The sequence below is a fragment of the Apium graveolens genome, chromosome 9 (assembly GCF_009905375.1).
Source record: "Apium graveolens cultivar Ventura chromosome 9, ASM990537v1, whole genome shotgun sequence".
Lineage (NCBI taxonomy): Eukaryota > Viridiplantae > Streptophyta > Magnoliopsida > Apiales > Apiaceae > Apium > Apium graveolens.
Genome location: NC_133655.1, coordinates 50480279 through 50552367, shown reverse-complemented (window position 1 = coordinate 50552367; position 72089 = coordinate 50480279). Strand labels below are relative to the sequence as shown.

The following is a 72089-nucleotide window of genomic DNA, read 5'->3' as shown; positions in this document are numbered from 1 at the left end:
CTTTCCCAATCATACTGTCAAAACTCATACTGTCCCTATTAAGGGTGAAATGCCAACCTTTATGCATTCCCCTAGGATTCATTTTAAGTTACCGATGTTCTATCCTTAATTCCACCTTTAAAAGGTACCTGCATCCTTCCATGGATAAATCAAGTCATATATCCCTGATAAGGGTGTCTTATTCAATCATTCCCACCTCGATAGTACATGTCTAATTTCACAATAACATCTGTATTCAAAATGGGGTCAATCAATATGGCCTCCAAAAGATAACAACGGTTATCCGCTTGTCTTGCCTAATTTGGTAACGATAACAAAGATGTTCTGGAAGATATTGGTCATGTTCAACGTGAACTTCTTCTTAATAATTCCTTAGTTACTTTTGTTGTTTATCTCAACAGTCACCTCAATGTTGGGATATCTTTCATACCTGGCGTCTCCCTTTCTGGGTATCAAGCCACCGGTCTTACACTTCACATTCTTGAAGGTCACTTCCTTCATCCAATTTTCCTAATTTCTTACTTCCTTGTCTCCTCAGTCTATCCGCGTCTCATTATTTATCCTTCAAACTATCTCAAGGTTTCCTCAAATCCTCCCAACTTACAGGGGGTAAACTATATGTATCTCTTATGCCTTCAACCATCAACTTTAACTCATGGTGAATCACCCTCATCCTGACGATTACATACTTTTCTATTTCTATTGCTACGAGTCTTTAGGGTTTCCTCATACCCAACTCCCTTATCATACCTCAAACTCTATTGCCCTTGTATTCCTTTCCACTTCAGTTTCTTTTTATTTTCCTTTCTCTTATCATTATTTCATGAACCAACACAACATAAGCATTGATTTCAAACATCCCGACATTCTGGATTCGTGTCCTTAGAACGAATCTTGACAACTTTTTACAACTTAGATTCACAATTCATCATACTCGTCCGCCTTTGTTCTGGCTCTAAAGCTTTTACACTATCTCCAAAACTTTGGGAAGTACCTTCCTGAAAACAATTGACTGAACTTTAATCAATTTATTATAATCTCTTGCTCCGTGCCTTCCTTGGCCTTTCACCGGCGGGTGGCCTCTCTCTTAGGAGGGTAAGTGACAAAAACAGTCTTTGGTTATTCGTCAATCATTTAGAATCTCCAATGATTCCTATATTTCCTTTAGCCAGGCTCTTGCCTCGACTGGGTCAACCTGTTCCTTGGAACTCTGAGAGCTTAGCGACTTAAAGGTCCTGAAAGAATTTCTCACCGCATTATTTCCTCAGGGTGGTGGTTGGGGATAATAGTCTAAGTCCTTTTTAGACAGGTCCATGAATTGCCGTATAGGAGTACCGTCTCGGGTCTCCTTTCCTTACTCGACTTTCCGTTTCCTTAGTATGGAATGCTTCATCCTTCTCCCATACTTGGGGTTATCTTGTACGTTAAAATCCTTATTTTCCACTTCATTATGTTATGGGTTCCTTCTATCTTGATGGCGACCTCCCTGACTATCACGTTCAGGGTTTGCTCTAAATCTTATTCCTTGAACTATGACTTTCATCTAAGATCTCATCTTTAAGCTCTTGAACATTTGGAACCCAAATTCTATAGGAATACCTCATTATTCCCTTATCATCTTTCTCGGTATTAATCTCATATCTATTTGTTGGCTCTCTGCCTTCATTCATCACTTTTTCTGGCACAATATGTTCTTTTCCGATAATTCGGTCTGTATTGCAATCTCAAACAGCTTTTCGGTACCGACTCCGGTTACCTTCACTTCTATTTCCATTTTCTCAAAATCTCTTATCAACTTTCCCAAAGACATTATCATCTTGAGTCTCTCCTTTTTACTAAGGCATCAGCCACCACATTGGCCTTCCCCGAATGATAAAGAATCTCCCAATCATAATTATTGATTAGCTCTAACCGCCTCCTCTGGCGTATGTTGAGCTCTTTCTACGCAAAAATGTACTAGAGCTCCTATGGTTTGTGTAAATCTTGCACTTCTCTCCATACAAGTAGTGCCTCCAATCTTTAGGGAAAAACTATTGCCACGAGCCCAAGCTCATGGGTGAGGATATCGAATTTTATATTCCCTTAATTGTCTTGACGCGGACGCGATTATCTTGCTGTGCTGTATAAGAAGCACCCTAATTCATTATGCGAAGCGTCACTTACAAATCACAAGATCTTCTTTTCCATCCGGCAATGCCATCATAGGGGCCGTCACCAATCTTTGCTTTAGTTCTTAAAAGCTGTTCTCGCATTTCTCTGTCCATTCAAACTTCTCAGTCTTACGAGTAAGCCGCGTTAAAGGGGCTACTATCTTTACAAACTTGAACGAGCCTCTGGTAGTCGACCCAACCAGGGTCATCAATTCATCAGTGGTCCTTTATCCAATCTCGTCAGGATCCTCCATGGGATCCTCCTCAGCAACTATCCCTTCTAGGACAACATCCTCAACCGCTACATCCTCAATATCAACATCATTCGGTCCTGCGTTAGGACGCTCTATTGGATCCACAATCTGATCTCCAATAAGTAATAAACATCATCGCATTGTTGCTCCTCAACCTCAGGGTTCGGAATCCCGCTACCATATACGATAACGAACTACGCTACTATCACGATATTTATAAGGGTTCCCATAAGGGTTTTAACTGTCAGTACTACGTTAGGTAGCCCGACTATGAACTTGGCAAGAGTTCTTATTATCTTAGTGAACTTATTATCTTAACGTCCCATCATCTCTGAGGTTTATAACGCTTAGCTCTGATACCACTTCTGTAACACCCCCAAATCCGGGGTCGGGGATCCGGGTTGTCACGAGTTCAATTTCCCTTAATAACACCCAATCTTAATAATTACTCAACTACTTTGTACTGTGACCCCACAATAAACACACACACCACACGTTATAGTCTCAGAGATGAACATCCAATAATAATCACAAGTCGTTTTATTCCACAATTATATGCTAATACACCTTAAAAGGGTTCTGAATAAATTTACATTTCATTGCCATTATTACAATTCATAAATATACATAAATCTGGTACATCAAAAGTTGAAGCCTAGTCTATTGGTAGTTCCCTACCTCAGCTACAGTGACTTCAATGCCTATAGGAAGCTGCGGAACGCTTCCTATCCGCTCGCGAATTGGGAGCTTGGTCCTGTTCCTCTTGTCTATCTGATGTTGTGTGATGAAAGAAGAAAGCAAGGGTGAGCAGCAAGCCCACCAAAATAATATGTATAATGATTAACAATATATGAGCCTACTCATAATACTCATGAAAGTCTTGGTCAAAAGAAATGAACCAAGTTGATAACTTAATGCGATGAAGTCGCAAAATATTCAGTATATATATATATATATACATATATACTTTTCAAAATATTGGAAGTCCTCTTCCATGCATAATACACACAAAGTTCCAGTGTATAACTGTATATATAAAAAAAATATCGTTGCAAGGTGATCTCATATATCTAACCTTGTCTCAACGTTTTTCTGAAAATCTTTGTCATTCATAAGACAATTATTAATTAGATATAAGTTTAAAAGATGAAGTTACAAGATACCCCAATATACTTATATCTTTTCCAAATACTACTTGAACTACCACCGTTCAAGTTATAATTAGTTCAAAAGTTCATCACATAGATGAGACTACAAGATAATACTTGAATAGATTCAACCTTTAAAATATCATCAAAATAAAATGAAGTTACGAGATACTTCATTTGATGCAAACATCATTTTGAAAACTTGAACCTGCCAACACTCAACAATCGCCCAACCGTAGCCTTTCTATCGAAGTGCTCTGGGTAGTGTTGCAGAAATATCCAATTGGATGATGAACTCATTACGGGAGTTTGCCGCGCCAGGAAGACCACTTACGATGATCAGTCGTAGTAGTGCAACCCCACCATTTTCTACATGTAGAGGAGAACCTGTCGGATTTACTTGTCAACCGAACACTGAACTCCTAAGGAATGGACCGCCTTAGCGGAACTTCCAGGCCATTTGGGCCAATATAATAAGGCTGGGCCGGCGCTACTCGACCACTTGCGCCACTCCTAGTTCAGATGAAATCCATGACTCTGAAACGTAAAGCTCGTCCCCACTTTCCCCAAGTAGAAACTTGTTGATACGGCTCCACCAAGAAGTCGTATCTAGTTGGAAAGGAAAACTCACCGATATTTCCCAGGCGATGCCTGTTAATGGATTAACTTGTTCCAAGAATTTTACTTCCCGAGTATTGGGTAAGTAATCAAAAACTCTTTTACCAAGACAGCAACCTTGTTGCGAATATAAAACACACCACCGAGCCGGATCCCCCAGGTTTTGAGGGAGTATTTAAATCCCCTTTTTAAAAGGAAGATCTTAAATATAAAAATAGTTTTGGGATCCGCTCTAACTTTTGAAAATCATTTTAAAGACTTGAAAACCCTCTAAGGAGTGTTTGGAATGATGCTGATTTAATGAAGTAAATCAGTCTCAATATAAAAGAAATAACTGAATATTATTATTTAAGTAATATTCCCGTAAAGAATAATCTTTATCAAAATAATTGAAGTAGAGGTTTTAAAACTCTTTCTTGGATGAAAATTTAATAATCAAAGATATACTTATACAAAAGTACTATCTTTATTTGAATAATCGAAAATAAGTTTGATTATCGAAACATTATTCTTTAATAAATTAAAGAATAATATTAAATAATAAGCGGAGTCATAATTCCTCGAATGAATATTATAAATAATATTCATAAAATAAAAATAAAAGAGTCATACATCCTCAAATGAATATCCAAGTAATATTCAATAGATAATATAAAGGAGTCATAAGCCCTCGAATAATATTCGAAATAATATTCAATAATTAATATAAAGTTATCGAATAACCCTTATTCGATTAATAGTTTTGAAAACTATGACCATATATATATATAAAAATATATATATATATATACATATATACAAAATCTACTCGGGATCCTCGACTCCTGGTTTGGAATATATTTTCACCTTTGGGTCCCTATACTAAGGGTATATGCAAGTTACCGCTATCCTCTAGCATAGGTATTATCAACAATTATATATGGAGAGAATACGAAACAGGCATGCATATATATATATATATATATACCATAGCAGCATGCTTCAATATATCGCAAAATTTGCTAATAACAATCATGCACTATCACAAGATAATGCATATACATATATTTACATCACAACAACAGTATATCGGGTAGAAAACTTGCCTGAGCGACTTGGGGTGATAAAAGGCTCGGGACGAGTCTGGTAACCTATAAACAACAAGTAAGTTGGAATTAAACCAAAATCACTTGTAAATCTATACTTTAACTGACTTAGACTCTAACGCTTGTTTTGCGCTCACTGATTCGCTTAAGTCACTCGGGTACCCTCGGCTCCACCATTTTTAATAATTTAACCTTTACGAGTTTTAAAGCGATTCCTTCGCGAGTGTCTTACCAACTGCCTAACACACTTACCATAAATGTTTCATACATTAATTAACCCCTTTTGGTCTTTAACCTATGTTTCAAAGTAAGGCGAGGGGAAAAGTTTCGTTCGCGAAACGCCGTTACTTGAAACGGTCGTTTCTCCTAAACCGTGCATCGGAATCGAACGAACTACATATCAAAACGAAGCTCGTAACACGAGATATCTAGACATGACAGTGGTCATAATCTAGCAGGGGGTTCTCGGGTCCTAATGCTATACACAAAAACAGTCCAAAGAAAATCGGACGTTACGACGACTATGTTTACGCGATTTCCCAATTTTAAACCATTCAAAACCAACCACAAACCACCCTCAAATCCAACATACAACCAATATCCATCCTTATCACATGATAACAACCCCAACCAATTCAATTTAATCAATCATGCTTATGCCTAAGCTTAACTTTAATCATACTTAAGTTCTTTTAATCAAAACCACAACATTTACCATTCCATTTCACTACCATTCCAAATCCCAAACTCTAAATCACAACAACAAGCTACAATATCATCCTACTAATTAAAATCATCTTATAATACATAGGGATCTAGGGTTTGGAGATGGTATACCTTCCTTGAAGTGGTGGGAGGAGCTAGGAAGCCTTAAGAAGCTTTGAGAAGTCTTAGGAAAGCTTGGATCTTCAAGAAAAACAAGAAAAACTTCAAGTTAAAAACTTGAAAACACTATTCATAGTCTTCTTCTTTGATTAAATGAAGAAGATTGAGAAGGAATTAATGGCTTAAACTCATGATATAGCCCTAACTAAGCATGAAGATGATTAGGGAATTTACTCACCAATTTAGGAAGCTTGGATCTTGAATTTTTGAAATTTTTGCCCATTTGCAATAGTAAAAGCCGAGAGCATGATGAACCATGCCTTGGTTTCCTTTTGATTTTGATGAAAATGATTTTTCTTGGCTTGGTTGGCTTGGTTTTTGTGTTTGATTTAGTAAATTACCTAGTTGCCCTTGATTTTGTGTGGTTAAAAAGTCACCACATCTCCTTCCTTTCTTGTCATGCCTATGTCACCTTGCACATGTCATAATGCTCCCACTTGTCCACACCTTGTGGTTTGATGATGTCACAATCCCTGGCTTCTTGTACAAGCTTGTCTCTTGGTCACTTATTTGTTTTACGGTTCGCTTATCTTTCGTTCTCGTTTATCGTTTGAGGGATCATACCCGGGATCTTATTACTTAGGTTCCCTTAACCTTTCTCAATATATTATATTCCTTTTATGATCCTCTCCTATAATCCTTTAATTTAAATCCTTTTTATCCTGTTACCTTATACTCAATTCTCTCCGTATCTAGTGGATTTCCGGGAAAAATCAAAGTGTTCGGATTTGGATTCTGACGATCTTTACATACCCTTATATCCCATATAAAGGACTAATAAAATCTCAGAATATCCATATCAGAACCCCTACATAGTGTGGCATGAAAAGTTTTCTCATTCAGCAAAAACACTATTCATAAGGGTTTCAAAAATTTCCCAAAATTTGGGGTTATTACATAGATGACAAAGGGGTGAGAAGATTCTTCAGATTAGAAGACCAATTGAGCATCTCCAGCAATAAGACTCTCTTGGAAATGCAAGAAAAGCTAAATCTCTCACAATCTGATAAACTGGAATTCCACAGGAAGCTCCAAAATCAGATTGATGAAAACAACAGAAAGCTTGGAAGAAGATCCATACCTTCAAGAAACTAGAAAAATCTGCTCAGGCTAGAGGAGCATCTTGAAAATGACTGTGAGCTAACCTTTGTACATATTGTTATTTGAAGCACTTTTCAGTATTATCTACTTTTCTTTAAAGTTGTATGTTTAGGGTGTTTTGTTATCATCAAGTAACTCTTAATTTATGGCTACAATTCCATTAGACATAAATTGGGGGAGATTATTGTGCATATGTTGTGTACTTGATGATTACACAAACAAAACACCTAAGTAGATTTTACTTAGTGAAATAATGTAGCACTCGACGGATAAGGATTATAGTCCCGACGGATAAGTCATTATAGTCCCGACGGATGATGACTTATTATCCATCGAGTGAGTAGCTTATGTAATAATGAGTCTGTAGCACATTTCTGCATACACCTTTGTATAGATTCTGTAGTAGCATATAAGTCATGATTGACTTTAACTAGATATGCAGAATAGGTTGATTAATTGTACATAGATGATGTCTTGTAATTCTGCATAAATTAATTAAAGTCAAGTGCCAAAATAGCTACTGACGGATGATTAACAAAGCCATCGACGGATGATCAAATAGCTATCAATGGATGTTTAATATAGCAGTCGACGGATGATCAATGAAGCCATCAACGGATGATCATAAAGTCGACAGATGATCATAAAGTCGACGGATGATCATGTACTCAACGGATAAAGAATTCAAATATCAGTTGACAGTGACAACTGATCACATGCGTCGAAGTGTATGCAAATGGAATGAGGAAGCCTATTAATTGGGTAATAGAGAACAAAGTAACAAAGCATTAGACCCGATAGTTTTTATAATGATCCTGTCTTTTGACTTTGTAATCTTGGTAATATATAAACCAAGAAGTAGCAAATAGAAAAGAAGATCTGAGATACAAAAAAAGTGAGAAACATTTGTAAGCAGAATTATTAGCATTTCTCTGTATTCTCAATAGTTCATATTTGTAAGCAGCTATGAGCATTCTTTCACACAGAGTTCTCTCGATATAATATATATCTCTGGTGGAATTGTTTAAATCCACCAGAAAGTTTTTAAAGACTCTTAATTTTAATTACTTGTGTTTTGGTTCACCTAAGTTTTTATTCCGCATTGTGCTAATCAATACACTTATATTTATATTCGAGTTCGAACATTTTTTTTTAATAAAAAGGTTCAAGAATTCCATTCAACCCCCCTTCTGTAATTCTTGCTATATTGTTAAGGGACTAACAATAATTATCCTATTTTAATTATCCGTTGAGTTAAAATGACTTTTAAATGAATAATAACATCAAAAACCTTTACCGAAATCTCATAAAAAATGTTACAAAACTTATTAGTTGATAAACTACTCTGTTAGCAGCTATTCCTTAGAATGGTTAGTCGTTAACGGCTACTACCTCCGTCCCAATTTATCTGTCCTCTGTTTGACTTTTTGTAGTCAAATTGACCAAATTTTGACTGAAAATTTCATATAGTATATAATTGAAAAAAATTATAAGAATTAATCTACTTTAATATGTATTCTTCAGTTTTTTAAAATAATGAAATATTGATGTTTAATTTATGGTCAAAGTTGAGTTAATTTAACCGTAAAAAGTCAAACATGACAGATAAATTAGGACGGAGAGAGTATAAAATAACTTAACAAAATTATGTTATGGATCTTACTATCATAAAAAAGTAAGCATTATTCCTAACAATGTATAAACTCTTCACTAATAAAACCCCTCATTTTACGTATAATTTTGTATGTCGATGTATTGATTCATGAACATGACTTTATAAATAATTTTTACTTGTTATGCAAGATTATTTTTTTAACGGGAAGAGAAAATTAATATATATATATATTGATAGGGGATAAATAAATCCTGATTACATAATTAAATATTACATTAATTACACATGATTTATGCTACTAGGCCCAATAAGAAGATGTATGACATTCAGACCAAAAAGGTTAACACATTGATCAGGCCCGATGGACCAGATAAGGCCTGATGGAACAAAGAAGGCCCAAAACCCTGAATATTAACTAATTTCGTAATTAATTAATAAGGAAAAAATCAGTTATTAAGAAGAGTCCCAATAAGGACATAAATTCTTGCAGATTAGCCTCTAAGGGACCTCGAAAGGATAAGGAATCAGTTTCCTACCACTCAGGACTCCAAAGTCCATTCTAATTCTGAGACTTGACTACCAAGTCTCCTATACCAAGTCCAATTCAAGGACTCCCAACATCTATATAAGGGGCCTCACCCCACAAATCAGAACTACATTTTTTAACTTGATCATTGGCAATCAGCAAGGTACGTAGGCATCTTGTTAAGGCAGATTGAGTCACGAGACACAAGAGTAGTCAAATCGAGCCTTGAAGTTCACGTTCCTTAGTAATAAACACAGCAATTAAATATCTTAGTTTTTAATCCATAATATTTGGCACCGTCTGTGGGAAAGCACAACAACAACCATGGCAAGAACACGGAGAACAATTAGGGCCCTTGAAGGAGGAACACCAGCGGGGACAACCCAAGTGATTTCGTCAACCGTGGAGGTACCTCCTCATTCAACTTATGCAGCCATACAGGGAGAAGCCCAGATAGGGGCAACTGAACCTCAGCCACAAGGGATGATTCCCTCGGCTACTCAAGGTACGAATCCCCAAGATCAACAACTACATGCACCTGTGAATTCTTGACCCATTGGGTATGAGTATTCAACTGTTGTGACTACCAACCCCCCATATGGGATGCCCCTTTACCCCAAGGTTGGAGGAAGCGAACATGTTGGGCGGAGTGAAGCACGAGGGCGATCGCCCCCTATATACAAGGTTTGGCTCCTATCCTTGAGGATCAAGAACTTTATGGTCCTTACACTGAGAGAGACTCCGAATCTTTAGATGATGAAGTGGCCCCAAGAAGGAGGCGTGCTGGAAAAGAGCCGATGGCTGATGGTCGCCAACGTCCTAGGAGCACCCAAGGGATGAATTCCCAAGAAGTGCAGGAAAGGATCAGGGCTCATGAGGCTGAGATTCAAAGGCTGAAGCGTGACTTGGAGGCGCACCAGAATACCAGACCCCCACTACCTCCAAGGGGGAGGAATCCTCCCCCTATCATAGACCTGGATGGTCCAATACAGAGAAGGTTTGTTGTCCCAAGGGCTGATCCAAACAATCTTCTTCCCCTTAAAGATCCTAATGATCCTACCCCACCATTCACTGAAGAAATAATGAATGCCCATATCTCAAGGAAGTTCAAGATGCCCACTATCAAAGCTTATGATGGCACTGGAGATCCCGCCAATCATGTCAGGACATTCTCTAATGCACTGTTGCTACAGCCCGTGAATAACGCTATTATGTGTCAGGCTTTTCCTCAAACCCTGTCGGGTATGGCTCAAAGATGGTATAGTCGTTTGCCCCAAACTCTATTGGGCCCTTCAGGGAATTAAGTCTGGCTTTTATTAAGCAGTTCATCAGGGGGAGAGTGCATGAGAAAAGTTCAACATCCCTCATGAGCATTGTGCAGGGAGTGAAGGAATCCTTAAGAGACTACCTGAATCGTTTCACGAAGGAAGCTTTAAAAGTCCTGGACCTTGATGACAAGGTAGCCATGATAGCACTGCAACAGGGAACTAGGGATGAGTTTTTCAAGATGTCCTTGGCCAAACGCCCCCTTGAAAGCATGTTGCAGCTCCAAGATAGGGCAGGGAAGTACATCAAGGTGGAAGAGAGCATGAGGAAGACCGTAGTGAGCAACGAGCCTGCTGGAGGCAAGAAGCGGAAAAATGATTTGGAGTATGTTGTTAAGGACAAGTATCCTAGAACTGAGCAAAGCAACGACTCAACTCCGAAGAGGGGAGGACCTGGACAAAAATTCACTGAGTATGCTAAGTTGAATGCTCCAAGGAGCCAAATTTTAATGGAAATCGAGAAAGATCGAGATATTCGTTGGCCTAATCCCTTGAAGGCCGATCCTGCCAAGCTAGAAAAGAGCAAGTATTGTAGATTTCACAAGGATGTTGGTCATGACACCGATGAGTGTAGGCACCTAAAAGATGAAATTGAGTTCCTTATTAGAAAAGGGAGATTGAACAAGTACACTGGAGATGGAGGAGACAGGAGCAACAACGTGAGAAAAAACTTTGACGATCGAAGAAGAGATCAAGAAGATCAAGGGCGAATTCCCCAACCTAGGGGACCGGTGATAAATACAATCTTCGGAGGACCGCGACCCCGAGGGCCTGTGATAAACATAATTTTTGGAGGACCAACTGCTGCTGGATTATCCAAGAACTCCAGGAAACCATATGCCCAAGAAATTATGCATATTGTTGGGAAGCCCCGAAGAGGACCAGGACAAGAGTAACAATGTCTTTTGATGATTCTGATCTGGAGGGTGTGAAATTCCCCATGACGACCCACTGGTCAGAACCCCGATAATAGGGAACAGCCCGGTGAGAAGGGTCCTTGTGGATAATGGTGCTTCAGTGGATATCTTGCTTCATGACACCTTTTTAAGGATGGGATATAATGACTCCCAATTGATCCCAACCGACATGCCGATATATGGATTTGCGGGAGTGGAGTGCCCCGTAGAAGGGATAGTAAAGTTGCCAACAACCATAGGACATGAACCAAGGCAAGCAACTCAGATGTTGGACTTTGTGGTGGTGAAGGCTAGTTCGACTTACAACGCTATCATGGGAAGAACAGGGATACACGCCTTCAAGGTAGTCCCTTCTTCCTACCATTCAGTTATGAAGTTTCCCACCCGGGATGGGATCGGAAAGAAAGAGGAGATCAAAAAATGGCTAGAAGTTGTTATGTGGCCTCTTTGAGGGCAGATGAAGTTGGGGGGCAGGTTCTTCCTATTGAAGATCTGGATATCCGAGAGAATGATGAGAAAAGAGGAAAGCCAGCAGAAGACTTGATTTCGATTCCTTTAGCCCCCGAGGATCCTGAGAAGGTGACTTTTATTGGAGCCACACTCGAGGAGCCCCTTAGAGGGAAGTTGGTGAAATTTTGCAAGAAAATAGTGACGTGTTTGCATGGTCAGTAGCTAATATGCCAGGCATAGACTCGGAACTGATTACTCACAAGCTGAATGTGGACCCAAATCAGAAGACAGTGAAGCAAAAGAAAAGAAGTTTTGCTCCAGAGAGGCAAGAAGCTATAAAACAGGAAGTAGAGAAGCTCTTAGAGGCTGGTTTCATTGAGGAGATTCAATTTCCAGAATGGTTAGCAAACCCTGTTAAAGGTGAAGAAGGCCAATGGAAAATGGAGGATGTGTGTGGACTTCACTGATCTGAATGATGCCTGTCCTAAGGACAGTTTCCCGTTACCAAGGATTGATACTTTGATCGATGCCACTGTTGGGCATGAGATGTTGAGCTTTATGGATGGGTTTAGTGGATACAATCAGATCAAGATGCATAAGAATGACATTCCAAAGGTATCATTCATCACTGACTTTGGTGTTTAATAAAAGACTTGTTTTGTTTTTATTGCGGGCTCTATCTATTTAAATGTTTAAATAAGATATACCACAGTTTAGAGTAAAGCTTTCTATGGATTGTGATGAGATCATAATAATAAGACCTAAAAGATGATAACTCTAAACTTAAATAGTTCCTGATCATAGGATTACTAACTGGTAATTAATAATCCGCAAAGATCGGTACATACTATGCTTGCTTCATTATAAAGGATGTCTGTTCTCATAGATATTTGTGTGGTGACACTATAGCTAGTATGTAGGTGCTTATTATAGAATAAGTTCACTGAACATGACTCACACAGCTGAACAACTGATGGAGTTTACTCACGTATCAGCAGTTGTTCACATAGTGATAGTTGTACAAGTATCCTTAGACTTGAGGTCATTATAGTCATCTTGTGTACACTGAACTATGCTTTGGTTTAGTTCTTAGTCTCAAGGGACAATTATAAGGGCTCTACTGGGTATAGGAATTTGTACACGAAGATAGTGTATGATCAATAAAGGATCTACCCCTTCTAGTGTAGGAAGAGAATATTCAATGCTGATCCACTTATGTTAGTTCAGGAATCTCTGGCCAGAGTGAATGAAATTAGAAAGGAGTTTCTAATTTACATTAAATAGAACTAAGCATAGTGAATGGGAAAGCAAGTGATTAAATAAGATAGGCTTGACACAAGTTATATGCCTTGTATTTAATGGTGACATTGCAGGGTAGAAAGAATTAGTTGTACGGTAACTACTTACTGAATAGGTTCTTGGTATTCTAAGCAGTGAATTCGTATTATCCGGATAGTCGCGATATGCTGAGAAGTATCCCTCACGATGTAGAATAAATATGATTAATTAATTAATCATATTTAATGAATTTGAGAATTTATATAAATAATGATAAAATAGTTTTATTATTATTTATTTCTACTACCGGCTTAATATTGAACCTACAGGGTCACACCATAAAAGAGAATGATTTAATGGTGGAGAAATTAATTAATAATGGCTGATAATTATTTATTTATGAAATAAATAAATAATTGGCAAATTTAATAATTGATTAAATGATATTTAATTGATTATAAATTAATTAAGAAAAAGTTCTTAATATTATTAATTAAGAATTTAATTTTTGGAAATTAAATCAAGTGAGAGAATTATTTCTAAAGTGTTTAGAAAAAGGATTAATAATTAAAAGGTGTTTTAATTATTAGTGAGAATAATAAAGGGTTAATAATAATAATATTTTATGGGAAAATTTTCAGCTGAAATTTTTTCCTATAAATATACTATTATAGACCTTATTTTTGCCTCAACCAAAAAGATTTACAAAATCCTAATTCTCTCCATCTCCTCCTCCTTCATTATATCGTTTTCTTGGTGGATACCGGTGGAGTGTTTCACACTTGAGGAGCAACTGCTAAGGATCTCCGTTCATCGTTTTTGGATCGCCATTAAAGACCTCCATCTTTCCATTAACGTAAAGCTTCTTAAGGTAAACATACTGAACTACGAATTAAATATTATTTTTTACATGGATCATGCGGAGGGTTTCATTTTTTTTTTAAGATTTAAATTTACGTTTTCGTTGCGTTTATGTGCTAAAATCCCTTCAATGGCATCAGATCTACTTGCGAAAAGTTTTTAATTCATTTATGTGTTTAACTGTTTTTGGTATATGAGCATGTACGTGATTCGCCATGATTTGATGTTGATATAATATGCTTATATATGTATGGTTTTGAATATATGATATTCATGTGAGTTGTATAATCATAAGATGATTGTGTAATCTGTATATATACTGATATATACATGATTTATGTTTGTTTTAATTATGAGAATCATATTAGATACGGATTCTGAATTGGCTGCTGCAGATTTGCTGAAATCTGGGTCTGGTGTCCGATTTACGCAAACGAATACCCTATTCCATAGGTAAACGAGCGTCTGAACAAAACTGATAGATAAAGCTATCAACGACTCGTCTGTAAGGCGTTTGACGTCGTTTACTGCACGTAAACAGTGATTCTTGTTTTTCTGATTTGATTCTGATTTTTCTGATTTTTGTCATATTTTCTTTTTATGATTAGATCATGGATAATATGATATGTTAAGATCAGATTATGTGTTTTAACATGCTTTTATGTGTTGTATGAGCATGGTGGATGGTTATGGCCTTTCGACCTTAGTGTAATGGTTTTGGTTTTGGTTTTAAATACGACTTGCATGTCGTCAATCTTTGTAATCATAAATCTCGAATGTAACTCGAGTTATTCTTGTAAGTTCATTAGATTAGTTTTACTTTCAATCATGTAATGTAATTGAAGACTCAAGAAGGCTATCCAATGGAGGTGATACAAAGAAGAAGACGAGGCATACAAGAAGTCTAAACAAAGAAGAAGACTTATGTAATAAGTAGTTGTATTTATTTCCATCACCATATTAGATTGACCTTGATCTTTATCATGAGCTTGATAAAGATCACATAGGATGGGGCCATAACCAAACACATTTACTTTATTGTACTTTACATTTACTTGTTTATTTAATTTTATATATGAGATATATGCCTATGTTTACCATGCGATGATAGATTTAGGTGAACTTAAATCAATTAAGGCGTGCTCTAGAAAATCTAGAATAGGAATCGTTTATTGCCTTAACAATAAATATTATGAATACGATCATGAGATTCTTGTGCTTATGAAACACGTAATTGAATATAAATTTTCAATATTGAGAGAAAGGATGATTCTGTCAACAACAGATTTCTATCTGTAAGAAAGGGTTATTAAGTGACACCTCTTGACAATACTCCACCCGATCTGGGAATCATCTGATTATCGATTATTGATTTGAAATATTTAATTTAAAAGGAAGAATCTCTTTATCATATTATTATGATTGTAACGTAATATAATCCCTCTAAAATTAAATAATATCAAGTAGTAATTGGCCAATGACACAACGGGCTTGTGTCGGTCATAGCCTTCCAACATGGTAGAAAGTGGTTCTTATTTTTAAATCATTGTCATTTCGTGCTACAGCCGAGGGCTTTGATTTCGAAATAAGAAATACTTGTCTATTACATAGAGATATGTACATTGAATTAGAATCTAAAGATCGGTACGTGCTACAGCCGTGGGCCGTTGGAGACTGATTCAATTGTACGAAATGTTGGGTTAGACTTGACTTAGATTATTGAGTTTGTCGTTCCACCGCCGTGACTCAATTATTCAAGAGGCTAAACTTATATTAGGGGATAACATAAGATGTAATTGATAAGAGTTGTCTGCCTATTGAACTTCACATGACGTTTCGTACCACAGCCGAGGTTGTGTGATGGAATGTAGGATCCCTATTCCCACTAGCATTATGAATGCTTAATTTTCACTTAGGGGGTTTTAGATAAACTAGTGGGAGACACTTATGAATAAAGACCCGATTCATATAGTGTTTTGAAATGAAATTGAATATTTGCTAAGTGTTGTTATGTGTTTATCATTTACAGATTTACTATATTCGTCATGTCTTCTGCACTATCACTCCGGAGCATCTAGATGCTCACAAGTTGACTGGTCCTAATTTAGTTGTTTGTTTTCACTGTAACAAGTTGGGGCACTGGAAGAGGAACTGCAAGGTTTACCTTGCAAAATTGAAGAAGAAGAAGGGTAGTAAGACTACCGCTTCTGATTCAAGCATGTTCATGATCGAAGTTAATATGTCACTAGGTCAAATTTCTACTTGGGTATTAGATACCGCCTGTGGTTCTCATATTTGTAATTCGTTGCAAGGACTAAAGGGAAGTAGGACTCTTGAAAAAGATAAGGTGATTCTACGTATGGGTAATGGAGCAAGGGTTGCGGCCATATCTGTAGGATCATTTAGTTTACATATGCCTACGGGCAAGACTATTATTTTGAATAATTGTTATTACGTTCCCTCTATTGTGAGGAATATTGTTTCTATTCCTATGTTGGATTTGGATGGTTTTTCATTTATTATTAAGAATAATGAATGTTCTATCCTTAGAGATAATGTTCTTTATGGATGTGGTATTTTAAATAATGGTCCGTATGTATGTGACATAGAGCATGATTTACTTCAGATTGAACAAACTAATAAAATAAAATGAGATGATGAAAATCTGACCTATTTATGGCACTATAGGCTAGGTCATATTAGTGAAAATAGACTGCGGACATTGCATAAGGAAGGGTTGCTTGACCCCTTTGATTTTGAATCATATCCTATATGCGAGTCTTGTCTATTGGGTAAAATGACTAAATCTCCATTTAGTGGACATGGAGAGAGGGCTGCAGATTTGCTAGGATTGGTACACACAGATGTATGTGGACCAATGTCTACGCAAGCTATGGGTGGATTTTTGTACTTCATTACTTTCATAGATGATAGATCTAGATTCGAATATGTGTATTTGATGAAACACAAGTCTGAAGCCTTTGAAAAGTTCAAAGAATATAAACATGAAGTGGAGAAACAAACCAAACACAGTATTATAACTCTTCGATCAGATCGAGGTGGTGAATACTTGAATGGAGAGTTTCTAGATTATCTCAAAGAAAATGGTATAGTCTCCCAGTGGACTCCTCCATATACTCCACAATTAAATGGGGTATCTGAAAGGAGAAATCGAACTTTGTTAGACATGGTTCGGTCCATGATGAGCTATGCGAATCTTCCAGTATTCCTATGGGGTTATGCATTGGAAACCTCAGCATATTTACTAAATAAGGTGCCTTCCAAATATGTTCCTCAAACACCATATGAGATATGGAAAGAAAGGAAACCGAGTCTTAAACACGTTAAAATTTGGGGATGTCCAGCTTATGTCATGAAAGTTGACCCAGATAAGCTGGAATCTCGATCCGTAAAATGTAATTTTGTGGGATATCCTAAAGAGACTTTGGGTATTACTTTTACACCGATCATCGGGTGTTTGTCTCTAGACATGCTACCTTCTTGGAAAAGGAGTTTATCCTTGAAGGAAACAGTGGGAGCAAAATTGAAATTGATGAAGTTCAAGAAGCACAAACTACTACGGATCAAGTGGAAACACCTGTTCAGACTGAACAACCTTCTGTGGAACAGCGCATTCGTAGGACAGGGAGAGTGTCTCGCCAACCTGAGAGGTATTATGGCGTTGTCATTGAGAATGACAATGAGTTGTCAATCATTGATGATGACGACCCTGTGACCTATAATGAGGCTATGAGTAGTGCTGTCTCAGAGAAATGGCATAGTGCCATGAAATCCGAAATGCAATCTATGTATACCAACCAAGTATGGACTCTGGTTGAGGCGTCCGAAGGTGTTAAGCCTATTGGGTGCAAGTGGGTATACAAAAGAAAGATTGGAGCAGATGGCCAGGTGGAGACCTATAAGGCCAGGCTCGTGGAAAAAGGATTCAAACAAAGGCAAGGGATTGACTTTGATGAAACTTTTTCGCCTGTAGCCCTGTTAAAATCAATTCGGATTTTGCTTGCGATTACTGCTTACTACGACTATGAGATCTGGCAAATGGACGTGAAAACAGCCTTCCTCAACGGGGAACTTGAGGAGGAAGTGTATATGACACAGCCAGAGGGTTTTCTTTCCAAGGGAAATGAACACCTAGTGTGTAAGCTGCTGCGAACCATATATGGTTTAAGGCAAGCTTCTCGTAGATGGAACATCCGTTTTGATGAGACAATCAAAGAGTTTGGTTTTACCAAAAACATAGATGAACCATGTGTCTACAAGAAGGTTAGTGGGAGCGCGATAACATTTCTTGTATTGTATATGGATGACATACTTCTTATAGGAAATGATATACCGATGCTACAATCAGTCAAAGTATGGCTATCAAAGAACTTCACCATGAAGGACTTGGGAGAAGCATCCTACATTCTCAGTATGAAGATCTATAGAGATAGATCTAGAAGAATGATAGGTCTTACCCAGGGTACATACATCCAGAAAGTGCTTAAAAGGTTTAGCATGGAAAACTCCAAAAGAGGTCTCATACCGATGAGCCATGGAGTGTCTCTTTCCGAAAAAATGTCTCCAAAGACACCTAAGGAAAGAGAGCGTATGAGTAATATTCCTTATGCTTCAGCAATAGGATCTATCATGTACGCAATGTTGTGTACAAGGCCTGATGTTGCTTATTCAATTAGTGTGAGGAGCAGATATCAGTCCAATCCAGGTGAAGACCACTGGAAAGCAGTGAAAAATATCCTTAAGTACTTGCGAAGGACTCAGGACATTTTTCTTGTTTTTGGTGGTGAATCTGAGTTGAAAATAGAGGAGATATCAACGTCGAGAGAGTTAACACACATAACAATGTAGCAGACCCACTCACAAAGCCACTTTCTCAGAGTCACTTTGATCGTCATAAAGACAAGATGGGTATTAGATACCAGAGTGATTGGCTTTAGTACAAGTGGGAGATTGAAAGAGATATGTCCTAAGTACAATCATGTATGAGGATTTAGGAATAACTTTTATGTAATATGTTTTGATTTCATTGATATTAATAAAAGACTTGTTTTGTTTTTATTGCGGCCTCTATCTATTTAAATGTTTAAATAAGATATACCACAGTTTAGAGTAAAGCTTTTTATGGATTGTGATGAGATCATAATATTGAGACCTAAAAGATGATAACTTTAAACTTAAATAGTTCCAGGTCATAGGATTACTAACTGGTAATTAATAATCCGCAAAGATCGGTACATACTATGCTTGCTTCATTATGAAGGATGTCTATTCTCATAGACATTTGTGTGGTGACACTATAGCAAGTATGTAGGTGCTTATTATAGAATAAGTTCACTGAACATGACTCACACAGCTGAACAACTGATGGAGTTCACTCACGTATCAGCAGTTGTTTACATAGTGATAGTTGTACAAGTATCCTTAGACTTGAGGTCATCTTGTGTACACTGAACTATGCTTTGGTTTAGTTCTTAGTCTCAAGGGACAGTTATAAGGGCTCTACTGGGTATAGGAATTTGTAACGAAGATAGTGTATGATCAATAAAGGATCTACCCCTTCCAGTGTAGGAAGAGAATGCCCAATGCTGATCCACTTATGTTAGTTCAGAAATCACTGGCCAGACTGAATGAAATTAGAAAGGAGTTTCTAATTTACATTAAATAGAACTAAGCATAGTGAATGGGAAAGAAAATGATTAAATAAGATAGGCTTGACACAAGTTCCATGCCTTGTATTTAATCGTGACATTGCAGGGTAGAAGGAATTAATTGTACGGTAACTACTCACTGAAGAAGGTTCTTGGTATTCTAAGCAGTGAATTCGTATTATCCGGATAGTAGCGATATGCTGAGAAGTATCCCTCACGATATAGAATAAATTTGATTAATTAATTAATCATATTTAATGAATTAGAGAATTTATATAAATAATGATAAAATAGTTTTATTATTATTTATTTCTACTATCGGCTTAATATTGAACTTACAAGGTCACACCATAAAAGAGAATGATTTAATGGTGGAGAAATTAATTAATAATGGTTGATAATTATTTATTTATGAAATAAATAATTAATTGGAAAATTTAATAATTGATTAAATGAGATTTAATTGATTATAAATTAATTAAGAAAAAGTTCTTAATATTATTAATTAAGAATTTAATTTTTGGAAATTAAATCAAGTGAGAGAATTATTTCTAAAGTGTTTAGAAAAAGGATTAATAATTAAAAGGTGTTTTAATTATTAGTGAGAATAATAAAGGGTTAATAATAATAATATTTTATGGGAAAATTTTCTGCTGAAAATTTTTCCTATAAATATACTATTATAGACCCTATTTTTGCCTCAACCAAAAAGATTTACAAAACCCTAATTCTCTCCATCTTCTCCTCCTTCATTACATCGTTTTCTTGGTGGATACCGGTGGAGTGCTTCACACTTGAGGAGCAGCTGCTAAGGATCTCCGTTCATCATTTTTGGATCGCCATTAAAGACCTCCATCTTTCCATTAACGTAAAGCTTCTTAAGGTAAATATACTGAACTACGAATTAAATATTATTTTTCGCATGGATCCTGCGGAGGATTTCATTTTTTTTTAAGATTTAAATTTATATTTTCGTTGCGTTTATATGCTAAAAACCCTTCAGATGACATGTTAGTCAAGAGTCTAGTAAATACTGACCATATAACCCATTTGAGGGAAGCTTTTGAGGTACTGAGATATCATAAGATATTGTTAAATCCTACGAAGTGTGCTTTCGGAGTAGGTTCTGGAAAGTTTTTAGGATTAATGGTCTCAAAGAGAGGAATCGAGGCCAATCCCGATAAAATAAAGGCAATCCTGGACATGGAACCACCAAAAACTACCAAAGATGTTCAGAAGCTCACAAGAAGGGTTCCTGCGCTGGGACGATTCATCTCCAAGTCAGGGGACAAGTGTTTGTCTTTCTTCAAGTCCTTAAAAAATGTCAAAGATTTTGAATGGAGTGAGGAAATCCATAAGGCATTTGAGAAATTAAATAAATATATGACTCAAGCCCCGTTGTTGGCCAATCCAACTTTGAATGAAGTTTTATACTTATACTTGGTCGTTTCAGAGAATGCCTTGAGCGTTGTATTGGTTAAGGAGGAACTGAAAATCCAGAAACCCGTATACTATGTCAGCCAAATTCTGCATGGAGCTGAGTTGAATTATTCAACTATTGAGAAGTTTGCTTTAGCCTTGGTAATGGCTTCGAGAAAGTTACGTCCTTACTTTCAGGCTCATAAGATTGAAGTACTAACAAATCAACCCTTGAGAAATATTGAAAGGCATATGTCATAGCCTACTCGTTTATTCGAGTATTTAACTCAACTCAAATAAGAATGTAATAAGTAAATAGTGGATCAAGCATCAGAGAGATCTCACAAAGTAACATCTGTCAAAGAATAAAGAAACATTGTTCATCTGCAGACTTGAAGATTCACTGGAAGAAGTTCAAGAATTTGATCATGCCTCAGTGATATAAATCAAGATCGTGGATTTAATCAAGTGACAGAGATCTCGTCAAGGTATCATTTATTACAAGGATTCAATCAGAACAACAAAGTCAAGACATGAAGAAACGTCACGAAAGTTAGTCACTCATGAACCAGACAGTACATCGAGTGTCAGCATTGAAGTGACGGAATTGATTCATAAGTCTCAGAGACTTTCAGAAGATTGTCAGAAGAAGGGATGCTGCTCAGGGATAGTATTAATTCTCTATTAATTAATTAAGTCATATAATCTAATTAAGAGAATAAATTATATCTGCAAGGATTAATTTATTGATTAATTGAATTAAATTGATTAATTAATTTAGAATTAATATTAAGGATTTTCAGAATGTTAATTGATTAAAATCTGTGATAATTCTAAAAAAAGACAACTGATTGTACTAGTATGACAATCGGTATGACAATTGATAGTCATACCGAATGTCTTGCTAATTCAGTTGATTGTATTGATAGAATTTTCAATTAGATTAAAATCAATTATGTATTCAGAAAAACAATTTCAATTGTACTACTATGACAATCGGTATGACAATCAATAGTCATACCGAAAGTCTTGCTAGTTCATTTTAATTGTCTTCCTAGCTCTAATAGATTGTCTCACCGAAAGTCCTTCAAGCTCAAATAGATTGTCACACCAGTTCAACAACTTCGGCTGTGATTGTTTAAAAGAAAGCAGAAGACAATATCAACACACAACTCAGCAAAAACAGAGCAGCACATACAGAACAAGAAAACACAGCAGAAAACAAAAGAAAATATTTCATCATTCATCTGCTTATTCAAGATCAAATATTCTAGTTTGTTAATGTTAAATCCAAACCACTAGAATTACTTATCTTGTTCTTGTATATCAATCTAGCGGATTAAAATCCCTAGAACTTAATCTCAAATCGCTTTTAGCATTTGATCTTTTAATTACAAAAATAGAAAAAGTTCATGTCGAATTTATTCTAAATTTGTAATAATTGATTTGAGATTAATCCCTTGTAATCGATACCGTAGTTGTAACACCTTTCAAGTTTAATAAAAGTTTTATTTAACTTGAATTTTGTTTCACAATTTTATTCCGCATTTTATTCGACGAAACGGTATTGTTTGCATTCAACCCCCCCCCCCGTCTACAAACAAATTGGGACCTAACAATTGGTATCAGAGCCTTCTGATTAACGTACAAATCAAGATCCTAGACTTTTGTGTTTCTTTCACTTCTTGAATTTTTATTCACTCAAAAATTCATAATGACTACACAAAAAGTTGGAACCGTTAAAATTCCACTTTTCGTCAAGCCTTCGATGAAGAAGTTGGGAATCTTGCTCTCATGGCTAGTGATGCAAGCACCTCATCGTCAAGAAAAGAGGTAAAACTTTCTGATGCTGAAATGGTTTATCATCTAAGAGGTAACTTAGATTGTGCTCGTCGTGATAATGAATTGTTAAATCAACAAATCAAAGACCTTGAGAAAGAGGTCAATGAATTAAGACTTGTGCACATTAATCAAGATAAACTTAAAGACCAAGTATCTTTTCTAGAGAATAGAGTTGACTGTTATAGACAACTCGAAACTATTCTCAAAGACAAGATCACCGGTCTTGAGGCTAAGGTTAAAGCTTACTTTAATTCTTGTTCGAAGTCCAAAGAGTTTTACAATAAGCAAGCTGTTAATCAAACACATGGAATAGGTTATGATTACAATGCTGCTATTGGAAAATTAGGCATAAACTCCCCTCCTCATGTATGTGCTAAAGGCAGGGAAGTACCACATGTGCTTAAGGGTGTTGATGAACCCCTCTATAAGGAATCAATTGCTGAACCATTTGATGAGACCTCTTTTATTATTCAAGAAGAAATCCGTGCTGAAGATAATGCTAATGGGAAAGCTGTCTCCAAGTCAAGTGTGTCAAAAGTTCCAGTCAAGGTTGTGAAAGCAACTGAGACTAACTCAGACACACATGAGTTGGATAGCACAAATGCCATGTCTACCATGCATAAGTTGCCTATTGTTAATCCTTCTCATAAAGCATGTGGTGTTCCTGATTGTATGTCTTGTGCTTTTAATCTGTTGTTTGCTTATTTTAATGGTAAGCATGCTTCTAATGATAAGACTACTCCTCGTCAGCATGTGAATAATAGAAAGCATGATAGGTCTAAGACTGCTAGTCCTCCTAAAGCTAGAAAGGAGACATTTGTGCCTAAGCCTAAACATAAATCTGATAAGGATGTTTTAAAGGTCAAATGTTCAGTCATTGAGAATGTTGAGAATAGTGAAATTAAGAATGTTGTTTTGCCTGATAAAGGCCAATTTTACAAGTATGCCGGACCCAGCCAAGCTTGGGTTCCGAAGAAGTTCTAATCCATTTGTATTGCAGGGCATTAAACAGGTACAACCGGTAGTGTGGATTCTTGACAGTGGATCGTCAAGACATATGACCGGAGATAGAGCCCTGCTATCAAATGTGGTTGAGAAAGCTGGCCCAGTGGTTACCTTTGGAGATAACAGCAAAGGTTTAACGGAGGGATATGGCTGTTTGCAAGCTGGAAATGTTATCATTGAAAATGTATATCTTGTGCAAGGACTTGAACACAATCTGCTTAGCATTAGTCAGTTCTGTGACAACGGCTACAATGTTTTATTCGACAAGCTGAAGTGTCAGATTCTGCACAAGAAAAGTGAAAAACCCTCCTTAATGGGAATACGGAAAGGAAATCTGTTCGTAGCTGACATGAACTCTGGAAGCAATCTTGAAGTCAATTGTTTCTATGCAAAAGCATCGTCAAATGAGAGTTGGCTATGGCACAAGAGACTTTCCCATCTCAATTTCAAGACAATGAATTCTCTTGTCAAAAGAGAATTGGTAAGAGGTCTGCCTCAGCTGGAATTCTCTCCAGAAGGACTATGTGAGGCTTGCCAGAAAGGAAAGTCAAAGAAAGCAAGTCACAAAGGCACTGACACATCTTCCATAACTGGTGTTCTGCAATTATTGCACATGGATTTATTTGGTCCAGTTAATATCCTTTCTATGTCAAAGAAGTGTTACTGTCTTGTGATAGTTGATGACTATTCCAAGTATACGTGGGTTTTATTTCTTCACTCTAAGGATGAAACACCACAAGTTGTGATTGATCATATCAAGATGATTGAGTTAGATTCTAACGTCCCTGTTAGAGAAATAAGGTTAGATAATGGAACAGAATTCAAGAATGCACTCCTAAATGGATTCTGTACAGACAAAGGGATTACCAGACAATTTTCAGCTCCTAGAACTCCTCAGCAAAATGGAGTGGTAGAAAGGAAGAATCGTACATTGATTGAAGCTGCAAGAACGATGTTAAATGAATCAGGTCTTCCAATGTACTTTTGGGCTGAAGCTGTCAATACTGCATGTTATACTCAGAATCGAACTCTAATCAACAAAGACTTCATGAAAACTCCTTATGAGATTTTGAATGAACAGAAACCTTCTATCAAATACTTTCATGTATTTGGTGCCAGATGCTTCGTGCTCAAGGATGGAGATGATCGTCGTGGTAAGTTCGAGGCAAAGGCATATGAGGGTATTTTTGTTGGATATGGAAGAAGATCATATAGAGTGTATATCATTGATCAACACAAAGTAACTGAAAGTGTCAATGTTACATTTGATGACACTAAACTCCCTAGTATCCAAACTGAAGATCCTTCTGAGAAACTGAAGTTTGATGATACGTCAGATTCAGAGTCAGAACATGGTCAAGAACCTGAGGTTGTTGCTGTTGAAGAACCTGTTAATCCTGATAATACTCAAGGTAATAGTGATGGAAACTCTGGAAACAATGGAGATACCACTGCTACTGACGGAGAATCTTCAAGTCAACATGGCAACAACTCAGGGGGAGATGCTGAAGGATCATCTAGTAGGACACAACATCACAATGAATTTCAAGGCGAATCATCAAGATCAAATCTTCCAAGACAGACTGTCTGGAATAAAGCTCACCCTTTTGAGTTGATTATTGGTGATCCAGATGTTGGAGTCAGAACTAGACGTGCTACTCAAAATGAGTGTCTGTTCTCAGGATTTCTTTCTGAGATGGAACCTAAGAAAATTGAAGAAGCACTAACTGATCCAGATTGGGTGATTGCTATGCAAGATGAACTCAATCAGTTTGAAAGTCAACAAGTCTGGAAACTGGTACCTAGGCCTGTACACAAGAAAGCTGTTGGTACAAGGTGGGTATTCAGGAATAAACTAGATGAAGATGGTGTGGTTACAAGAAACAAGGCAAGACTGGTAGCTAAAGGGTATTCTCAAGCTGAAGGTATTGATTATGATGAAACCTATGCTCCAGTGGCTAGACTTGAGGCCATCAGGATACTTCTGGCATTCGCAGCATTTTCAAACTTTAAAGTTTATCAAATGGATGTCAAGAGCGCCTTTCTGAATGGAAAGCTGGGTGAAGAGGTATATGTAGAGCAACCTCCTGGTTTTGAAGATCCAGATCATATGGATTTTGTCTTCTTTCTTTTCAAGGCTATCTATGGGCTAAAACAGTCACCAAGAAAATGGTATGACACTCTCTCTGAATTTCTTATTGAAAATAGCTTTATTAGAGGTGTCATAGACAAAACTCTCTTTTCTAAAAAACATAAGAATGATACTATATTAGTCCAAGTCTATGTGGATGATATAATATTTGGGTCTACTAATGATAATCTCTGTAAGAGATTTGCTAAGTTAATGCACAGCAAGTTTGAAATGAGCATGATGGGAGAGCTGAAGTTCTTTCTTGGATTACAAGTAAATCAAAGGTTAGATGGAACATTTATTTGTCAATCCAAGTATCTCAAGGAACTCCTCAAAAAATACAATCTAGAGGATTCTGCATCAGCAAGGACTCCATCAACTACAGCTGTCAAGCTTGGACCATGTGAAAACTCCATTAAGGTAGATGTCACAAGCTACAGAGGTATGATTGGCTCGTTACTCTATCTTACTGCGAGTAGAGCAGATATTATGTATGCTACATGCCTATGTGCAAGGTTCCAAGCGGATCCTAGAGATATTCATCTCGTTGCTGTTAAACGAATCTTAAGATATCTTAAGGGAACACCAAATCTGGGTATTTGGTACCCTAAAGAATCTGGTTTTAACCTTGTCGGATATACAGATTCAGATTATGCAGGAAGTGTTGTTGATAGGAAAAGCACCTCAGGAAGTTGTCAATTCTTAGGAAGCAGGCTAGTCTCATGGTACAGCAAGAAACAGCAAACAGTTTCCAACTCAACGGCCGAGGCTGAATATATTGCTGCTGGAAGCTGCTGTGCTCAGATCTTGTGGATTAGGAACCAACTACGAGACTATGGCTCTGTATTGAACAAGATTCCTATTTTATGTGACAACACAAGTGCAATAGCCATCACCAACAACCCTGTGCAGCACTCGAGGACAAAGCACATTGACATCAGGTATCATTTTATTAGAGAGCACGTCATGAATGGTACTGTTGAACTATTTTTTGTTCCAACAGAAGAACAAATAGCAGATATTTTCACTAAACCACTTGACGAATCCACATTTACCAGATTAGTTGGTAAATTGGGCATGTTAAATAGTTTTTGTGATTAATTTAATTAATATCTGGAATCTGTTCTTGAATGAATTTACAAATGAATTTTTCATAAATGAAAAATTCATTTGCAAATTTATTTTATCATTTTATCATATTTCTTGCTTATTTCTATGTAATATATATTATCTTATCTATGTTATTTACTCTACTTGTTAATTTAAAATATCTCAGAATATTTTATTTCCTCTAAAAATATTTTTCTATGAATTTTATTTGCTAAAATTCAACAGAAATCTATTTTTGGAATAAAAATAATTAATTCTGAAATATTGTCTTTATTTTCTGTAAAAATTTTAAGTATTTATTTCAGTTTTACTATTTTGTAATAAAGTTTCAGTACATTAATAGTTGTCTGTACATATTCATTTTGTTTTTCTACTGCAAAGACAATCGGCAAGACAATTAAAATTATCTTGCTGAAAATCATTTCAGTAAACATGAAAATATAAATCTGTTAATGCTTATTTTAATATCAGATTAATTTTATAACTGGCAAGACAATCGGTAGGACTATTGATTGTCATGCCAGTAATAAAATTAATATCAGAATTATATTGTTTTATTTTGTACTGGTATGACAATCGGTATGACTATCAGATTGTCATACCAGTTGTTTATTTTTATTTGTTTCTTTTCCTTCTTTTGCCTGGTATGACAATCGGTATGACAATCCCGGATTGTCATACCAGCTGTTATATAAAGGCTGTTGCTGTTTTGTTTTGAATCATTTTCAACATAGCAGTTCATTTCAAAGAATTTCTAACAGTTTTCTCTCCATTTTCTCTCTTCTCTCTCTTCGAACCAAACCAAACCTGTTATTTCCTTGCTCGAGTTTTTACTCAGCAAACTTAATCATCACTTTAGTGATATATACATATAAGTATATACATAAACAAGTGCTGTTGAATTTTCTGTAAATTCAGTTTGCCCCTTCAATTCCATTTTATTTTAATTTCTTATTTGTGTCTTTTGGTGTGTCAAAACTGTGTTAGTGATTTAAGAATTTTAACGAGATACATTTCTGTCTAAATTTTTCGATTATAATTAATTTAATTCGAATTATTAAATTAATTTAATTAATTCGAATTTTCTTAATATTATTCTTAAAATTCTGAAAAGCTTGTGTCTTATTATTATTTTATAAAAAATGGCTCTCAATTTCCAAATTGTCGCGCATAATCTAGTTGGTTATTTCAATCCGGAAAAATGTGATGTTGAAAAATTTAAGCCTTGGATTAGATTTTTAAATGATCATTCGATTGTTAGCTCTGCTATTAAATCAAATGTGATTTTAAACGTCGATCTACTTAGACTGATTTGCACAACTTCTACTGTGGCCGATGATTCAAAATCTTTTTCATTCACCATCGCAAACACACAGTATGTAGTTGATGAAACAGTCGTCAATCGTGCGTTAAATTTTCCACTAGACAATTTCTGTAATTTACCCTCTGAAAATGATATCACAAATTTTTTCAATGCTATTCACTATCAGGGGGTGATCAATTTAACCAAACTTTCTAAATCAAATTTGGTGTCTGAATGGGATATATTCTTCGATACACTTTCCAAAGTGTTTGCCAACTGCACAAAATCTAATTTTCATAACATTACTTCCACCCTGCAGTATATTGGTCTTGCGGTTGTTTTCAATCAAAGGATCAATTTTGGCAAACTACTTTTTCCCATTCTCTTGAGACGTCTAACTTCTGCTTTACGTGATCATTCTACAAATCGTAGGGTATCATGTTACTATGCTCGTTTTCTTATGCTCATAGCAGATCATCTACTCACCCCTGAACACAAAGCACTTTTTGCTAACTCTGCTGTAACCGAACCCCCACCAGTTAGCAAAAAGATTTACACTCGCCAAGACACAACCTTCAAATTTATGCAAGTACCAGTACTTGTATCTGCTTTCATGGCCAATTATATTCCCTTGCCTATTTTTAATCTTCCCGGCCATGAACAGCAACCTCAACCTCCAGTGGTTCAAGCCACCCAGGCTCTTCCATTACAGGTAGTAACTCCTCACTCTCTCTCTCACTCTCTTCCTACTTCTGTTAACAGACCCTCAGTGGTTGATAGGGCTGACCATGAAGTTGTAGAACCACAGCTTCAATCCCAGGTCATAGAGCCAAACACAGAGTCTCATTCTATCTCACCCTCTCCCCCACTGTCTAAAATTTTACCCAGAAGATTATTAGGAAGTAGTACAATGTCAAATATGAGTGAACCCTCAGCTCTGCCTCCTCCTAAGAAAAGAAAAACCTATTCTGAGGCATCTGAAATCTTATCCTTGTCCTCCCAACAGGACATGGACTTTGAAATGGCCAATGAACAGTTACTAGAGGCATTCTCTCAACAGGATGCATCTATTGAAATTCGCCATCGGGCCATGGCATCTTGTACTGAGTCAAGCACAATTCCATTAATCACAATGGAACCATACACTTCCCCAGATAATACTCAGGACACCCAGCGAGGAGTGCACGTAGAGTCGGTTACAGTGCCTGCCATAGTTACGGCAGAAGAGCAGTCACATGCTTCAGAGGGAAAATCTGACTCTCCGCCATCTTTAATAGAGTCATTTTCTCCCCTCCCAGATCCAACAACTCTGGCTCCCTTATGGGATTCTCCACTCGCAGATTTATCTGGAGAAAGTGGAGGGCAACTCGGTCAATCTATCCCTGAAGCAATTCAGACATCTATTCCAAAAGATTTGATAGCATTGACTGAGGATCGGGACTCGCGAATTCCCATTGCACCACCACTGACCTCTCTTGAAGAGGCTAGGGTGATTTTTAATGCAGGTACACAAGAACAGCAATTGGAAGACTCCTCACGAGCAATCATATTGAGAGAAACACATGCACGTGAGATGAGTGAACCAAATACGAGTGAACTTCAGGTGAGAGCACACACAGACACTGATACTGTCAACCTGTTAGCTCAGATTGCTGCCCTGAAAGAAGAACTTGCTAAAAGTCAAGCTGAAGCTCAAGCATTCAAAGCACAAGTGGTTGAACGGTCTTCTTCTTCCACCTCTGTCGACAATCAGCTTGCAATCATAAGGAATGACATCTCAGATTTAAAGACTACTGTAATACCAAAGCTCAATTCTATTCAGGACACTCCAAATTTATCAGCTGATGACATATCCAACTTCTGCTCCCTACATACAAGAATGACTTCTCTTGAAGACCTCGTTGAGATGAATCATTCACTGGACAACTCAAGATTTCTAAAGATAGAGACGGGCATGGAACATCTAAATGAAGGCATGAAGCACTTATATTACATGATCAAGAATTCTCATTGCCCTAATGAAGAACAAAGAGCTTATTTTGAAGGACCGTCTGGTGGAGGATCAGGCTCTGGAAGTGGTGGAGGTTTCAAAGGAAAGTCAGTAGAGGATCCCTCAACTAAGGGGGAGAAGAAAGGGAGTAGTTCCAAAGGGAAAGAAAAAGATACTTCTGCTGGAGATAAAGGAAAGGCTGATGATGCCTACTACAGTGGAGAACAGGATGACTTCGATATTTTTGACATTCCCACTGAACCAGTTCAGGAAGATAAAGATGGGTTATTTGAAGCTGAAGAAGAAAGTGATTTTGAAGATTGGGAAGAAGAAGATACAGTGGATCCTAGGTTTGAGAAAGAATTTCAGAAAGAGCAGTCAGAGATGCAAAGAAAAGAAGCTGAACTCAAGAAGGTCTCACAGATCATTGATAGGAGAAAAGACATACAAAGAACAGAAACTCTTCAAAAGCAACGTCTTCATGACATTAAAGCTCAAGAAAGGAGAAGAGATGTCAGACTGAAGATTGGTGGAAAGTGGGATGAAGCTAGGAGAGTACTCGATATGCCTCAGCTATGCACTAACAATGATAGGCAGTTCTTACATCTTCTTGACAAGCTGGAAATCTCAAATCCTAACAATGACATGTACATGAATGCTATCAAGACTGAAGTCTCAAGGATCACAGCTGCTTTTGATAGATCCCTAAATGAGATGAGCATTTTTGTATATTATCAGAGTGAAGGATCATTCAAAGTGTCACTTCATCTATTTGAGAATCGTTCGTTGTCAGAGATTTGGGTTCTTTTAAACAAAGTGAAAAGAAGCTCAGAGCTGAATGAAGTTCTTCGGGAAAGGCTTAAAGAGTTTGCCAGCAGGGCTAGTCCTCAAGTGGTCAACAATCCTCATCAGGTGAGATTCTTTAAGTCTGATTGTCTTCAAATCTGTCAGCTAGATGTACAATCTCTTAAAGACTACTCAGCTAAGCATCTGGTCTGGATGGAACATCATTTGAGAACTGCTGGATATTCATCCATGTTGAAGACTCAAGCTGCTGACTTGATTCAAGCTTATTGTGAGAAGAATGTTAAAAGGTACAATCAACTCAAGAATAAGTTGAAGACAGTTGGAGTTCAACCAGTCAGACCTGCAAGCTTCACTTCAGAAAAGGATCGTGTTTTTGACAAGGAATTGCTTCAAGATTTAGAAGAAGGTGAAGTCAGAAGAGAAGACAACTAAAGTCAATTAGCTCAAAACTCAATGTAATATGATTAGAGCGTTATGAATCAAGATAGTCTAATGTAGTTATATGTTCAGGCTAGAGGAACATCTATCTTGTATTCACTTGTAAATTTCATTTGGAATCTGGAAAATGTTAAATATAATCCAGAACTTTTCTGCTATTTACTTTACATTACTGTTTATATCTTTTTCTTATTTGTTAGTTGAGTTATCCTCTAGGTATTTGTTGTTATTGTCTAACAAGCAAATAGGGGGAGATTGAAAGGCATATGTCATAGCCTACTCGTTTATTCGAGTATTTAACTCAACTCAAATAAGAATGTAATAAGTAAATAGTGGATCAAGCATCAGAGAGATCTCACAAAGTAACATCTGTCAAAGAATAAAGAAACATTGTTCATCTGCAGACTTGAAGATTCACTGGAAGAAGTTCAAGAATTTGATCATGTCTCAGTGATATAAATCAAGATCGTGGATTTAATCAAGTGACAGAGATCTCGTCAAGGTATCATTTATTACAAGGATTCAATCAGAACAACAAAGTCAAGACATGAAGAAACGTCACGAAAGTTAGTCACTCATGAACCAGACAGTACATCGAGTGTCAGCATTGAAGTGACGGAATTGATTCATAAGTCTCAGAGACTTTCAGAAGATTGTCAGAAGAAGGGATGCTGCTCAGGGATAGTATTAATTCTCTATTAATTAATTAAGTCATATAATCTAATTAAGAGAATAAATTATATCTGCAAGGATTAATTTATTGATTAATTGAATTAAATTGATTAATTAATTTAGAATTAATATTAAGGATTTTCAGAATGTTAATTGATTAAAATCTGTGATAATTCTAAAAAAAGACAACTGATTGTACTAGTATGACAATCGGTATGACAATTGATAGTCATACCGAATGTCTTGCTAATTCAGTTGATTGTATTGATAGAATTTTCAATTAGATTAAAATCAATTATGTATTCAGAAAAACAATTTCAATTGTACTACTATGACAATCGGTATGACAATCAATAGTCATACCGAAAGTCTTGCTAGTTCATTTTAATTGTCTTCCTAGCTCTAATAGATTGTCTCACCGAAAGTCCTTCAAGCTCAAATAGATTGTCACACCAGTTCAACAACTTCGGCTGTGATTGTTTAAAAGAAAGCAGAAGACAATATCAACACACAACTCAGCAAAAACAGAGCAGCACATACAGAACAAGAAAACACAGCAGAAAACAAAAGAAAATATTTCATCATTCATCTGCTTATTCAAGATCAAATATTCTAGTTTGTTAATGTTAAATCCAAACCACTAGAATTACTTATCTTGTTCTTGTATATCAATCTAGCGGATTAAAATCCCTAGAACTTAATCTCAAATCGCTTTTAGCATTTGATCTTTTAATTACAAAAATAGAAAAAGTTCATGTCGAATTTATTCTAAATTTGTAATAATTGATTTGAGATTAATCCCTTGTAATCGATACCGTAGTTGTAACACCTTTCAAGTTTAATAAAAGTTTTATTTAACTTGAATTTTGTTTCACAATTTTATTCCGCATTTTATTCGACGAAACGGTATTGTTTGCATTCAACCCCCCCCTTCTACAAACAAATTGGGACCTAACAAATATTATTCACAGTCCCAAGGCTAGTGGGAGGTTGATCAAGTGGGCAATAGAGCTGGGAGAATTCGACATCAAGTATAAACCACGAACAACAATAAAAGCCCAGGCGTTAGCTGAATTCGTGGTGGAATGTACCATACTCAACCAAGAAGTCGAGGGGCAGGGAGATACCTTACCTCAAGACAAGGAAGTTGATAAGGGGGACAAAGAACAGGATGATAAGGAGAAAGAATATTGGGTGCTCTATTTTGATGGAGCATCAAAAATAAATTCAAGTGGAGCAGGTTTGGTTTTACAAAGTCCTGATGGGTTCTTGATTGAGTATTCCATGAAGTTAGACTTCCCGACCACAAATAATGAGGCAGAATATGAAGCTCTGATAGCTGGTCTTGGCTTAGCAGGGACACTCAGAGTCAAGAACTTAAAAGTCTGTGGAGACTCGAAGCTGGTCATATCCCAGGTAAAGGGAGAATTTGAGGCAAGGGATGATACGATGGCTAAGTATGTCCGCCTAGTAAGGGCTGTGATGACCCAATTCGATGAATGCCATGTTAAGCACATTCCGAGGGAGGAAAATGCTAAGGCAGATGCATTATCAAAGTTTACTTCATCAAAGATAGAGGAAAGCTCAGGAAGTGTATACTTCCACATTCTGAAGACACGGAGCATTGATGTTAAGCTTGTAGGTCCTATAGGTCTGGGGACGTCATGGATAGATCCCATTAAGACTCATATTCAAACCGGATGGTTGCCAAACGATGCTACTGAAGCACGAAATTTGGTTGTTCGAGCACTAAGGTACTCTTTGATAGATGAGATTTTGTATAAAAGATCTTTTGCGGTTCCCTACTTAAGGTATCTCAGGTCCGATGAGGCACGCTTGGCTCTTGAAGAAGTACATGAAGGCATATGTGGGTAACACTTGGGGGGCAGAGCGCTAGCTCATAAGATAACCCGTTTAGGCTTCTATTGGCTGGAAATGATGGCCGATGCCAAAGAATATGTGAAGAAATGTGACCGCTACCAGAAGCATGCACCTGTCGTTAGACAACCCCCCGAGATGCTGACCTCCATCAACTCACCTATCCCCTTTGCTATGTGGAGAATGGATATACTTGGGCCTTCCCCCATGGCCATGGAAAAAAGGAAGTTCCTGATTGTAGCCACTGATTATTTTACTAAGTGGATTGAAGCCAAGCCTTTGGCCAAAATCACAACTAAGCAGGTTGCGCAATTCCTGTGGGAAAATATCATGTGCCGGTATGGAATTCCCCACATCCTAGTCACGGACAATGGAACACAATTCAACAATGAGGAATTAAAGAAGTATTGTGAGGAGAATAAAATTGAATTACGATTCACCTATGTGGCTCACCCACAAGCCCATGGGAAAGTGGAAGTTGCGAATCGGATAATCCTGGATTGACTAAAGAAGAGGATCGAGAAGTCGAGGAATAACTGGGTGGATGAAATACTCCCAATACTATGGGCCTATAGGACTACCTGTAGAGTCACGACCGGAGCAACTCCCTTCATGTTAGCATATGGGGCAGAAGCAGTTGTTGCTGTAGAGATATCACATTCCTCCCCCAGGATTCAAGCTTTCAATGCTAAGAAAAATGAGGAAGGGCAAAGGTTAGCCCTGGATCTAATTAATGAAGTGCGAGATGAGGCACATGCGAAGATAGTGGAATATTAGAAAAAGGCTTCATTCTACTACAACCTAAGGGTTAAAGAAAAGGTTTTTCAAACAGGGTGACTTAGTCTTAAGGAAGGTGGAAGCTTTTGGTGTAGGGCAGAAAGGGAATCTTGCCCCAAATTGGGAAGGGCCATACAAGGTCAAGAGTGTTCAAGGTAGAGGAACCTACAGGCTTGAAACTATGGATGGTTTTGAAGTCCCGAGAACTTGGCATGCGCAAAACCTGAAGGTTTACTATGTGTAAAATAATTAAAGAACGATTCTCACTTGTCAGAGTGACAAGTAGGTTTAAAAGCACCTTGAAGTTTTGCTTACTTAGGATTTTTATATATTTGGTAATAGAAGATATGTTTAGATTTTATCAGGGTTGAACCCATCTCATGTAAGGTATCAAGAATACCAAGTTATAATAAAAAGCGTTCGGCTTAATTTAGCCTATTAGGTTGATGCATTGTGAAGGATAAAACCAAGTTATAAACTTGAGTTTGAAAACTCAGAAAAAACACGATGATACTTGGACAATACAAGTGAAAATAGTAAAAGTCAATTACAAAGTTCGATATTGTCCAAAAAAGAAAAATACATAATAATTCAAAGAACTTAGGCCTTAGAAGGCTCATATTCTTCAGAACCAGTATCCGAAGTATCCTCGGACGTCTCTTCAGTCGGTCCCTCGGAAGTCTCTTCAGAAGTCTCCGCAGAAGTTTCCTCGGAACTATACTTGGACGCCTTGAATGCCACAGAGGAAGCTGGTTTTGGAGGCTCTTCTACCCTGGCCTTCTTTATAATAGGCTCGGTCTCCTCCTCAGAATAAGATTCCTCCTCTTTGAAGCTAGATTCAAGCTCCTTCCTTTTTTGGCCTTGGCCCTGGCTTTTTGATGGCGCTCTAACCGGGGACTTTGAAGGGCCATCCTTAATCAGATTGGCGAGTTTATCTGCAATACCCCCACGTGCTGGGACTTGCACAGGGCAAGGGAAGGAAGATTGTTTGAGGACCTCAGGAAACTCGTCCTGGATAGCCTCTACAGCAGCGTCTCAGCATTCCTTATAACTGACTGGATGGAGGAGGGCATCAGGCTCTACTATTAAATCCTTGAATTCTTGAGTATCCATCCAGCCGTCAAAGACTTTGTCTTTTTGAGCCTTGAGAATGACAATCTCAGCCCTGGTCGTTTCAAGATCAGAAGTTGAGGATGCAAGTTGGGCTTCAAGAGCCTCTATACGCTGGTTAGCCTCCTCCAGCTTCTTGTTTATGTCTTCCAGACTAACTTTCCAAGCCTTGACTTGGTGAATTGCCCCTTGAAAGTGGACGTTCGCCTGCAAGAGACAAAGGGAAAGTAAGAAACAAGAAAAATTACGGCAGGAAGCTATAGATATCAAAAGAAAAAGACGTACCGTAGCCATGGTATGAGCTCCGAAAAGCTCGTTAGCCTCAAAGTCTAGTTGAAGTACAAGATCATGATAATCCATAGGAGAAATAGAATGCATAGACCATTCCTTGGCAAGCGCTGTGTTGCCAACAATCGAATCCTTTCTCCGGATTCCCCAAGCGGGTTGGAAGAAAGCCCCTGGTTTTTGTTTTGTACGCAAAGGTTGGCTGGGGCCTTCCTCGTCTGCTTCCTTCGCCTGGAGTAGGAACTCCGGGAAGCGATCCCCGAGGCGCGGGTCTTTGAAGACCTTCCCGGCGCGTTTCATCCTGGTCGTTTCCAGGTCTTTAGGCTTTGTAGCCTCTTCGATCTTCTCAGCCGCTGCAATGAATAGGATAAGTGAATTGAGAAATTAGCAAAGTAAAAAGTGGGAGAAACAAAGACAACTAGAGAAGGAAGGAGATATACTTTTTTTAGGAACGGGAGAAAGGCCACGTTCTACAAGAATGGTCTCCCTGATAAGATCCCAAGAGTGGGAAGTCCCATTATCTTGAGTAAGGAGGTTGAAGGCTCTGGTCTCCTCCTCAGATAAAACTATATCATTCGGGCTCCCATCCACAACTAGCCCAAAAGATGAACGAAAGAGGGTGCCCCAATCGCCGCCCTCCCAAAGGACGTACAGAAAATCCTTCTTCCACCCCAAGTTATTGTCAGGGATGGACTTCCCATTTACTATGTGGGGAACGGTGGGGCGTTGGTTCAAAGAAACCCACCCCGGATTCTTGTCAGGGCTGTTCTTGAACTGAAAGATCTTTCTGAACACAACAACCAAGGTAGGGATATTGTGCTTGGTGCATTGCGATAAATAGCAAAGAATCAAACTCCAAGAGTTTTGAGGGAGTTGGCAAGGGCTGATGCCCACATCGGCTAGCAGAACAGGGATAAATATGTGAAAAGAGAGTCTGATACCTGCCCTTAGAGTGTCCCTGTAGACGCATAGAGCGTCTTTTCTCCATTGACAGGCCCTGTCGGCCGGACCCACAAGAATCAGCTTGAAGGGTTCCTTGATTTTGAAACAAGTACTCAACTTGTCCAGCTCCTTTGGATCCCGGAAGACACTGATGTGGTCGTGCACGTCCAGATGCGCGTCAGACGGGTACTGATCCCCTCGGGTGTTGATCATATCAATCAAGGAAGTGTACCTTGATCGAATGGGGAACTCATTAGACTTTTTGGCCACGTTCATCTTGGCCAAACGAGTCATTCTCTTATCAGCCATCTGAAAAAAAAGGCACAAAAGAAGACAATTTTAAAACACAAGTTATGCAAAAACGAGCAAAAGAAAAAGAGAGAAAGGCATTTTACCTGAAGTAACGCTGCAAAAAGGGGCTGGCTTGCTAAGTGAAGGTTTTGGGGCTCAAAAACTCCGACCTACAATTATTTCTCTGAGATCTTTAGGAGAAGAAAAGAGGAAGGGAATTCAGAAATGAGAAAGTGAGAAATGAGTGACCCTAGTTACTCCTTTATATGGACGAAAAAGGGAAGATGAAAAGGCAGAAAAGCCCATTAAGCTGAAAGCCAAAAAAAAAAGCCCAAATTCTGGAATGTTCCAGAATATCTTTAGAATTATTAAGTTCTGGAACTTTCCAGAATATCTTCAGGCCCAAATGAGACCCAAATCCAAAAAGGATTTGGAAAAGTGGAGGCCCAAATCCAAAAAGGATTTGGAAAAGTGAAGGCCCAAACGAGGCCCAAATCCAAAAAGAATTAGGAAAAAGGCCCAAACAAGGCCCAATCCAAGTTGGATTAGGAAAAGCCCAACAAAGACCAGGATTGAGATCGAATTTGAGGTCGTAAATCCTATTCAAATTCTTTCGAACAAGCGCCCGAAAAATACAGGTTAAAAAGAACATGATTGAGGTCGAATTTGAGGTCGTAAATCCTATTCGAATTCTTTCGAACAGGCCCCGAAAAATACGGTTTTAAATGACCAGGATGGAGGTCGAAGTTGAAATCGTGGATCCAGTTCAAATTCTTTCGAACAGAAGCCAGAAAAGCACTTATCAATAAGACCAGGATTGAGGTCGAAATTCTGGTCATAAATCAAGCACGAAACTTTTTGAGAAGGAGGATCAAGATCCAGGTCGTAGGTTCGACTAGGATCCAGGTCGAAACCCTGGTCGTGATTCCTAGTCGAAACCCTGCGAACAGGAGTCAAAAAGGGGCGAAAATCTCGACCAAGATCCAGGTCGAAGGTTCGACTAGGATCTTAGTCGAAATCCAGGTCGTGGAACCTAGTCGAAATCCTTCGACCAGGAATCAAACAAGGACAGAAATTTCGACCAAAATCCAAGTCGAAGGTTCGACTAGGATCCTGGTCGATATGCAGGTCGTGGAACCTAGTCGAAATACTTCGACCAGGATTAAAACGCTGGCCCAAAATTCGACTAGGATCCAGGTCGAATTTTCGACTAGGATCCTAGTCGAAAAAGGGCTGAAAATTAGAAAATATTTTTAAAAAATTGTAGAAAATTTGGAAAATCTTGGAAATAAAGGGAAAATTCATAAAAAATACCAGAAAATTTCTAAAAAGAAGGAAATGGTAAGAAAATAATAGGGAAGTCTTTAAACAACCCTGAAGCCACGTATGAGGCAAATCGTTGTAAATGTGTAGGTCGTTCCACACTTTACACAAAACGATACCATGTAAGGGAATGAGTGAACTTAACTTTTGCGAAATCTTATACAGTTTCCCAAAAGTTGGGGGGCAAATGATAGGGGATAAAAAAAATCATGATTACGTAATTAAATATTACATTAATTACACATGATTTGGGCTACTAGGCCCAATAAGAAGATGTATGACATTCAGACCAAAATGGTTAACACATTGATCATGCCCGATGAACCAGATCAGGCCTGATGGAACAAAGAAGACCCAAAACCCCGAATATTAATTAATTTCGTAATTAATTAATAAGGGAAAAATCAGCTATTAAGAAGAGTCCCAATAAGGACATAAATCCTTGCAGATTAGCCTCCAAGGGACCTAGAAGGATAATGAATCAGTTTCCTACCACTCAGGACTCCAAAGTCCATTCTAATTCTGAGACTTAACTACCAAGTCTCCTATACCAAGTCCAATTCAAGGACTCCCAACATCTATATAAGGGGTCTCACCCCATAAATCATAACTACGTTTTTTTGACTTGATCCTTGGCAATAACAATGTACGTAGGCATCTTGTTAAGGCAGATTGAGTCACGAGACACAAGAGCAGTTAAATCAAGACTCGAAGTTCACGTTCCTTAGTAATAAACACAGCAATTAAATACCTTAGTTTTTAATACATAATATATATGTATATATATATATATATATGAAAATATAATTTTTCCATTTATTATCGAATATTTGGAAGGCAATTGAAGAGAATTTGTAAGAGAATAATAAGATATGGTATTGAGTAAGATAATTAAGATTTTTCTGATTTGATAATTCAAGAATTTGATACAAGAGACGAAGTAAAATTTTATAAAGTCCGTAAACACAACAGTACAAAATCGTGGGGCCTACCCCGCGATAGAAACTACGAAAGCCCTACCAGGGCTGCTGAAAAAAAAGAAACCAGACAAACAGAGCAAAAGCTAGGCTATTCTAATTTCAGTCTGGTGTCCCTGGAATTTGTTTCTTAAAACCACGATAATATAATATATATTAAGACTTATTGGATGGTTTGAGAATGATAAGATCACTGTAACATATCCTTATTTATTTCCCCCAGGAGCAGAGCACCAACGTTTATTACAGTAAAGCTTGAAATTAACAAGTAAGATTATCCCCAGGAGCAACACCAAGCTGGCGACAATAATCTGTAAAGTAGGAAACACGGGCATTGACAGTGTCAGGGTTAGCACCATCACACTCAAGAGCACCATTGATAGCACGTATAGTTGCTCCGAAGCCCTGTCCAGAAGTAATGACAGACTGCACATTGTTCATCCAATACCACAGGGCCGTCTTGAATGACACGACTGGGTCTTGAGCAACTATTTCTGGATTGTTAAGGCCATCGAAACCGATACTCTTTCCGGCGGGTCCATAATTGAAGTTCCAGGAGAGTTGAATGGGACCTCGGCCGTAGTAGGCCTTGTTAGGCGCACATGGATATTGTGTATTGTTTTCGTCACAGTAGTCCTTGAAAGGACCATCTATCTCTTCTATGTAGCAGAAATCTGCAGTACAACGCGTATTTACACAGTATTTAGATCCTCATCAATTAATTTAGTTTTAATTCTAATGGCGATGTAATCTCATCAATTATATATAACAACTACGCCACTGAATCTGTGGGTCAACATATACTCCATAACAACTAACCAGAACTTTTTCATTTATAATAAGTCGTGATCTGTAATGGACTCTTTAACTGCAATTATTTCAGGACCTTATACCTACCGAAGCTAGATACAGAGATTAAGCACATGTTTCTTCAAACATGTATAAAAAATTATAAATAATAAGGTTTTGCCAAGACCTAATAATGGATCATGTATATACAGAATATATGTGTGTGTGTGTATGTGACAACACACTGTAGACTTACGTACGTCCAGTTTCATGGGTTGCATGGGCAAAGAAAGCAGAAATCTCGCGCTTCGAATCATCTTCCGACCCAACTCTACCAAACAGAGAGTAGGATTCTGTGGCTTCCAAAAATTTGGATCTTGAATAAAATCCTTTGCCAGCACAACTTGCTTCTGCTTGATCTATTATTTGATTAAAAAATGTATCCGTAACAATACTCTCTACAGACACACTATTCTGAGGTGGAGGAGTGTCACAAGGACCTTGTTGACACCCAGTCCCACAGTAGTCAATCCCTGTACCACAATAACCAAACCGGCTACAGCATAGATCCGCCGAGCTACAACCGCAGTTTTGACCAATTATTAGTTCCACCCCCAGGAGGAGGATTCCGGCCAAAATCCAGATTTTGTTTATGATGCTAAAGCACACCATTTTTGATGAGGGCCGGGGGGGGGGACTACGTTTGTGTGTGAAATTTAAGTGTGGGGGTTGGGTTTGGTTTGATTTGGGTTAGTTGAGGTGGGAGGGTGTTTATCTCCTTCCATATATAAAATTTAAGATTTAAGAGTGTGGGTTGGGTTTTGTTTGGGTTAGTTGCGATGGGAGGGTGTTTATCTCCTTCCATATATTAAAAAATAATTAAGGACAAATTAAGTTACTTTAATGGCTGTCTAATTACAATTTTATTTTTTTATTTTGAAAATTTATAAAAATGCAATTCTCATATAATTTTTGTTAAAAATAAATAAAATATTTTATATACTATGAATCGAACCCAAACATTCTGCTCAAACATTTTATATCACTACCGTTGTGCTATATCAGTTCTTGAATTAATTTTAAAATTCTTATTAGATAAGACAAATCCTATCTTTTTATCATATTCATTTGTATTACTTTAATTTTTTGAGTAAATAAAATGCTGGTTTATATTATTTATGTACCTCCTTTTTATTTAGTTTTTGTAATTAAGCTATTTTATTGGTTGCCCAAATAATATTTTGCCCTTTTCCTTTGGAAATTTTTAAAAAGGTCGTCCTCATATAATACCTGTTAAAGATAAATATAATATTGTATCTATTAAGAATCGAATCCCAGATCTCTTATTCAAACATTTTATATCACTATAATTGTACTGCATCACCTCTTGAGTTGACTTTAAAGTTCTTGTTACATAAGTCATGTCCTATCTTTTTATCAAATTCGTTTTTATTACTTTAATTTTTTAGTAAATAAAATATTGGTTTATATTATTTACATGTCTCCTTTTTATTTAGTTATTATAATTTTATTATAAAATTTTAAAAATGACACCATCTCGTATTTATTTCACTCACCTCATACTCATTTTCAATTTGTTTCACTTACTTCACATTTATAAATTCTCTTTATCAACCCCGATTTGTTCATATATACAGGCATGATTGAATACAAACCAAATTTAAAATATAAATTCACAACTAATCTCGACCATTAAATTAACATAATCTAATGGCTCTCGTAAAAGCACTCCACCCAACTAGTTTACACTCATCAACACCCAATTTCAGTTTTTCTCCTCCGTTTTTAATTTGAGGTTTCCTTCAAACCGTAAGATTTTTTTAAAATTCGATTTCACCGTATTTTTCTACATCTCTCAACGATCGATTTGCATAGCATATGTGTTATATTTCGAAGTAATTTTTAAGAAAAATATATCGTTTTTAGTTTCTATTTTTTAAATTGGTATTTGGTTTTTAATTTCTATTTTAATATTATTTATATATATATATCAGGATGATGTACATATTTTTTATATATTTTATTCAATAAAGTTTTATAAATAAAAATATTAAAAAATTATAATAGTTTTAAAATTATCTATAATTTTATTGATCTATTTTTTTTACATTATAATGTAATATATTTTTTTAATTTGTCATTCATTTATATTATAAATCAGTCTTAACATGATTTGATATTAAAAATATGAGATATTATCAATATTTTAATACATTACAAATTAGCAGATTGTTTTTTATTTAAAAAATTTAATAAAAATACAAAACTTTTATTTTTAATTATTTTTGCATCCCCGTGGAAATCCCCGTTACGAAGGAGGTCAGTAATAAAAAGAATCTTCGTTTCGGATCCAACATGTGTTCGGGGATTAGGAGCGGGGATAGTAATCCCCGAACCCGAAGAGACCGGATGCATATCCCTACAAACAATTTCAAATGTTTTTGTTAAAATGATATATTTTTGATTTTTTTATTAATTTGGATCATATACCTTTCAACAAATATCTAATTTCAAAATTTTCGGGATAAGTTAAAATCGAACGGTACGATAAAAAAATAAGTTTTCACCACCAAAGTTATCTAATACCGTTTTAATAGTATGTATGAAAATAAAAAGAAATAAGACAATTTAGTGAAAAGATAAAATAATCATTTATCATATGCAAAATTTATTTTGTATAGATGCAAACTCGTTCTAAATAATATTTTAATATTTATGAAGGCCCGTGTCTCGCACAGATTTTTACGCTAGTATTTAAATAATAATGTACCCTACCCTACTAATTCATAATATAAGAATGGAGTTGAAACATTCTATTATACTGTGGTTGTGTGTGGAGGGTGGGTACCGCATCTGACTCTTCTTAACATTTGACTATACTTTTGCATTTTGGGGGAGGAACGAGGATATTTGACATTTCAGTTTTTGAATTTTAGGATTGTAATTATTACTTATAAGTTCTATGCATGTTGATGTTTTCCCAAAACTATTGGGAGTAATTTAGGTCCATGCTGTGCAACATACCCAACCGTTTGAACAAGCTAGCTACGCCAAACTTTTTCTTATTACAATACATTCACCGTAGGAAAAGACAAGAATAGTGTCCCTATGTTCGTTTCTGTTTATGCCAACCTACGGACCCAATGACGTCCGGTTTAGATTTTAGAGTAATATTGGCCTAAAATCTATATGATACACCGTTGTTTTAGATATTTGTTTTAATATTGTATTAATTATAATTATTAAAAAAATAAGTAATATGTTAAATTTTTAGCCTAATTTTATTATATGGATCAACAAATTATTTTATTTTATTTTTTTAACTCGTTTCAATAATATAATTGTTTTGACACCGTCAGTAATATCGATTTTTTCATTTTAGCCTGAATATCGTCTATATCTACCCAAATGCCTTCTCATACTCGTTGTTATGCCCAAATTTGGACATGGGCTCTAAACAATCTCATCCTAGATTTTCTTAAAATTGGGTCAAGCCAGATCAAGTTGAAGAGAGTCGAGGATATGACCCACCTCATTTGATATAACATATTTTTATTCCCTAACAATCTAATGTAATTCTGACTACTTTTAAATTTTAAGAACAGTTCTTCAATAAAAATATAGTTGTGTTTGATTTGGCTATGGTGCGGAATGAAAGTATTGGTGAAATCAAATATACAAAATAATCAAATACAAGTATTTAAAAATTTTCCGATGGATTGAACTTTTCCACCAGAGATATATATTATGTTAAATATATTTGAGATGTCATGTCTAATATGTTTCATGTTTAGTTTTCAGATCTTAACAAACAGGAAATATCAGTACTTACTGGAATCAGTACTTACTGGAAGTCAGAACTTAAGGATATCAGATGTTAGATTATCAGAAGATAAATATCAGAAGATGGATATCAGAACTTAAGTATGAGAGGACTAATAGTTAAGGAAGGAAGCTGATTTACAGGAAAGAAGTTCAAGGCTAATACAAAAGAAGATATGCATGGAAAGAGTTAGAAGATAAGAAGACTTATATAAGATATCTGGTTGATATATTTTAGGAGACAGAATTATATTCTATATCAATTAGAAGTTATCTTGTAACTGTGTACTATATAAACACAGACATAGGTTTACACTATATGTGTTATCATTATCGAGAAGATCATACATTGTAACCTAGCAACTCACGTGATATTTGTTCATCACTGAGAGAGAACAGTTCCATTGTAACAGAGTTTATTATATCGAATATATCTATTTATTGTTACTTGTGTTCCAAATCGATTTGATTGTATTCTACACTGTATTCAACCCCCTTCTACAGTGTTGTGTGACTTAACAATTGGTATCAGAGCCTATCTGTTAACACACATACAGTAAAGATCCAAACAATCATGTCTGAAGCAGCAGAAAATCGAACCAAGCCCACCAAAACTGAAGAAACTAAAAACACTCAAATCCACAGTCGATATGAGACTATTAGGGTTCCCATACTGAGACCTTCTGAGTATCCCATGTTAGATATATTTGATAATGTCATGTCTAATATGATTTGTGTTTAGTTTTCAGATCTTACTTAAACAGGACAAATCAATACTTAACTAAAATCAGCACTTATACTGAAGTCAGAACTTAAGTTATCAGTACTTAAGGTTCAGGAGATATTTATCAGGAGATAATATCAGGACTTAAAGGAAACTTTCAGATAAGGAAGACGGTTGATTGAAAGGAAAGAAGATCAAGACAAACGCAAGAAGAGATATGCATGAAGAAGGAATTCTATGAAGAATGGAATACTTGGAAGAAAAGATAACTGATTGATATATTTTAGGAAGCAGAATTATATTCCATATCAATTAGCGATTATCTTGTAACTGTGTAATTTATAAACACAGACATAGGGTTTACACTAGAAGTATTATCATTATCGAGAATATTATTCATTGTAACCCTAGCAGCTCTCGTGATATTTGTTCATCACTGAGAGAGGACAGTTCTACATTGTAACAGAGTTTAATAAAGTTTGTTTTCTGTTACTTGTGTTCTTTGAATTCGATTTGATTGTGCTATACACTGTATTCAACCCCCTTCTACAGTGTGTGTGACCTAACAAGTGGTATCAGAGCCTATCTATTAACACACAAACAGTTTAAGATCCTAAAACAATCATATCTGAAGCAGAAACAGTTTAATTGTCTTGACATGTACGCGATTACCTTACCGTGCTGCATAAGCACGCATCCTAAGCCCTTGTGTGAAGCGTCACTACACTTCACAAATCTCCTTTTTCCATCCGGCAACGCCAACATAGGGGCCGTCACCAACCTTTGCTTCAGTTCTTAAAAGTTGTTCTCGCTTTTCTCTGTCTATTCGAACTTCTCAGTCTTATGAGTAAGCCGCGTTCAAGGGGCTACTATCTTTACAAACTTGAACGAACCTCCGGTAGTGACCGGCCAATCCTACCTCTGGTAGTCGACCAAACCATGGTCATCAATTCGTCAGTGGTCCTTTATCCAATCCCGTCAGGATCCTCCATGGGATCCTCCTCAACAACTATCCCTTCTAGGACGACATCCTCAACCGCTACTTCCTCAATATCAACATCATCCGGTCCTGCATTAGGACACTCTATCGGATCCACAATCCGATCTCCAATTAGTAATAAAATATCATCGCGATGTTGCTCCTCAACCTCAGGGTTCGGAGTCCCGCTACCATATACGATAACGAACTACGCTCCTATCACGATATTTATAAGGGTTCCCATAAGGGTTTTAACTGTCAGTACTACATTAGGTAGCCCGACTATGAACTTGGCAAGAGTTCTTATTATCTTTGTGAACTTATTATCTTAACGTCACATCATCTCTGAGGTTTATAACGCTTAGCTCTGATACCATTTCTGTAACACCCCCAGATCCGGGGTCGAGGATCCGGGTCGTCACGGTCTTTCTTTCCACAATATCACTTCACTTAATTAATAATAATAACCTTATGCTGTGACCCCACACTAACACACACCACAACCCGTTATAGTCTCAGAGATGAAATTTAAATAAGTACAAGTCTTTGAATCCACAATTTAAAAGTTATTACAACCCAAAATGATTACTTGATAAATTTACAGTTAATTGCCATTATCTGCCACAAGTTATAATTATACATAATTGATTCTCAAAAGTAGATGGTCTGATCTACAATAGATCTACCTCTGCAGCTATAGCAGCTACAACATCAACGGGAAGACGCGGGACGCTTCCCACGCGCTTGCGCTGGGTCTGCTGGAGTCTGGCCATCTTTCCTAACTGTTGTTGTGTGATGAAGAAATAAAGCAAGGGTGAGCAGCAAGCCCACCAAAATAATATGTATAATGATTTACAATATATGAGCCTACTCATAATACTCATGAAAGTCTTGGTCAAAAGAAATGAACCAAGTTTGATATCTTAATGCGATGAAGTCGCAAAATATTCAGTATATATACATATATACTTTTCAAAATATTGGAAGTCCTCTTCCATGCATAATATACACAAAGTCCCAGTGTATAACTGTATAAAAAAAATATCGTTGCAAGGTGATCTCATATATCTAACCTTGTCTCAACGTTTTTCTGAAAATCTTTGTCATTCATAAGACAATTATTAATTAGATATAAGTTTAAAAGATGAGGTTACCAAATACCCCAATATACTTATATCTTTCCCAATACTACTTGAACTACCACCGTTCAAGTTATAATCAGTTTCAAAAGTTCATCACATAGATGAGACTACAAGACAAGATTTGAATAGATTCAATCTTTGAAATATTATTGAATGAAATAAAGTTACGAGAATACTTTATTTAGTCCCGATATATATATATATCCACATATATATATCTCTAAAACATTTCCTGGAACCTCTGTTATGTAAAGTATGAACAGAGTTGCAATATCCAATGAATTTGGAAGGAAAAGAAAACCTTTGGCATAAACCAGATATCTTGCTGATCAGGCAAAGATACCCATAAGTAACCTTTTCTACTAGTAGATGGACGAATTCCCCACTGGTCATCACCCTGGTCATAATTAGGACCTTATGCTGGACTGCCACTCAGCCACTTATGCATTTGATGGACTCCCACTGAGGCACTTACACTATCATGGACGCCCACTGAGCCCATGTTGCTTATGCCGACTCAATAGATGGACTTACTTCCCGAACGTTGGGTAAGTAATCAATTCATTTACCAAAACTGCAACCTTGTTGCGAATATAAAATACACCACAGAGCCGGATCCCTCAGGTTTTAAGCGAGTATTTAAATCCCCTTAAAAAGGAAGATCTTAAATATAAAATTGAGTTTTGGGATTCGCTCTAAATTTTAAAAATCATTTTGAAGACTCGAAAACACTTTATAGAGTGTTTGGAGTAAAGCTGATTTAATGAAGTAAATCAGTCCCCAGAATATTTAGAAAATGACTGAATATTATTATTTAAATAATATTCCCATAAAGAATAATCTTTATAAAAATAATTGAAGTAGAAGTATTAAAACTTATACTTGAAACGAGTATTAAATAACCAAAGATATACTTATATGAAAGTATTATCTTTATTTGAATAACCGAAAATAAGTTTGATTATTTACACCTTATTCTTTAATAAAATAAAGAATATATTTCAGCAAATAATCGGAGTCATAGATCCTCAAATGAATATTCAAATAATATTCAATAAATAAAATAAGCTGAGTCATAAGCCCTCGAATGAATATTCAAAATAATATTCAATAAATAAATAAGCTGAGTCATAAGCCTTCGAATGAATATTCAAATAATATTCAGATAAATAAATAAAAGGAGTCATACGCCTTCGAATAATATTCAAAATAATATTCATTAATAAAGTAAAAGGAGTCATAAGTCCTCGAATGAATATTCAAATAATATTCAAATAATAAAATAAAGGTATCGAATAAACCTTATTCGATCCATAGTTTTAAAAACTATATCCATATATATATATAAATATATAAATATATATATATATAATATACTCGGGAACATCGACTCCCGGTTTAGAAATATGTTCACCTTTTATCCCCTATACTAAGGGTATACGCAACTACTTGCTTATTTCTAGCATAGGTATTATGCAACTATAAGCATTGAAATCAACAGATAGATAACCAGATTACGAAACAGACATGCATATATACCATATTAGCATGCTCCAATATATCGCAAAATTTGCTAATAACAATCATGCAATATCACAAGATAATGCATATACATATATTTACATCACAGCAACAGTATAACGGGTAGAAAACTTGCCTGAGCGACTGGGGGTTACGAATGGCTCGGGACGAGTCTGGTAACCTATAAGCAACAAGTAAGTTGGAATTAAACCAAAGTCACTTGTAAATCTATACTTTAACTAACTTAGACTCTAACGCTCGTTTTGCGCTCACTGATTCGCTTAAGTCACTCGGGTACCCTCGGCTCCACCATTTTTAATAATTTAACCTTTACGAGTTTTAAAGCGATTCCTTCGCGAGTGTCTTACCAACTGCCTAACACACTTACCATAAATGTTTCATACATTAATTAACCCTTTTTGGTCTTTAACCTATGTTTCAAAGTAAGGCGAGGGAAAAAGTTTCGTTCGCGAAACGCCGTTACTTGAAACGGTCGTTTCTCCTAAACCGTGCATCGGAATCGAACGAACTACATATCAAAACGAAGCTCGTAACATGAGCTATCTAAACATGGAAGTGGTCATAATCTAGCAGGGGGTTCTCGGGTCCTAATGTTATGCATAAAAACAGTCTAAAGAAAATCGGACGTTACGACGGCTATGTTTACGCGATTTCCCAAATTTAAACCATTCAAAAACCATCACAATTCAACCTCAAATCAATCATACAACCAACATCCATCCAAAACACATCATAACAGCCCCAACCAATTCAAGTTTAACATTCATACTTATGCCTAAGCTTAACTTTAACCATACTTAAGTTCTTTTAATCAAAACAACAACATTTACCAATCCAACAACATCCCAAAACTCACTAATCTCTACATACACAACCATCAAGCCTCTCATGAACTAAAATACTCATATTATGCTCTTAACATTCAATAACAAAGCTTGGTTAAGAGATTATACCTTCCTTGAAGCTTTTTAACACAACATAAGAGCTTTGAATGCCTAAAGAACCTTGATCCTTGCTTGTATAACCTTAATCTTTCATAAAAATTCAAGAAAACTAAAGTTATTTCTTGAAGGTTACTATTCACCATCTTCTTCTTTGATTTATAGAAAAAGATTGGCTTGGAATTAGAAGCTTAAACTTATAGGAAGTATGGAACTATCCATGGGGAAGCTTAGATAATTACCTTGCTAAATAGTAAGTGGTGGAGCTTGGATCTTCAAATTTTAAGAAATGGGCCGAGAGCTAGCTTGGGAAGAAAGATATTTTTGTGTTTTGTTTGTTGAAAATGAAATGATTTGCTTGGTTGGTTGATTTTTGTGTTGTTTTTGGTTAATGACTTAATTAACCTTGATTTTGTGTGGTTATAATTCAACCACACTTCCTTCCCTTCTATGTCATGCTTGTGTCACCTTGCACATGTCATTATGCTCCCACTTGTCCACACCTTGTGGTTTGATGATGTCACAATCCCTGGCTTCTTGTACAAGCTTGTCTCTTGGTCACTTATTTGTTTTACGGTTCGCTTAACTTTCGTTCTCGTTTATCGTTTGAAGGATCATACCCGGGATCTTATTACTTAGGTTCCTTTAACCTTTCTCAATACATTATATTCCTTTTTATGATCCTCTATTATAATCCTTTAATTTAAATCCTTTTTATCCTGTTACCTTATACTCAATTCTCTCCGTATCTTGTGGATTTCCGGGAAAAACCAAAGTGTTCGGAATTGGATTCTGACGATCTTTACATACACTTATATACTTCATAGAGTACTAATAATATCCCAGAATATCCATAACAGAACCCCTACATAGCGTGGCATGAAAAGTTTTCTCGTTCAGCAAAAACACTATTCATAAGGGTTTCAAAATTTCTCAAAAATTGGGGTTATTACAGTCTCCCCTCCTTAAAAGGATTTCGTCCCGGAATCAGATAGAAACAAATGGGGATACTTTCTTAGCATTACACTTTCTAACTCTCGAGTCAATTTTCCCACATTGTGGTTCTACCACCAAACTCTGCCTAGTTTGATAATCCTCCTCCTAAGCACTTGTTCCTTTTCACTCTATAACCCTTCCTGGTTGCTCCATATAGGTTACGTCGGGTTGCATATCTATGCGCTCATATGCCTCTATTTATCTGGCATCTGAATTACACTCCCTTAACGTTGATACGTAAAACACGTTACGACCTGCTACATGTTCGGGGTTAGGGCTAGCTCATAAGCTAACTTCCCAAACGTCTTAATATATCCAAGGGTCCAACAAATTGTAGACTTAGCTTTCCTTTCTTTCCGAACCTCATCAATCCTTTCCAAGGGATACCTATAACATTACTAGGTCCCCTATTTCATACTCTTTATCCTTTCGTGTCAAATCAACATACTTATCATGTCCATCTTGGGCTACTACCAGCCGTCCTCTGATTAGATCTATCATATCCTTGGTCCTTTGGACTACTGCGGGTCCGAGCATCTTGCGCTCTACAACTTCATCCTAACATAAGGGAGATCGACATTGTCTTCCCTCAAGGATCTCATAAGGCGACATCTCGATAATGACATATGATCTATTGTCGTAAGATAACTCAATCCGAATTAAGTGATCATTCCAAATTCTTTCAAGTCTATTGCACAGACTCTCATTATTGCTTTTAGCATTAGAGCTTCTGCTTCTCAATACCCATTCTTTTCCAGTTCGTAATCGCTACTACCTTCCGTTCCTAATATTATACTGGTTATACTTTTGCTCGTTAGCGTTCTATAACCTTTTAATAACCACGTCAACCTTAGTATCACGAATGTGTTCCCATTCCGCATACTACCACCACTTTATTACTCCTTTTTCAGTTGTTTCTATTTTCCAAAATTTGATCAATCATATAGAAGGAAAGGAATTTGTTGAGAGATCACTATGATCATGAACACTTGTTATATCGCATAGTTAGTACAGAAGGTGGCCAGCCTTTAGTACTTGACAAGCAATTAAACAATAGCTGGTATCCTACTCGGCTTCTATCACACAGATAGATAGTCATTCGGCAATACCTCCCCTTCTGGAAGGGTGGTTCTTCTCAGCTTACATGAAATGAAAAGAAGAGAAAAGAATGAATTGAAGAGAATTGTATATTCATAAAAAAAAATTTTATTGCCATAAAATATCTGGCTTGGAACCTACCTCTGAACTATAGAGGTTTGTCATAGAAGAACAAAACATATATGTATTTATATCAACATCAAGTATTATAGCATCGCATATCACATGCCTAAATATTTTTGCCATTCCATCCATCATTCTATGGACCCATGCTCTTCCTCGAGCTTATACACAATCACCTTTGAAACTCCCTCGACATCGAAAATCGAATCTGGGATCTCATTCTAGACATCATCGTTACTTGAATTCTATGCTTGCACCGCAACCTTCCTCGTATAATAATACGACTCTCTATTGATAAGAAAGAATAATAATTCACTAGGTAGATACTCTACTTAATTAGTCTATCAATGATAACTTATACACTACCATGACCCGATTAGTGGTACTCAATCTCAACACCCATTCCAATACAACTCTCACGGTTGTAATCAGTTCATTACTCGCAGAATCATTGCTGCCTTACTATGGTCCACCACTGACCTACTGTAGTCATTCATTTTCCAAGAAGTCTTAATAGCTAACCATACGGAGTCCATACATCTCGTATCAAATCCTTCTAAGGAGGTAACATAATCACCCTTCCTGATTCATGAAGAACACTCCTGATCCTGACATACATACATGACATGAAGCAGATAAAAGTGCAGAAGAGTTTCAATCAAAGCAACGATAGCAGGTTAATACCATTCTTAATCATATGCCTTAAATAGAAGACTTAACTCAAAGGTTCGTCTAGTCCTTTTTGAAACATGGTTCTGGCTTATCTCAAGATAGGACCTTCTAAGATAGATAGCCCGTTCATGGCGATTACACGAATTAAACCTTTACCAACTACTATTACGGTTGGGTATTGCACGGTCATCAGAAGGAATGTCAATCTTCCTAACCATAATTCAACCTTCACATTTTTAACCATCATCACTGTATTCTTTTGGCACACGCGCCTATAATTATCCACTTACCTTTAAAGTGTCGGCCACCTCTTTGGCCTTTCCTGATAGTAAAATTTTCCTTACAGTCAATGTCACATTAACCACCTCCAAATAAATTTTCTACCTTATTTCAATCACAGCTTATGTGAAAATGCTTTCCTTAAAATCTGCTGAGTAAAAAAAAATCACCATTTTTCCATAAGTTATTGTCTCAGTCTTTAGAGGTTAATCACTGTCATGACTGACTCTCAATCATAATTAGAACATCTTTTATCTTAAGTCCTAATTGCCCTGAACAATTTCGACCATTACTGGTTCGATCCATACTTTCTCGTGGTTTAACACGTGCCCCACTTGGCAACATTATAATTATGTCATATTTCCTTTATCAACATTTTTATTCTTGAGAATTTCGAATATTTCCTTTCTCCTTGTAAAACCTCTAAGGTTATCCTTCAATCGTTCCTCCTATATTCCCTATATACAGGGCATATCAAAATACCATTTACTGATACTAGAACCATTGTCTATATACTTCTGAAAAATTTTCTCCACTGATCCTTAAAGGTTATTATTACCTTAATGCTTTCCAATTCATACTGTCAAAACTCATACTATCCCTATCAAGGGTGAAATGCCAACCTTTATGCATTCCCCTAGGATTCGTTTTAAGTTACCGATGTTCTATCCTTAATTCCACCTTTAAAAAGGTACAAGCATCCTTCCATGGATAAATAAAGTCATATATCCCTGATATGGGTATCTTATTCAATCATTCCCACCTCGATAGTAAATGCCTAATTTCACAATAACATCTGTATACAAAATGAGGTTAATCAAAATGGCCTCCAAAAGATAACAACGGTTATCCGCTTTTCTTGCCTAATCTGGTAACGATAACATGGATGTTCTGGAAGATATTGGTCGTGTTCAACGTGAACTTCTTCTTAATAATTCCTTATTTACTTTTGTTGTTTATCTCAACAGTCACCTCAATGTTGGGATATCTTTCATATCTGGCGTCTCCCTTTCTGGGTATCATGCCACCGGTCTTACACTTCACCTTCTTGAAGGTCACTTCCTTCATCCAATTTTTCTTAATTTCTTACTTTCTTATCCCCTTAGTCTATCCGCGTCTCATTATTTATCCTTCAAATTATCTCAAGGTTTCCTCGAATCCTCCCAACTTACAGGGGATAAACTATATGTATCTCTTATGCCCTCAACCATCAATTTTAACTTATGGTGAATCACCCTCATCCTGACGAATGCATACTTTTCTATTTCTATTGCTACGAGTCGTTAGGGTTTCCTCATACCCAACTCCCTTATCATACCTCAAACTCTATTGTCGTTATATTCCTTTCCACTTCAATTTCTTTTTTTTTTCCTTCTCTTATCATTATTTCATGAACCAACACAACATAAGCATTGATTTCAAACATCCCGTCACTCTGGATTCGTGTCTTCAGAACGAATCTTGATAACTTTTACCACTTAGATTCATAATTCATCATACTCGTCTGCCTTTGTTCTGGCTCTAAAGCTTTTACACTATTCCATAACCTTGGGAATTACTTTCCCGAAAACAATTGGCTGAACTTTAATCAGTTTATTATAATCTCTTGCTCCGTGCCTTCCTTGGCCTTTCACCAGCGGGTGGTCTCTCTCTTGGGAGGGTAAGTGACAAAACAGTCTTTTGTGGTTCGTCAATCATTTAGAATCTCAAATGATTCATCTATTTCCTTTAGCCAGGCTCTTGCCTCGACTGGGTCAGCTTGTTCCTTGGAACTCTGAGAGCTTAGCGACTTAAAGGTCATGAAAGAATTTCCTACCGCATTGTTCCCTCAAGGTGGTGGTTGGGGATAATAGTCTAAGTTCTGTCTAGACAGGTCCATGAATTGTCGTATAGGAGTACCGGCTCGGGTCTCCTTTCCTTACTCGACTTTCTGTTTCCTTAGTATAAAATGTTTCATCCTACTCCCCATAATTGGGGTCATCTTTTAATTTAAAATCCTCATTTTCCACTCCATTATGTCATGGGTTCCTTCTATCTTGATGGCGACCTCCCTGACTATCGCGTTCAGGGTTTGCTCTAAATCTTATTCCTCAAACTATGGCTCTCATCTAAGATCTCATCTTTAAGCTCTTGAACTTTCGGAACCCAAATTCTATAGGAATACCTCATTATTCCCTTATCATCTTTCTCTGGCACCGTATGCTCTTTTCCAATAATTCGGTCTCTGTTGCAATCTCAAACAGCTTTTCGGTACCGGCTCCGGTTACCTTCACTTCTATTTCCATTTTCTCAAAATCTCTTATAAACTCTCCAAAAGACATTATCATCTTGAGTCTCTCCTTTTTACTAAGGGCATCAGCCACCATATTGGCTTTCCCCGAATGATAAAGAATCTCCCAATCATTATTCTTGATTAGCTCTAACTGCCTCCTCTGGCATACGTTGAGCTCTTTCTACGTGAAAATGTACTAGAGCACTTACGGCTTAGGTAATTCTCGCACTTCTCTCCATACAAGTAGTGCCTCCAATCCTTAGGGTAAAACTATTGCCACGAGCCTAAGCTCATGAGCGGGGATATCGAATTTCATATTACCTTAATTGTCTTGACATGTACGCGATTACCTTACCGTGCTGCATAAGCACGCATCCTAAGCCCTTGTGTGAAGCGTCACTACACTTCACAAATCTCCTTTTTCCATCCGGCAATGCCAACATAGGGGCCGTCACCAACCTTTGCTTCAGTTCTTAAAAGTTGTTCTCGCTTTTCTCTGTCTATTCGAACTTCTCAGTCTTATGAGTAAGCCGTGTTCAAGGGGCTACTATCTTTACAAACTTGAACGAACCTCCGGTAGTGACCGGTCAATCCTACCTCTGGTAGTCGACCAAACCATGGTCATCAATTCATCAGTGGTCCTTTATCCAATCCCGTCAGGATCCTCCATGGGATCCTCCTCAACAACTATCCCTTCTAGGACGACATCCTCAACCGCTACTTCCTCAATATCAACATCATCCGGTCCTGCATTAGGACACTCTATCGGATCCACAATCCGATCTCCAATTAGTAATAAAATATCATCGCGATGTTGCTCCTCAACCTCAGGGTTCGGAGTCCCGCTACCATATACGATAACGAACTACGCTCCTATCACGATATTTATAAGGGTTCCCATAAGGGTTTTAACTGTCAGTACTACATTAGGTAGCCCGACTATGAACTTGGCAAGAGTTCTTATTATCTTTGTGAACTTATTATCTTAACGTCACATCATCTCTGAGGTTTATAACGCTTAGCTCTGATACCATTTCTGTAACACCCCCAGATCCGGGGTCGAGGATCCGGGTCGTCACGGTCTTTCTTTCCACAATATCACTTCACTTAATTAATAATAATAACCTTATGCTGTGACCCCACACTAACACACACCACAACCCGTTATAGTCTCAGAGATGAAATTTAAATAAGTACAAGTCTTTGAATCCACAATTTAAAAGTTATTACAACCCAAAATGATTACTTGATAAATTTACAGTTAATTGCCATTATCTGCCACAAGTTATAATTATACATAATTGATTCTCAAAAGTAGATGGTCTGATCTACAATAGATCTACCTCTGCAGCTATAGCAGCTACAACATCAACGGGAAGACGCGGGACGCTTCCCACGCGCTTGGGCTGGGTCTGCTGGAGTCTGGCCATCTTTCCTAACTGTTGTTGTGTGATGAAGAAATAAAGCAAGGGTGAGCAGCAAGCCCACCAAAATAATATGTATAATGATTTACAATATATGAGCCTACTCATAATACTCATGAAAGTCTTGGTCAAAAGAAATGAACCAAGTTTGATATCTTAATGCGATGAAGTCGCAAAATATTCAGTATATATACATATATACTTTTCAAAATATTGGAAGTCCTCTTCCATGCATAATATACACAAAGTCCCAGTGTATAACTGTATAAAAAAAATATCGTTGCAAGGTGATCTCATATATCTAACCTTGTCTCAACGTTTTTCTGAAAATCTTTGTCATTCATAAGACAATTATTAATTAGATATAAGTTTAAAAGATGAGGTTACCAAATACCCCAATATACTTATATCTTTCCCAATACTACTTGAACTACCACCGTTCAAGTTATAATCAGTTTCAAAAGTTCATCACATAGATGAGACTACAAGACAAGATTTGAATAGATTCAATCTTTGAAATATTATTGAATGAAATAAAGTTACGAGAATACTTTATTTAGTCCCGATATATATATATCTACATATATATATCTCTAAAACATTTCCTGGAACCTCTGTTATGTAAAGTATGAACAGAGTTGCAATATCCAATGAATTTGGAAGGAAAAGAAAACCTTTGGCATAAACCAGATATCTTGCTGATCAGGCAAAGATACCCATAAGTAACCTTTTCTACTAGTAGATGGACGAATTCCCCACTGGTCATCACCCTGGTCATAATTAGGACCTTATGCTGGACTGCCACTCAGCCACTTATGCATTTGATGGACTCCCACTGAGCCACTTACACTATCATGGACGCCCACTGAGCCCATGTTGCTTATGCCGACTCAATAGATGGACTTACTTCCCGAACGTTGGGTAAGTAATCAATTCATTTACCAAAACTGCAACCTTGTTGCGAATATAAAATACACCACAGAGCCGGATCCCTCAGGTTTTAAGCGAGTATTTAAATCCCCTTAAAAAGGAAGATCTTAAATATAAAATTGAGTTTTGGGATTCGCTCTAACTTTTAAAAATCATTTTGAAGACTCGAAAACACTTTATAGAGTGTTTGGAGTAAAGCTGATTTAATGAAGTAAATCAGTCCCCAGAATATTTAGAAAATGACTGAATATTATTATTTAAATAATATTCCCATAAAGAATAATCTTTATAAAAATAATTGAAGTAGAAGTATTAAAACTTATACTTGAAACGAGTATTAAATAACCAAAGATATACTTATATGAAAGTATTATCTTTATTTGAATAACCGAAAATAAGTTTGATTATTTACACCTTATTCTTTAATAAAATAAAGAATATATTTCAGCAAATAATCGGAGTCATAGATCCTCAAATGAATATTCAAATAATATTCAATAAATAAAATAAGCTGAGTCATAAGCCCTCGAATGAATATTCAAAATAATATTCAATAAATAAATAAGCTGAGTCATAAGCCTTCGAATGAATATTCAAATAATATTCAGATAAATAAATAAAAGGAGTCATACGCCTTCGAATAATATTCAAAATAATATTCATTAATAAAGTAAAAGGAGTCATAAGTCCTCGAATGAATATTCAAATAATAAAATAAAGGTATCGAATAAACCTTATTCGATCCATAGTTTTAAAAACTATATCCATATATATATATAAATATATAAATATATATATATATATATATAATATACTCGGGAACATCGACTCCCGGTTTAGAAATATGTTCACCTTTTATCCCCTATACTAAGGGTATACGCAACTACTTGCTTATTTCTAGCATAGGTATTATGCAACTATAAGCATTGAAATCAACAGATAGATAACCAGATTACGAAACAGACATGCATATATACCATATTAGCATGCTCCAATATATCGCAAAATTTGCTAATAACAATCATGCAATATCACAAGATAATGCATATACATATATTTACATCACAGCAACAGTATAATGGGTAGAAAACTTGCCTGAGCGACTGGGGGTTACGAATGGCTCGGGACGAGTCTGGTAACCTATAAGCAACAAGTAAGTTGGAATTAAACCAAAGTCACTTGTAAATCTATACTTTAACTAACTTAGACTCTAACGCTCGTTTTGCGCTCACTGATTCGCTTAAGTCACTCGGGTACCCTCGGCTCCACCATTTTTAATAATTTAACCTTTACGAGTTTTAAAGCGATTCCTTCGCGAGTGTCTTACCAACTGCCTAACACACGTACCATAAATGTTTCATACATTAATTAACCCTTTTTGGTCTTTAACCTATGTTTCAAAGTAAGGCGAGGGAAAAAGTTTCGTTCGCGAAACGCCGTTACTTGAAACGGTCGTTTCTCCTAAACCGTGCATCGGAATCGAACGAACTACATATCAAAACGAAGCTCGTAACATGAGCTATCTAAACATGGCAGTGATCATAATCTAGCAGAGGGTTCTCGGGTCCTAATGTTATGCACAAAAACAGTCTAAAGAAAATTGGACGTTACGACGGCTATATTTACGCGATTTCCCAAATTTAAACCATTCAAAAACCATCACAATTCAACCTCAAATCAATCATACAACCAACATCCATCCAAAACACATCATAACAGCCCCAACCAATTCAAGTTTAACATTCATACTTATGCCTAAGCTTAACTTTAACCATACTTAAGTTCTTTTAATCAAAACAACAACATTTACCAATCCAACAACATCCCAAAACTCACTAATCTCTACATACACAACCATCAAGCCTCTCATGAACTAAAATACTCATATTATGCTCTTAACATTCAATAACAAAGCTTGGTTAAGAGATTATACCTTCCTTGAAGCTTTTTAACACAACATAAGAGCTTTGAATGCCTAAAGAACCTTGATCCTTGCTTGTATAACCTTAATCTTTCATAAAAATTCAAGAAAACTAAAGTTATTTCTTGAAGGTTACTATTCACCATCTTCTTCTTTGATTTATAGAAAAAGATTGGCTTGGAATTAGAAGCTTAAACTTATAGGAAGTATGGAACTATCCATGGGGAAGCTTAGATAATTACCTTGCTAAATAGTAAGTGGTGGAGCTTGGATCTTCAAATTTTAAGAAATGGGCCGAGAGCTAGCTTGGGAAGAAAGATATTTTTGTGTTTTGTTTGTTGAAAATGAAATGATTTGCTTGGTTGGTTGATTTTTGTGTTGTTTTTGGTTAATGACTTAATTAACCTTGATTTTGTGTGGTTATAATTCAACCACACTTCCTTCCCTTCTATGTCATGCTTGTGTCACCTTGCACATGTCATTATGCTCCCACTTGTCCACACCTTGTGGTTTGATGATGTCACAATCCCTGGCTTCTTATACAAGCTTGTCTCTTGGTCACTTATTTGTTTTACGGTTCGCTTAACTTTCGTTCTCGTTTATCGTTTGAAGGATCATACCCGGGATCTTATTACTTAGGTTCCTTTAACCTTTCTCAATACATTATATTCCTTTTTATGATCCTCTATTATAATCCTTTAATTTAAATCCTTTTTATCCTGTTACCTTATACTCAATTCTCTCCGTATCTTGTGGATTTCCGGGAAAAACCAAAGTGTTCGGAATTGGATTCTGACGATCTTTACATACACTTATATACTTCATAGAGTACTAATAATATCCCAGAATATCCATAACAGAACCCCTACATAGCGTGGCATGAAAAGTTTTCTCGTTCAGCAAAAACACTATTCATAAGGGTTTCAAAATTTCTCAAAAATTGGGGTTATTACACTGCATAGTGCCATTGATAAAGTAATGTCAAACAGGGTAATTAACTGCATGACTGCAAATGAGATATGGGATGCCTTGGAGACAAGATGCCAGGGAACTGATTCGATTAAAAAGAACAGGAAGACTATACTCACTCAAGAGTATGAACACTTTGACTCAAAGCCTAATGAGTCATTGACTGATTTATATGACAGATTTGTCAAACTCTTGAATGATTTGTCACTAGTTGATAAGGAGTATGATCTTGAAGATTCAAACCTTAAATTCCTGTTAGCTCTTCCTGAAAGTTGGGATTTGAAGGCCACAATTATAAGAGACAACTATAATCTTGAAGAAACAACTCTTGATGAAATTTATGGGATGCTCAAGACTCATGAACTTGAGATGGAACAAAGAAGCAAGAGGAAAGGAGGAAAGACAAGGACAGTTGCTCTTAAGGCTGAAGAAGAATCCCCCAAGGCGGCTACATCAAGGAAAGGCAAGGGAAAAGCGCTCATCACAAAGTATGATACTGAGTCATCAAGTTCTAATAGTGATGATGACTAAGAAACTGAAAGCTTGCCTAAGATGGATGCTGATGAAGAGATGATAAAGCTGTGTGCCCTTATGGTGAAAGGAATCACAAGGATTGCATACAGAAAGTTCAGGAAGGGAAAGAAGTTTTCCAGGAAGGGAAAGAAGTTTTCCAGGAAAGGTGCAAGTTCAGATAAGAAGAATTTCAGAAAATCTGAAGGCAAAGGAGGGAAGTCTGACAGAGGAGATTACACAAATGTCAAATGCTACAACTGTGGTGAGAAAGGCCACATATCTCCTGATTGAAAGAAAGTGAAGAGTGACAAAGGCAAGGCTCTTGTCACAAAGAAGAAAAGTTGGACAGACACTTCAGATTCTGAAAGTGAGGTGAACTATGCCTTGATGGTAAATGCTGATAGCAGTTCTGAAGCTGCTGAGTTAAAGGTACCTCAAACTACTTATGCCTTTCATACTGATGATATTAATGAGTTGAGAAGATATCTTAAAACCATGTTCATTAGTTATAGAGATCAAACTTTAACATGTGAAAGATTAACTTCTGAAAATCTTGCCTGTAAAAAGAGGAATGATTATATAGAAAAAGAGTTAGTCATGTTCCATCAAACTCAGAAAGATAGAGATGATGCTTTCTATGTTAGGGATGAAGTACTTAAAATGAATGAATCTCTAAAAACTGAGTTAGAAAAGGAAAGTGAGATTATCAGGACTTGGACTAACTCTGGCAGAACAACTCAGAATTTGTTAAGCAGTGGAAACTGGAAAGAGGACTTAGGTTATGGAGATGATAAGAATGATAAAGGAACTGTAGAAATTAAGCCTATAGTTGTCAAACAAAAGCCAAAGTTAAAACCTGTTAAGTTTGTAGCTGTAAAGTCTGATACTGAGAAATCAGAAGTTAAAGAGGAATTAACTTCTGACAAACTAAAACAGGAACAGACAACTGAAGTAAACGTAGGCTTAATGACAAAGAAGCAGCTTAAGCATAAGCTGAAAGATGTTAAGAATGTAAACAAGGTAAAGTCACCTAGGAAAAATAGGAATGAAAAGGAAGGTGTGAATAAAATCAATGATTATAAGCCTGTTCCTAATGCTCCTAGAAAAATATGTCATAAATGTGGAAGTTCTAACCATCTGGCTTCTTTTTGCAGGAAAAATAAGAACATAAACTTCTTACCTTCAAAGTCAGGAGTTAAGAGTCAGTCTGTTAGATATAGGCCACAAAATCCTTATTTTCATTGTGGTAGTTTATGGCATTCCATTTATACTTGTAAGGAATATCATAGTTTGTACTATGATTATTATCAAATAAAACCTTCTTTAAAGAAAGTTAGCATTGTTCCTTCTAGTGTAAGTTCTGATACAAAGTCTGATAGTGTAAATGCTGATAAGAATAATGTTAACATAAACTCTGATGATAAATCTGCTGCAAATGTTAACAAACTTAATAAGGCCAAAGGATCCAAGCAAGTCTGGGTCCTTAAAACTAATCATTAGTGGTCTTTGTGATTGCAGGGAAACAGAAAAAACATCCTAGTTCTGGACAGTGGATGTTCAGGACATATGACTGGAAATAAAGCCCTGCTATCAGACTTTGTGGAGAAAGCTGGCCCAAGTATTTCTTATGGAGATGGCAACATTGGAAAAACACTGGGATATAGCAATATCAATCTTGGGAATGTCATCATTAAAGAAGTAGCTCTGGTCTCAGGACTTAAACACAATCTGCTGATTGTTAGTCAAATCTGTGACAGAGGTTATCATGTGGATTTTTTTGAAGAACACTGTGAAGTTGTAAGCAAATCTACAGGCAAAGTTGTTCTGAAAGGATACAGGCATGGTAACATTTATGAAGCCAAGCTTTCAACAAGTACTGATGGTTCTGCAATCTGTCTGTTGAGTAGATCATCAATTGAAGAAAGCTGGAATTGGCACAAGAAACTCTCTCATTTAAATTTCAACAATATAAATGAACTAGTCAAGAAAGATCTTGTGAGAGGACTGCCAAAATCAGTATTTGCTCCTGATGGCCTTTATGATTCATGTCAGAAGGCAAAACAAAGAAAATCTTCATTCAAGAGCAAGACTGAATCATCAATTCTTGAGCCTTATCACCTACTACATGTAGATCTATTTGGTCCAGTGAATGTCATGTCTATTGCAAAGAAGAAATATGTTATGGTCATAGTGGATGAGTTCACCAGATACACATGGGTATATTTCTTGCACACAAAAAGTGAAACGGCATATATCTTGATTGATCATGTCAAGCAAATAGATAAATTGGTCAAAGATTATGTGAAGATCATAAGAAGTGATAATGGTACTGAGTTCAAGAATTTGATCATGGAAGAGTTCTGCAAAGACCGTGGAATAAAGCAGGAATTTTCTGCTCCTGGAACTCCACAGCAGAATGGAGTTGTTGAAAGAAAGAATAGAACTCTTATTGAAGCTACACGAACTATGCTTGATGAAGTAAAGCTACCAACCTATTTTTGGGCTGAAGCTGTGGAGACTGCTTGTATTACTTAGAATGCAACACTCATTAACAAGTATGGAAAGACACCATATGAGATGGTGAAGAAAAAGAAGCCAAACATGAAGTATTTTCATGTATTTGGATGCAAGTGTTTTGTTCTTAAGACTCACCCTGAACAGCTATCCAAATTTGATTTAAAAGCTGATGAAGGAATTTTTGTTGGATATCCACTTTCCACAAAAGCCTTCAGAGTCTATAATTTAAGAATAAGGGTTGTCATGGAATCTATCAATGTCTTCTTTGTTGATAAAAAGATTACTGGACTTGAAGATTTCAATGATCATGATCAGCTGAGAGTTGAAAATGAAGACTTAAATTTTGATATTGAAAATCCTGATAGTCTAAATCCTGATACTGCAAACTCTGATGGATTAAACTCTGATGTTATTGAAACTGTGGTGACTACGCCAAAGGAAGATGCACCTGTGCAGGGGGAGCATACTGAAGATACAACCACATCTCAAGAAGCATCACATACAACTGGCTCTTCAAGTTCTGATTCATCAAGTTCTGATAAGCCAAGTTCTGATAATTCTGAAAACTCAATTTCTGAAGGATCCAACTCAGAGAGCATAGTTTCAGGGGGAGCATCAGAAAATGTTGATGAAGATAGCATGGATCATGGGGGAGCATCCAGTTCTAGAGAAAACCTTCCATCTGCAAGGAAGTGGACTAAATCACATACACCTGACTTAATTATTGGAAATCCTGATGCAGGTGTCAGAACTAGAACAGCTACTTCAAGTGAATGTCTCTATAATTCTTTTCTTTCTCAGACTAAACCAAAGAAAGTGGAAGAAGCTCTTTAAGATGCTGATTGGGTGCAAGCAATGCCGGAAGAGTTAAATGAATTTGAAAGAAACAAAGTCTGGACCCTAGTGCCAAGAACAAAGAACAGATCTGTTGTTGGTACAAAGTGGGTGTTCAGAAACAAAACTGATAGTGATGGCATAATTACAAGGAATAAATCAAGGTTGGATGCAAAAGGATATTCTCAACAGGAGGGAATTGATTATGATGAAACATTTACACCAGTTGCTAGATTGGAAGCCATAAGGATATTTTTGGCTTATGCTATTCACAAAAAGTTTATTGTCTTTCAAATGGATATGAAAAGTGCTTTTCTCAATGGAGAATTGGAAGAGGAAGTATATGTTGAACAACCTCCAGGCTTTGTAGATTCCAAATTTCCAAATCATGTCTACAGGCTTGATAAAGCACTTTATGGCCTTAAGCAAGCTCCAAGAGCATGGTATGAGAGTTTAGCTCAGTTTCTTCTAGAAAGTGGATTTAACAGAGGAACTATTGACAGAACTCTGTTCTACCTCAACCATGGAAAGGACTTACTTTTGGTGCAGATATATGTTGATAATATCATTTTTGGTTCTACAAATGACAGACTTTGCAAGAAGTTTTCCAAACTGATGCAATCAAGATATCAAATGAGTATGATGGGGGAACTTAGCTATTTTCTGGGCCTTCAAGTCAAGCAGAATGAAGAAGGAACTTTTATTTGTCAAACCAAGTACACGAGAAATTTGTTGAAGAAATTTGAAATGCAAGATTATTCAAGTACATCCACTCCCATGGCCACTGCAACAAAATTGGATAAGGATACTTGTATATCGGTAGATATTACTAATTATAGAGGTATGATTGGCTCACTACTCTATCTAACTGCTAGTAGACCTGATATCATGTATGCTACATGTCTTTGTGCAAGATTTCAAGCAGATCCAAGAGAACCTCACTTAACAGCTATGAAAAGAATTTTCAAGTATCTTAAGGGAACAGCTGATCTGGGATTTTGGTATCCCAGAGAATCAGACTTTAAACTAATAGGTTACTCAGATGCAGATTTTGCAGGTTGCAAAATTGACAGGAAAAGCACAAGTGGAAGCAGCCAATTTCTTGGAGGCAAATTGGTTTCTTGGTTTAGCAAGAAACAAAAGTCAATTTCCACATCAACTGCAGAAGCAGAGTACATTGCTGCAGGAAGCTGTTGTGCACAAATTCTTTGGATGAAGAATCAGTTACTGGATTATGGGTTAACATATTTTAAAACCCCTATTTACTGTGATAATCAAAGTGCTATTTCTATGACAGGTAATCCAGTTCAACACTCAATGACAAAGCACATCAGCATTAGGTACCACTTCATAAGGGAACATGTGGATGAAGGTACAGTGGAATTGCACTTTATTCCCACAGATCAACAACTAGCAGATATCTTCACAAAACCACTGAGTGAAGCTACTTTTAGAAGATTGGTAAATGAACTTGGCATGGTTTCAGGTTCTTTCTCTAAATCTGCTTAGTTTTTGTTCTGATGCATCATATTTTATGATCAGTATTTACAGATATTACTATCCTTGTGTATTTTGTGCTTAATTAAAAATTGCTTAAGTACTAATTATTGTCTGATGTGAATTTCTAAACTCTGATAGTGATATGAATGTTTCTGTGATTATTCAATCCAATGAGGATAAATATGCTAGATGCTGATCTAGTAGTCTTTAATATACTAACAAATCCCATGTTTGAAGTAATTGTTTATGTGGAAATTTGATGACACAAGCAAATTCTGATATTGAGCTTAGTTAAGTTTACTTTGTCTATCTTATTACTAAGTCACAAACTAGAATAATGCTTCTTATCTGTTAAGTTCTGATGTTAGTAAATCTGGTGAATGTACTAAGTGCTGATATGCCTCACTTATCAAAAGAAAAGGAAAAGAAAAAGAAATAAAAATCAGGTACTCCTTTGAGATCTAGAGTAAAAACTGTGGAAGGGAAGACCCAAGTGCATTACTGGTATTGAGTAATATGCATCAGAAAAGCAAAAAAAAATATTTTTCTTGGTAACTTTTCACACTCTATGATTACTGGAGAAATACTCTGATAATAGCATAAATTCTGATAAGCAGTCGTGACTCACTAACACTGAGAAGCCACTGTCAAAATGGAATTTCAAAAGATGCATAAAATGAGCACAAAACAGTTGAGGTGGACTCATCCATGAACTCATTCTAAAGTAGACTTCAGAATCATGACAGATTTTGAGCAAAGTTCTTAGTTATGCCTTATTTCTAAGATGTACTGAAGTAAATCAGACTTTAATCTTTATCTGATATTTAGCTTACTGCACACACATACACTCCATATGAATGATGAAAATTACTGTGGTGATAAATGTTATTTTAGATGAACGTTTAAGTGTCAGTTGCATAAATTCTGAGGACAAGTTCTGATGGAAGTTCTGATGATTATGTTCTGAAGAAACGAAATCAGAATTTATGTGAAGAATTACAGAAATAAGCATTCACTTTTCGAGTTAAGAAATCATGTTCTGATGACTGTTAAGTTCTGATATAAGTCTAAGTTCTGATATTAAATTCTGATTCTTTAATTGACTTATTTGTGATTAAAATCTGAAACAGTCTTATTTAAAATCAGAATATATTTGGGTGAGATATTACCAGTCAACATAATTTGGGTTAGTGGTACACGTCTATGCACAGTAATTTTTACTTGTTTCGTGTGCGCATTAAATCCTGTTTTAAACTTCCAATGGCTGTTTTTATTCTCATCAGTCTAAGGAGACGAGGTAGAATTATTTCTACCTATAACCATTCAATTTTCCTTGCGTCTCTTGACATTCTATTGGCTTTATAAACCAAACACCTCATTCCAGCCAACACATCTCTCATTTTCTCTCAAACTCTCAAACTCATTTCTTTTTCACTCATCACAACCATGGTTCACTTTAACTTAGTTATGAACTATGACACTTTCACTATAAATTTGAGGTGTACTAAATGGTAGCAGGAATGGCATGTCACTGCCATGGCATGTCACTGCCATTCCTGATGATGTCTGGGACTCAGTTCCCCAAGAGATCCTCACATACCTCTTGTTCTTCTACATGGACTACCATCGCCATCTTGAGCGTCTGGAAGAGGAACGGAGAGAAGCTCTCCGACAGCAGGAGCGAATCATTCATCTCGCTGTTCTTTTTGTTGAGAGCAGGAAGAAGAAATAATTTCTGCTATTTGTTTCTCTTCACCGTCAGCTTTGTCTGGCTTCTTAGCTTAGGACTAAAGCTGTTGATATTAGGATTTGTAGCTTGGGACAATCTTGTACTTTTAAGCTTGTAATTTAAATTTCATGAAATGTATTTGTTCAATATATTAATGAAATTTTATATTTATGCAAGATTTTGTCTCTGAGTCGTTTGATATTTTTATAACATTTTAAATCCTGATACTAACCATATTCTGATGACCTTTTTAGCTCTGATACAAATCAAGTTCTGATTCTGACATGGCGGTATTTGTTTACTTGGTTTATTCATGGTCATTCTCTCATTGGTTATAATTTTACAGAATATTGGTAAGGCAGTAATAATTTTAAGTGGGAACAGTTTTAAAATTTAAAATAAAACTGAACAACCTTGATTAATGGGATTACTTGGTAAGTGGAACGGTTTTTCCATCAGATCATCTGCATATACCATCAGATCTTCATCTTCCAGGCCAAAGAGGACAAAGTCTATTCATTAATCTCCACAAAAGAGAAGGAAGATGATTCTCAGAGATGAATCTGATAGTGAAGAGGAAACAGTTGAAGCATGGGTTCTTGCATCAGAACCTGTGATAGTTGGAGCTGAGAATGTTACTTCTCAGAAAGAAACTGCAGCTCAAAGTTCTGATACTTTGAAAAATAAATCTGTAAGTTCTGAAGCTGCTAAAGCAACTCCTTCACTCGTAAGGAGACTAAAGAAAATGAGGGCAGAAAGGTACAAGGCCAAGCCTATATCTGAGGATTCAACTGAAGCCGACGAAGGGGATTAGGAATCTCTGATCTCATCAGAACCTGTGGTAAATGAAGCTCTGCCATTCCCTACTCAAGCTCAGGATACTGTGTCAACACCTCCTGTCTCTCCTATTAAAGCTACAGATGATGCTGAAGAATAAACTACAACTTCTGAAATAGATATTCATAATTTGAATATACCAAATGTTCTTTATCTGGAAGCTCCATCTACAGAAGCTCAGCAATCTCCAACTCATTTTCTAATTTTAAATGCTGAGATACCATCTACACCAACCAAACCAGCTCTGGAGATAAATTTTGATGTTCAGAATTTAAATGAAGTTTTTCCTGAATCTCCAGTTGCTTCACACACTGTTGTGCTGTCAGAACATAATGAGTCTTCCTAAAGTTCTAAAGACTCCAGTTCTCATTCTGGGAGAGGAAGAATTGGTGAAGAAATTTGTTGAACAGGAAGCACCTATTCCTTGGGAGGATACTCACAGAGGTGTGGAGTGGACCAAGAAGTGGAATGACACTGATTTTATTCCAAGTTCTAACGTTTTGACAGAGCATATTGCTAAAGCTGATGAGTTGCTCACGAATGCTGATTTACAGACACAACTCAAGATCACTGCTCTATCTACCAAACATCTTCAAGGTCTACATTCTTCTACTCATGAAAAGGTTGATACACTAAAGGAACATGCTGATAAGCTAGATCTACAGATCAAGCTTGACAAGAACAGATATATCAGACCTACTCTTGAGAAAATTGAAGCCATTAAAAAGATTCAAGAGAAGCAACAAGGCCAAATTGCTGAGGTCCTGGCTAACCAAGTTTCTCAGAAAGCTCAATTGGAAGAAATCCAATCTTTAGTTGAACTTCTTCTTTGTCTTTTACTTCCTGATGATGCCAAAAGGGGGAGAAGGTAGTTAAGTCCAAATGCTCACATACTCAAATACTTAAGAAAAAGGATGATAAAGGTGATGACCAGGGAAACTCTGATAAGAGCAGAGGTCAAGGAAAAGTTCAAGGAAAATCTTCTACACAGAACATGTCAAGTTCTGATGCTATGAATGCTAAAAGTCTGAAGTCAAGTTCTGATAAGCAAAGTCTGATGTCAAGTTCTGATATTTTGATTCAGTCAGGATCTAAAGACTCTCAGAAGTTTTTACAATCTCTGAAGCTAAAAGGGAAGCAGACTACTATTTATTACAAAAATCCTAAAATCCAGACACTTGATGAGGATATAGCTAGAAGATTATTTCAGAAACAAAATTCAGGAATGGATTTGGAAACTCTCAAGGAGGAAGAAGCTAGATTTGTAGCTGAGAAGACAAATCTTAAGTCTAAAGCTTCTGATGCAAAGAAACCTCAAAGGCCTAAGGAAAAAGGCATTGTGATCAAGGAAAAGTCAAATTCTGAGACTTCAAAGTCCAAGACTAGATCACAAACTGAGATTGATCCTAAGTCAAAAGGAAAAGAAAAGGTTAGTGAACCTTTACAGATTGAGAAAAAGATAAGTTCTTCCATTCCAGTTGTTAGTCCCTTAACAATGCAACAAGAATTACAGAAGGGGGGTTGAATGGAATTCTTGAAACTTTTTCACAAATAAAATTGTTCTAACTTAAATATATATATTAGTGTGAATTGATTTGCAAAGTGCAGAATAATAACTTGAAATGAATCATAACACAAGTAATTAAAAACACAAGCCTTTAAAAACTTTCTGGTGGATTTGAATGTATCCACCAGAGATATAAAATATATCAAGAGAACTCTATGTAGCAATTAGCTCACAGCTGCTTATAAATTGACAACAACTAAGATTGTAGAGAAATGCTAAGAATGCAGCTTACAAATGTTTCTCTCTTGGTTGCTTAGTTAGTTATTCTATTTGCTACTTCTTGGTTTATATATTACCAAGATTACAAAGTAATAAGACAAGATAATAAAACAAAAAGTCTAATGCTGTGCTACTTCATTACTCTATTCCAGCATCTTTGAATATCTTCATAATAGCATGGAAATGGCAATGCTTCTTTGTTCTCTAAAACCCAGTTGAATAGGCTTCCACATTCTATTTGCATACACTCGAGGCATGTGACTGTGTTGTCACTGTCAACAGATGTTTGAATTCTTTATCCGTTGGGTTCATGATCATCCGTCGAGTTCATGATCATCCGTCGGGTTGTCTTGTTGATCATCTGTCGAATGGCATTGTTGTTTATCCGGTGGGTAGCAATCTGGCACTTGATTTTATTTCATTTATACAGAATTACAAGACATCATCTATGTACAATTAATCAACCTATTCTGCATATCTAGTTAAAGTCAATATGACTTGAGTACTACTTACAGAATTTAAACAATGTGTATGCAGAAATGTGCTACAGACTTATTGTTACATAAGCTACTCACTCGATGGATAATAAATCATCATCCGTCGGGACTATGTTGAGTTATCCATCGGGACTATAATCCTTATCCGTCGAGTGCTATATTTTTCACTAAGTAAAATCTACCAAGGTATTTTGTTAATGAAATCATCAAGCACACAACATATACACAACAATCTCCCCCAATTTATGTCTACAGGAATTGTAGCCATAAATTAAGAGAAACTTGATGATAACAAAACACCCTAAAAATACAACTTTGAAAGTAAGTAGATAAAACTATAAAGTGCTTCATTTAACAAAATGTACAAAGTTTAGCTCACAGTCATTTTCAAGGTGCTCCTCTAGCCTGAGCAGATTTATCTAGTTCCTTGAAGGTCTGGATCTCTTTCCAAGCTTTCTGTTGTTTTCTTCTATCTGATTTTGGAGCTGTCTGTGGAATTCCAGTTCATCAGATTCTGAGAGATTTAGCTTTTCTTGCATCTCCAAGAGAGTCTCATTGCTAGAGATGCTCAATTGGTCTTCTAATCTGAAAAATCTTCTAACTCCTTTATCATCCATGAATTCCATCAGCCACTAGGGCCTTAGATGCACTCTTCTCCCTGTGTAAGGAATAATTAGAGTCTTTGGGAGTGCATCTTTAGTTCTAATACTCCTCCATTCTTCAATCTTCTTTAGAACTAGTCTTCTTGCAGTTAAATTGAACCCAAAGTTCTTCTTGAAAGATGAATAAACCTTTATCAGTACAACTTGGCTTTCTTGAAGGATCCTGTGAAGTGGCCATTGAATCTTCTTTCCTCCCTTGTACTTGAAAACTAACCTTTCAGGTAGATTTCTGTATGCATCAATCCCTCTCACTTCTTCTAGTTCATCTAGATAGATATTTAGATCAGAGAATTCCTTGATGTCACATAAGTACATGTAATCTCCCTTGTTGACTTTAGATTGAGCTTTGACTAGAGATTTGGATTTGAGAGGAGACAACTTCACTTTC

General features: G+C 36.5%; 1 protein-coding gene across 1 annotated transcript; it reads right to left on the bottom strand.

The window, feature by feature from the left end:
- Positions 1-40370: 40370 nt before the first annotated feature.
- LOC141686948 (endochitinase EP3-like) lies at positions 40371-41787 on the bottom strand. Its single transcript, XM_074492060.1, has 2 exons — positions 41232-41787; positions 40371-40856 (listed from the first exon to the last, which is right to left on the bottom strand). Exons 1-2 carry the CDS (start codon positions 41641-41643, stop codon positions 40444-40446), a joined length of 825 nt encoding a protein of 274 aa, XP_074348161.1. The 5' UTR covers positions 41644-41787; the 3' UTR covers positions 40371-40443.
- Positions 41788-72089: the final 30302 nt, after the last annotated feature.

Bases quoted from the DNA above. Each gene is read 5' to 3' on its own strand.
- LOC141686948 (XM_074492060.1), bottom strand. From the start codon at position 41,643: ATGGTGTGCTTTAGCATCATAAACAAAATCTGGATTTTGGCCGGAATC. The intron at 40,857-41,231 runs GTACGTAAGTCT...GTTGTACTGCAG, and splicing joins TGCAACCCATGAAACTGGAC to ATTTCTGCTACATAGAAGAG.